Genomic DNA, 72,089 nt, shown 5'->3' on the forward strand with positions numbered 1-72,089 from the left:
CAAGTTAGTAGTTGGGCTGAAAGCTTTAAGACAGTGCTCTTCTTGCAGAAGGCTGGGTGAGTCGGGTGTGGCAGATCCTGTCTTCTCACGGGTGCCAGCGGATATTTGAACGTGAAGCAAATCAATAGTCAATCCCAGATGCTCTTGGGAGCCTGTCCAGATACCAGGCCACCAGAACAATTGTAGCCTCAACATACAGGTGACAGTTTCTAGGGGCAGTCACTTTATATAAGAAACTAGGGCTGTCTATGACACTTCTAGATGAAAACCCATTCAGATTAAGTATCTTTTGGTTTTGTGATGGTTGGATTTACACCCCCAAATGCCGTGGCTGTGAAATCATTTGCATCCCACAAGCATCCCATTCCATCTGCAGCAATTGTTGGAAGATGAACTGATGCTTATTTTCTATATGATGGCAGCAATCACGAACATTCTGCCCCTTCCCCATTCTTTCTCTGTAACCTTCAGCCTCTCACTGCCTTTATACATCATTATGAACTTCTGTGACACAGGGCATACCTTATTTCATTTATTAGTCTAAACAATAAAACAAAATATGTGTTGCCAAATTTTGAAACAAGAGTCATATCTTGAATCAAATATTTGCATCTCCTTTGACTACCGACCTACCTAGGCTCTCACTTTCCATCTTTCTCTTCAGAAGTAAACACAGTTTAGTCACCTGCTGCATACTCTCCCAGATCATATTCCATTTACATTCTCTGCAAATGTGTTGAAATGCTATGGTTTGTTCTTGTTTTATATGAAGGGAATTATATTAAAGGTTTGTACACTTCCATTGATTTTTGCATTTCTATTGAACCCAAGGAGTAGGAAAGTTGCTGGGGTCGAACACACAGAGATGCAGTATTAAGTGTAATGTCAATGAGTGTAAGCGTCGTGTGATTGCAGCATTGTTTAACATCTCCCTGCTGAGAGCTAGTCAAGTGTTGTCCAGATTTTTATCATACTTAATGGTGCTAAATTAATAATTTTGCATATGTATTGTGTGCATAAGTTCAACTATTTCTTAGGATAGATTCTAACTGATAATTTTTTTTAACAGAATGGTACAGAGGCCAACCTCTCTCAAAGAGTCTATAATAGTGTTCTCCCATAATTTCTACTGTCTTTGGGTTGTGTTAATTTTAAAATCTGCAAATGGCAATTCAACAATCTTTTCACACCACAGCGTATCTTCATTTAAGGTGAAGTATGAAGATAGAGTCACCCAGAACGAAGTGCCTCTCTGGCAGTGGAACCCAAAACACATGGCATCAGCGTCGGGACCAGGCAGTGGCACATGACAGGTTGAAGCTGAAGAATGGTGTGCCTATTATACAGTAGTGAAGCATCTGGTCATACTGTTCCCCTAGTAACCTGGAGAGCAGATGATGTAGCAAGTGAACCGATGACTTTAGACAATGATAATGAGAAGCAGGTGCTAATAGCAAATCTTAGTTGTTACTGGCTATGTCCAGGCACCAGAATAAAGAAGTAAACCATAAAAGAGGTGCCAGCTTGCAGGAGGGAAAGGAATAGGAGTCTCAGAATTATAGGAGTATAAATTGAGAGGTACATCTGGTGCCCACCGCTAATCTTTTGAATAATAAAAGCCTAATTAGGATTAAGCGCTTTTCAGTAGCGGTGAGCATTCTTAGCACCCTTCCATGTGCTGTTGGAAAGACTCAACCTCATTCAGGCAGCACTGCTGTAAGAATGTTAAAACCACCAGACAAAATTTGATTGATGGATATTCAACAAAATAGATGACCTATACTCTGAAAAATCTCAAAATCTTTGAAGACAAGATTAAAGAAATATGACAATTAAATGCAGCCTGTGATCCTGGGTTAGAATAATAAACAATACTGTTGGAATAATTGAACAAATATGAATATGAATTATATAGTACATGAGACTATTATAGCTATATTAAATTGTCTAAACTGTATTGCTATGGCATGGTTATAAAAAGTGCCTTCATTCCATATGTAATGCCTAAGATTTAATATCACTGTAACTTACTTTTGAGTGGTTTAGCAATAATATCCACATGTTTGGATAGATGTGTTTGAAGCATCTCTCTCTCTCTCTCTCTCTCTCTCTCTCTCTCTCTCTCCCTCCCTCTCTCTCTATCTAGAGAGAGAGATAGATGCAGATAGATAGATGGATAGATATGATAGATAGAGAGATAGAGAGATTTCTCTCTAGAGAGATACAGAGAAAGAGAGAATATTAATGTGGTAAAATATAAGAAATCAGTAAGAAGCAGAACAATGCAGAAGACACAACATATATAATGTTGTCTTTTGCTGTGGGAGCTCCTTCTGCTCCTTCAACCAATAGCCTTTAAGATACAGACACCATTTAAGGGTTGATTATTACTCACATAGGATTGGGGTTTGGGGTGGAAATTATATAGGCCTAGAGATCTCAAAAAAAGGGAAGATTAAATGGAATAATAGGTAATTTAGTGTGAACTTATCACACTAATAATAGTAATAATAGTGAATAATAGAGTGAATACTTGTAAGCTATTTATTATTTATGGACAATTTACACTGGTATAGTTTCTTGTATATTGATACAAGTTCAAATTATATTTGTTATTTCTGTTTACAATATTTGTACACCTATATAAAATTATTTTGTCATATTGTATGCATGCATGTTTCTACCTTTGTTTAAGATATTTTGTATATTGATACAATTTTAGAATATATTTATCATATTGCATTATATATTTTTACCTCTGATCAAGATACTTATATATTATTTACATTTTGAGGTCATTGTCCTTCTTTATTGCACAGTTGTTTAAAGATTGTTCTGATATGAAGTTTTAATCTTTAAGTTATATAGGTATTAAGTACTATAGGTCAATAGTCAGTCATGTTTGTTATACTTTTAGTCAGACTAATTAGGTTCTTTAGATACATAGAGATTGTATTCCGCATAGATAGGTAACCTTCAACCACTTCAAAGATCTGTATAACATGGCATTTTAAACAACTTAGAATTCTGTTGACGTGAGACACAATTGCTCCTGGCAGCACCAATCTATTCCTGAGAGAATGTTGAGCACCAAAGACACTCCACTTGGAGTTTGTCTTCTTCTTGGCACAACTGGCCTTTGTGAAAGAAACTTCCCATGCCTCAACCATTAACAAAGTGAATAATGTCCAGACTGGACAAGCAGGATACAGGAAAAAAAACTGTCAAATCTTGTCAAGACAGGGTAAGACGGTTTTGGAAAATTTTCTGCCTCTGGAAATGATCTGTCCATTACTATAGGACTTAGCTAAAGTTAATTGTTTCAACATTGCAAATGAGTCTTTGGGTGATTGTTCAGGCAGCCACTTGTCTCTGTCTTCTACTGTACATTTTGGAAGCTGTTCGATTGCACTTTCTGCCTACTCAAGTAATATTATCTCCCTTCTCAGGCCTTTGATGGGTTGAAGATTAGATAGTCATAGTTACCATCCTCTTATGATCTAGCCAAGCCATTTCCAATACAAGACTTAGACTACTTAGGATAGAATATTTATTAAAACATTTAGCATACATTCCTTGCTTAATATTGTTTATGCTGGTTGTAATTCTAATCTTATACTTAATATTTGTTCCAAGTGTATATAGTTTTGTATTGGGTTTGGAACTCTCTTATTTAAACAAAAGGGGAGGTGCTGAGGGAGCTCCTTCTGCTCCTTCAGCCAATAGCCTTTAATATACCCTCCACTTGAGCATGGTCTCTTATACTATAAATGCAGCTATAAAGCATGTACTTGCTCTCTTGCTTCTGGCTCTTGCTTCTGCTGCTAGACTCTGTTCCTGTTCCCCATTTGTACATATTATCTAGAATAGTGATCTGTAAGTATCCCCTAAATAAATAAGCCTTTATTATTCATAACTCTAAACTAGTGTGGGATTATTTTGTGACTTCCATCATCAGTCTCTATTCAGTTTTTTTTTAAGAGGAAGGGCTCAAAGTTAGACTTAGGAATAAAGTCATGATATTTTACACCTGATAATTTCTGAGGAGTGGATGGAGGGAAAGGAGAGCAGAAGGAGGGGAGGGAGGAGGAACTGTGGTTGGTATGCAAAATGAAAAAAACTTTTAGGCCGGGCAGTGGTGGCACATGCCTTTAATCCCAGCACTTGGGAGGCAGAGGCAGGCGGATCTCTGTAAGTTCGAGACCAGCCTGGTCTACAAGAGCTAGTTCCAGGACAGGCTCCAAAACCACAGAGAAACTCTGTCTCAAAAAACCAAAAAAAAAAAAAAAAAAGAAAGAAAGAAAGAAAGAAAAGAAAAGAAAAAAGAAAAAACTTTTAAATAAAACTAAATAATAAAAATCTATGAATAAGGAAATACCTGGTGAATAAGCCTGGTTGAGCATAAGGACTTAGGGAGATGAGGCTATTGATATGGTTCTTCCACAGAAGGCCATTGGGCTGCAGATACTCATGCCTCAGAAATAACTTGGGACATTGCTCTTTGCACATGGAGCCAACAAAGAAGCAGATGGGTAAGAGCCTAAGATTTCCGAGTGACATAGTCCCTGAACCATTACTCTTAACTAAAAGATTCTTACTGAGCAAAACTGAGTTAACTCTTCACGCACAGTCCATGAACAGGAAACAGGCTTGTGAAGGATGATTGGCTCCCAAGGGGGTCACATTATTTTTTGCTTGGTTGTCTTGTTGTTTGGTTTTCTTTGTTTGTTTGTTGTTCATTTGTTTGTTTGTTTTGGCAGAATCTCTCTATTCTAGTACAGGCTGTAATACAACTATGACAATCTTCTTTCCTTGGCCTCCCATGTCCTAAGATGATGAACACAAGTCATGATGCCTATGCAGGGACTTAGTCTTTATTAAAATGTTTTCAAAGGAGGTATAAATAAAAAAAAAAGAAGGTGGAGAAGGATTATGGGACAACAAGGACCTCCCAGAAGACAGAGCAGAGACTTTGGGTTCATGGATTATAACCAAAGAAGATATATACTCCAACTCCAGAGAAAGGATTTCTTCAGCTATCTGTACAAGGCTTTCAGGTTTACTGTGGAAGGTGAGCTGTTATGAGTCAGTCTCTTAGATTGTAGATAACCACAGTGTGATTTGATTACACAGAGCTCTTGATGCCTAGGAACCGTGAGGGAGAAAAGAAAATACAGCAATAGATTCTGAGTTTTGAGGGCCATGCAGTTGCTGTGTGAGGAAGATGAAGTGGGTCCCCTGTGAGTAAGACAGGGTAGGGCAGTAAGTCAGAATTGCTTTGGGAATGTCTGCAAAGCCTCTCTGTGGGGAGGCTGGACATCACTGAACTTCTTCTGGCAAGTGAAATGTGGGCACAGGCAGTATGTGCTGCTTTTCAATGGAATCTTTGTCCCCCCCTTCACCCACATTAGCAAACATTGCCTCTTCTGTGGTAATAGTGGACGTGAGAGAGTTCTCTCACCATGGAATCATAACAGATCTGCAATGTGAGAAATAAGTAGGCAGCAGAGTTTCAGACAAGGTTTCGAGGTCATGTAGCATCACCCAATGACTTAGGACCATACTCAAGGAAGGGTAATGAAGAATTGTTGTCAAATTAGAAATCCTACATTGAGATGAATTTTAGACTTCATTAATTATTCATAGTATAGTTGTAAGGATGACTTATAAAATAGAAGCAAAATAAATAAAATCTATCTCATTTATGTTGAGAAAATGGAATCAGAAAATAAATGTTCACTTAAAAATAAAAGCAAAGAGGGGGAAGAATCATAAAATATCATAAAATAAAGGATGGAAAACAGCAAAATAAAGGAAACAGTAAATATATCAACATAGAATAGTAATGATGAATATAAATGGACTAAACTCATTTAAAAGGTGAAGATGGAGTGGAATAAATATAATAAAATGTGGCTATTTAATGTTTGCGAACAGTATACCCCAAAGAGAAAGATGTGAGCAATGTGGAAATAAAAGGATAATAATAAAGCAAAAGAGAGCAGAGATAACTGCACAGACATGCCAACATTAATCAGACAACAGAGATTTTACACAAAGATTCCCTACCCAGTGATAAATATTTAAACCCGCACGAAGATTGTTCTTAATCTGTGTGTACACGTAGCATAGCCTCAGAAATGGCGAGCAAAGGCCCACAAAGCTAGGAGATTATGGTAAAGTCTCCATCATAATGGGATTGAAACGCTAGTAAGAAACCGATAGAACTGTGGAAAATTTGAGGACATGGAAGAAACAAAAATTTATTTTGTTAGTCAGTGAGAACCTATATAAAAGCAGATCACAAGTGGTACTGCAAGGGATGTTTGACAAAACGCACACACCTGTTGCTGTCCACAGCCTGCCCAACCCTCACCCAAATAATCAGTGCATTTTAGAAGCCAGAGCAGATAAAGGAACAAATCTTCACGATATCTGTAAAACTTAAAATATCCCTCTTAAACCGGGCGGTGGTGGCGCACGCCTTTAATCCCAGCAGAGGCAGGCGGATCTCTGGGAGTTCGAGGCCAGCCTGGTCTACAAGAGCTAGTTCCGGGACAGGCACCAAAGCTACAGAGAAACCCTGTCTCAAAAAAACAAAAAAACAAAAACAAAAATATCCCTCCTAAGTACTATTTGGGTTAAAGCAGAGATGTATGGAAAGGAGAAAATTACCAGAACCGAATGCTAACTTGAGAAGAAGCTATGTCTCAAGAGAAGGAGGCACCTCAGCCTGAGCCCCTGAGCCCTCTCTCCAGCATGAGAGACTGGAATGTTCGGCCCTCAATAGGAAGTATGTCTCACATCCCTGCCCCCCAGAATCAAGGATCTTCCCAGGAGATGGCAAAGAGTGCAAGATCCAGAGATGGTGGGTAACTTCAAGCCAAAGGGGTTTTCTGCACACCAGAAGGCAGCTCGCACAAGGCCTGTGCAGGCTCGAGCAAGAGGAAACCCCAGCATGGAGTATGGCAAGGTGAGCCTGAAAGCCCTCCCCCAGCTGGGAGCTGTTGGCATTGAATAGCTGCTAATGAGAGCCAGTTTTCCTTCATGATGAAATCCCTAGTGGGTGGTGGACCACACTACAGAGCAGTTGGGAGAAGTTGGGGGAGGGGATAAATGTGATCAAAATACATCTCAAGGAATAAGCAAAAGTATCACTAAAATAGCTAAAAATGTGCATGGCAACCATAAGGAGTAGCACCTGCACTTTGAGGCAAGCATATAAACCAAAATACTCTTTAACAAGAAGAAAGGATGAAAATGAAGGAACCATAAAGGCAAAATGGTTGGGTAAATAGGATGTAAGTTAAACTAAATAAAAATCACCATCAAAGCGGAAAGTAGATTATTTAGAAATTTTAAGAATTTGATAGAAGCCTGGGGATAACACACAAGAACACAGAGGGCCTAAATATGGAATGTATGCCAATAAATCGAAACCTAAATTATATATACAAATTCCAAAAGATTAATTTACCAAAAAAAATGAAAAGCAAGAAGTAACTGAAAGGCTGCTATTACCCCCTTGCATCACAGACATGAAGTGGACAGTTAGCTCAGTACAAAGAGAATGTCCATCTAAGATGATTTTAAATGAGCCTCAACTTTGTAAGGATAGATCATCCCAAGCTTATACAAATTATTCTAGAAGGTCGATGAGGAAAAAGTCGTCCTGGTTTGCTCTATGCAGTCAGCGTAACTTTGAGCCTAAACTCAGGCCTAAAGTCCCAGCACTCTAAAAGCTGGGGTCAGGGAGTACAGTGAGTTCAAGCCCAGCCTGTCTCAAAACAACAATAAAACACCTAACTAGTATATAACCAGCAAGGTGAGGTTATTGCAGTAAGTTACGTGGTTTCATGTTGGTAAATCTTTACGTACAAATGCAGCCTGAGTAGCACAATTGGAAGGCTGCCAGTGTTGTCCTGCCCAGGAAGTCCTGAGCTTCAGCAATAACCTACAATGCTCTCAAAGGCACCAGAGGGAGATGGATGGCAAGGGACAAATGGGAGGACATGTGACACCTTGTAACCTGATCATTAGTCTACCTAACACAGGTTCCAAAGTGGGACAACAGCCTGCAGCAAGGGATGCCCAGCATCCCAGGAAGGCTTGTTAGCAAAAGCCCAAGGAGATCTTTATCACATCTCCTATCTTAAACACAGTGTGAGAGAGAAAGATCTAAAAAGCAACTGCCAAACCCCTGGCCCAGTGGCTAGAAGCCAGTGACACAGAGAAGAGGAGAGAATATTCTTTTACAGAAAAAAAAAAAGAACAATAAAGCAATAAAAAGATGTCTTTCAGAAGCACACTGAAGTGGTGGGGGTGGGGGTGGGTTGGGACATGATATCCATCTTTACAGATTTGCCAGGTGGGTAGGAGTGAGACTGAGTAAGGACCTAACACAAAAGCTTGGGATATTGATACAACTGAGGAAGAGGTAGCAGGTGTGCAAGGGTCATCTTACTGTGCACAGGAACATGGAGTGTGCCATGATCACATGTAAAACAGTTACAAACTAGGATACATTATACAAGGAAAAACGTGATCACCTCATCAAAAGCCAGAAATCATACTGAGGAGTCTGCTTCTAAGAATTATAGCCATCGTCAGCTTACTGCTCTGGACCGTTGGGAGTAGAGAGTTTCTGTAAAACAAAAGGTAAAACTACATCCAAGTATTATATTTAATGTAAAATGTTGGTGTGCTTGTCTAACATGAACAATAAAAAATAAATTTAAAGTTAAAGAAAGAATTCTGAAACTCCCCACTTTATAGAAAGCATCACTAAACACTTTTACATGTTTATAGAGAGGCATATAATATGTAGAATTAAATAAAAACCCAGGATAGCCATAGTAATCCTGTACAATAAAAGAATTGCCAGAGGTATCACCATCCCTGAATTCAAGATATACAGTAATAAAAACAAGATTTTATTGACATAAAAACAGACACATTGATCAATGGAATTGAATTAAAGACACAGACATAAATCCATGCACCTACAAACATGATTTTTGACAAAGAAGCCACAACTATATAATGGAGAAAAGAAAGCATCTTTAACAAATGGTGCTGGCATAACTGGATGTTGGCAAGTAGAAGAATGCAAATAGATCCATATCTACCATCCTGCACAAAACTCAAGTCCAAGTGGATCAAAGACCTCAACATAAACCCAGTTACACCGAAGCTGATAGAAAAGAAAGGGGAATAGCCTTGAATACATGGGCACAAGAGATAACTTTCTTAAGAGAATACCAGTAGCACAGACAGTAAGATCAGCAATTAAAAATAAGACCTCATGAAACTGAACATTTCTGTAAAACAAAAGACACTGTCAATAGGACAAAATGGCAGCTTACAGAATGGGGAAAGATCTTCAATCCCACATCTGACAGAGGACTGATCTCTAAAATATATGAAAAACCTCAAGAAACTGGACATCAAAAAAAGCCCCAAATAATTCAATTTAAAAAAATGGGGTACTGACCAAAGCAGAGAACTTTCAACAGAAGAATCTCAAATGGCAGAGAAACACTTACAGAAATGTTCATCATCCCTAGCCATCAGGGAAATGCAAATCAAAACTACTCTGAAATATTCCACGTTACAACTGTTAGTATCGCTAAGATAAAAAACACAAATGACAGTTTATGCTGGAGAGGATGTGGAGCAAAGGGAACACTCCTCCATTGATGGTCAGAGTGCAAACTTGTAGAGTCATTTTGGAAATCAATATGGTGGTTTCTCAGAAACTTGGGATCTATCTGCTTTAAGACCCCGCAATACCACTCTTGGACATATACCAAAGAATGCTCAGTCATACCACAAGGACACTTGCTCATCTATGATCACAGCAGTTTTATTTGTAATAGCCATAACCTAGAAAAACTTAGATGCCCATCAAGCAAAGAATGGATCAATAAAATGTGCTACATTTACACAATGGAATATTACTCAGCTGCTAAAAACAATGGCAACCAGGAAATCTGAAGGCAGATGGATGGAACTGGAAAAATCACCCTGAATGAGGTAACCAGGAGCTTGAAAGACAAACAGTATGTACACACTCATAAGTGGATATTAACTGTAAAGGATAACTATGCTATACATAACAATCCACAAAGCCAAGAGACAAGGAGAGCCCAAGAGGGGACGCATGGATCTTCCTGAGAAGGAGAAACAGAGATCTCCTGGTTAGACTGGGGGAGCAGGTAAGCATGGGAACTTGAGGGATTGTGCGGAGAGAAATGATTGGAAATGGGGCTTTACAGAATTGGGTGGAAGCCCGATGCAAGGGAAACTTCCAGGAGTCTACAAGGGTGGTCCCTGCTAACACTCCTGGCAGCTGTAGATACGTAGTCTGAACAAGCTATGATGGCGATCAGATTGGTGATCTGGTTGTCATCAGAGAGCCTTCACCCAGCCTCTGATGGAGGAAGATTCAGAGACCCATGGTCAAACATTGGGCTGAGCTCAGTGTATTTTACTGAGGAGAGGGAGGAGGGATTGTAGGAGCCATGGGGGTCAGGGACATCAGAGAAAAGCCCCCAGAAGTGGCTAGCTTAGCATCTGGAAATTCACAGAGTCTGAACTAACAACAGGGAGCCTGCATGGGCCCAACCTAGGCCCTCTGCATATATGTGACAGTTGTGTAGCTTGGTCTATTGGTGGGGCTCCTGACAATGGGAGCAAGGCTGTTCCTAGCGCTTTGGCTGGCTCTTGGGAGCCCATTCCTCATGCTAGATTGCCCTGCCAAGCCTGAATACAGGGGAGGTTCTTAGTTCTTAGTCTTAAGGCAGCTCGATAGGCCATGCTTTGCTGATGTCCATGGGAGGTCTGCCTCTTTCTGAGTGAATACTGAGAGGGGGTGAATGAGGGATGGCAGAGGGGAGGTGGGGGAGGCTGCAGGCAGAATGCAAAATTAATTAAAAATACGTAGATACATTTTCATTGTCTTTGACTGTAGAGACCCATATCTTAGCTCCAAAGACTCACAGGGAGGAAAATGACACACATGATAATTACATCCATGATCAGAGACACTCATATACTTATATTTTAGAGGCAAAGATCCTATTCATTTACAGCTACAGTTACCTAATTCTGCCCTAGATACAAAGCCACATTTTCAAATTTCCAAGTAAGATGTTAAAATAAGTGCATAATCCATAGAAGATTCCTGTCATAAAACTCTGCATAGTGTCATGTATGTAGACATAATGCCAAATGCATGTGGAAACTCCATTGACATCATTTTACACTGTAGTGTCACACAGATATGTTCATGTCATCATGAAGGAGCAGAAGCTAGCACTTTATATGCTACCATATGTGATGGGTAATTATGTAAGTTGTGGATGTTAACTGATATGCATACTCTTATCAATATAGTATATATTTATATACAGTTTGTTATAATTACCAACATAGCAATGCTCTTGCAACACTAAACAGAAACTCATGCACTTATGGTGTACTATGCTGAGATGAGTTTCTCATTTGTGTTCTAAAAATCCAGAGCCATCTATATAACGTGGTGTAGATATACAAATCCTTACATAATGTGGTGCAGACTCAGACAGGACAGCTTTTGAATTATTCTCTCTCTATATAGTCATTGACATATTCACATACTCTTAACACAATGCAACCAACTTTGCATAATTTATTTTGCAACTATGCCATTTGTAGATATATTTAGATGATCCACCAAAAGGTTATGAGACAGACAGATAGATAGATAGATTACAGAGATAGATAGATGATAGATAGATAGTAGATAGATAGATAGATAGATAGACTGACAGACAGATGGAAGTTAGATAAATAGATAACAAAGATAGATGACAGAGGTAGATAGGAGATAGATAGTAGATATAGAAGATAGATAGATAGATAGATAGATAGATAGATAGATAGATAGATAGATAGGTAACAAATGTATTAACTATTTTTCTGCTGCTATAATAAAACACCATGCCCAAAGCAATTTATGAAGGAGTTTTTTGTGCTTATGGTTACAGAGTCATATGAGTGCACCAAGCTGGGCAAAACTTGGTGGCAGAGGCGGGAAGCGGAGAGTTTACATCTAATCTGCAAGTACAAAACAGAGGAACTGGGTGTAGGGTGAGGTTATAGAACCCCGAGTCTGCCTGAGGAGATGTGCTTCCCCCCAGCAAGGCTTGCACCTCCTCAACTTTCCCAGAAACACCTCAACAGGGAACCATACCTGTTCAAATGCCTGAGCCTGAAGATGGAAATTAGAAAATAATCCCACACTAGCTCTGAAGTGTATATGATAAAGGTTATTTATTTAGGGGTAGACTCACAGATCACAGTCCTCTGCACGAACAGGGAACAGAAAGAGAATTGACAAGCCAGGAGAGAGCATACAAGTGTGCCTTATGTTGTCATTTATAGTATAAGAGGCCACACCCAAGTGGGCTGGCATCTTAAAGGCTACTGGCTAAAGGAATTCGGATGGCATAAGCCCACAGGGACTTTTCTTAATCAAACAACCACAAGGGATATTTTGCTGTATATTCTTACATGAATAGATTTGTTTATTCAACCTTATCTACTACATATTATATATATATATATATATGCAAACTGCCAGTGAAATACTGTGCTGTCTAGCTTTATGTCAATTGGAAACAAGCTGAAGTAATTTTGGAAGAGGAAACCTCAGCTGCGAAAATCCCCTCACTAGATTGGCTGTGGGAAAGCCTGTGGTGCATTTTCTTGATTGGCAACTGATGGGAGAGGGCCAAGCTCACGCTAGGCAGTGCCACTCCTGGTCTGGTGGTCCTGGGAGCAGCACCTATCCATGGCCTATGCATCAGCTCCAGCCTCCAGGTTCCTGTCCCTTACTTCCTTCTGTGATAGATTGTTATGTGGAATTGGAAGTGAAATAAATCCTTTCCTCTCCAAATTGGTTTTGGTCATTGTGCTTTTGTTTCAGCATCAGAAAAGGCAAGTATATAAAGGTACATCTTACATAACTGTGTGATGTAAAGCACAGATACACTGATAGTCTTATGTACAAAATTCATCTAGCAAAATTTCCTCAATTATAATTTTAGAAATGGAATCCGAACCCCAATTAGGTACAGATCTTAATAATCCTACACAGTCACAAAAAATGTATGCTAAACAGATTAAAATTTTATATATGGTGCAGAAAAAAGAGATCATAATCCAGATTTGGATCCAGGTTTATAAATTTAATTCTGTCAAAATCCAAGCTTAACCTTCAACAGACACAAATCTTTACCTCCGCGGCCTACTATATCCATACAGACAACTGTGGCCAGCTCTTCTCCTTGCCATCTCTAGCCCCCCTCTAGCTCCATCTCTTTGTGACCATTCATAAAAGATAATCACATCAGATATCTAATCATTTGTGTTATTCTAATACACCAATACCTTCTTATTCCAAACACAGATACACAAATATCTAGTTGTCTGTGCTGTGTTTATAAGCATAGATTTATATCTAATAAATACACACATGTCCTTAATCATACAAACACTTAATTGCATGCTTCTTAGAGTCAGGATACAAACACCAATATAGATATCTAGTACCGTGCAGATTTAATAACTGTAACTATATTTCACTCTCATAATTGCTCAGTTTTATTCACAAATACAGTTTCATACATAAGCATAATTTTGTTCACACAGATAAACATAAAGATTTATCATGTAGAGAGAGGGATTTTTTTCTTACAATAATTAAAAGATTATATATGACTTCTCCATTCTTTTCGTGTATAAAATTACCTTGGAGATGTCTTTTCAAACCAACTGGAATTATCTAATCCAGTCTCTGGGTGGGCAGTACATGTCTTCCTCATTTTCATGACTATTAACAGTGTAACCATGAGTCTCCCCATGTGTCGAGTTCCATACTGTGGCTTTTGTTTCTAGAGAACATTTTCCCAGGAGTGAGTTTGGGGGTCAGAAGTCATTTATTATTTTAGCACATGTTGTCATATGGCTTTCCAAAAATAACAGAGTTTACCTTAGCATCGGAAATGAATCCCTTCACCTCAGGCTTCTGCAGCACCAGTTACAGAGCTTTCTCATTCATTTTTATTTAATTCTCAGTATGTAGCACATGATAACTATCATCATCATTACCATCATCACCATCATCAACATCATCATCATCAACATCATCATCACCATCATCACCATCACCATCACCACCACCATCATCATCACCATTGGTACCAGGGACTGAATGCACAGTGTGTATTAAGCACACGTTCTATGAGTGAGCTGTGCTCCTAGCCCTATTTTATGATTCAACTTTAATTTCTCTGATTATTACTGACTTAAACTATTTTTCTTGAACCATCTGGAATAGTTGCGTCATAAATTGGCAATGTTTATCCCTTGCCTCATTTTTTTCTATATAGTGACTTTTATGTTTCTCATGTTCCCTAGTTAAAATTATATCAGTATTAACAGTATTAAAAATTAACTTTTAAAGCATTAGTATAGCAAAGGAAACTATTAGCAGTGTGAAGGATCGGCCTACAAGATAAAAAGAAAAGGTTTTAGCAGCTGTACATCAAAAAGGGCATTTATATCAAAGATATATAAAGAGCTACAAAAATTAAACACCAAAACAACCAAACGAACAAAGGATCCAATCAATAAAAGGCCACCAAATTGGATAGATTATTTTCAAAAGAAGAAACAGAAACTCCTGAGACAGTGCGCAACATCTTTAGCCATCAGGGGAATGCAACAACACCGTTCTAAGATTCTGTCTCACTCAGGCAGAATGACCATCATCGAGAAAGCAGATGGTGTGTTGTTTGGAGGAAACGATCTTAAGGGGGGGAGGGAGTGATATAATGCATGTGACAGGGAGCAGAAGAGAGCGAAGACTGTTGTGTATGTTCGTGTGTATGGTGGGGGAGATCAGGGATGAAGACACGGGAATATAGACAAAGTATAATGCACTGTGTATACGAAAACAGGCAACAAAACCCATTACTTGGAGGCTAACTTAAAGCAAAACAAAAAGGATAACTTTATCACTTCTTTTTCATTTTTAATTCTGTCTCTTATTTCAGTTTGTTGGCTACAAGATTTTATAATGTTAGAAATCAATGGTGACTAAGTGGCCCTGCCTTAATTTTTTCCAGTACAAGCCGTTGAACCCATAACTTCACACCTCCTAGACAAGTACTCTAATACTGAGCTATAGCCTAAGTTTTTTAATATTCTGACACAGGGTCTCCCTAATACGTTTGGGTGGCCTTGGGCTTAAGGATCTGCTGCTTCAATCTTGCAATATCTCAGGAACAACTTTTTAAAAGGCAAGCCTTATGAGGAAATGCTTTGAAAAAAAAATTGTGTCATGAAATTAGAAGGCAAGGTGTCAGAGCAGAGCTGCGTGCAAGGTAGAGAATGGTGACACCAGAGACGTGGCTGCAAAGGGTTTGGAGCAGTATGAGATCGCAGCTGCAGGGGCCAAAGAACCTGTGGTTTTGGAATAGGCCTGGCCTTAGGACTGTGGGCCAGCCCACAACATGGAACCACCTCTGCTGCAGCCTGCACTGCACCCTGCTGGGAGAAGGAGAGCACCAACCAAGGCACGGCCCATAGGCTGCAAGCACAAGGGCCATACCTGGTGAGTCTCTGGCAGCCAGCACTGAGGGCAGGGGTGTGTGTGGTAGTGGCCTGGAACTCTTGGGGGTTCTGGCACCAGTGGCCCTGCTCAGCCAAAAGATCACCCTGACTCTGAGACAGGATGACTGAGACAGAGAACGATTCATTTTCTGGATTGGGCCTCCTTGAAAGACCCCTACTTTCTTTGCCACCAGAAATTGTTCATATTCTGTTCTCTCTCTCTCTCTCTCTCTCTCTCTCTCTCTCTCTCTCTCTCTCACACACACACACACACACACACACAAACACATCTCTCATCTCTGTGTGTGTGTGTGTGGTATTAGTGAGTTTATGCCGGTACACATTCCCAAGTGCACACAAAGAAGCTGGAAGAGAACATTGGATGCTCTGCTCTATCACGTATCACGCTCTTCTTCTCTTGATCCAGGCTCTTTCTTGCACCCAGCAAGTCCCTGCCATCTTCCTGTCTCCACACAAACTCAGATCCTCAAGTTTACACACTAAACACCCTTACCTGGGGGATATCTCCTCAGCCCCTGTTCCTTAACTCTAAAGTTACTTTTTAAATAATTTATGAAACATTTGATGTTGGCTTTAGGTAGAATCACCACTTTAAAAATAGTTTCCTACTATGGCTATTCAACTGGAAATTTTATTGTTGGAAGTTAGGTAGATGGTTCGGTGAACAAAAATGCTTGCTGCACAAGCCTGGTAAGCCTATTTCAGATCCCCAGAGTCCATGTTAAAGCCAGGTGTTGTAGCATAAGACATTGCAATATCAGCATACCTTTAGGAAAAGATGGGAGACAGAGAGAGGAATCTCCAGAAGTTTGAGGGCCAGCTGGCTTACACACTGGCAAGGAGACCCTATCTCTAACATGCAGAAAGCTAAGATTGGGCAACCCATGTCCTCTGGCTTCCACGGATGTACCATGTAAACTCTTCCATCCCATCCCACCCCACACACATGAGCAAGTGTTTGTACTCACCTAACTCACACCTACATTACATAGCTGTTTCTTCCAGCCTACAACCTTCCACGTTGGAGGGAAGCTGGTTATGACTGAGGATGTTTTCTACAGGGGAGCTTATTAGATTCAGGAAACAAAAACTCAAAAGCTGTAGGAAGTCCCTGAAACTGAGCAGACACAATAGGTCTTTCCCTCCGTAGTGTAAGTAAACAGTCGGGACTGCTAAGAGATCCTCTTCCATCAGTCCAACTGTCCAGAAGAAGCAGAGACAAGTGAAAATGCCTGAAAGGGCTCAGAGCAACCAAGCTACCCAGAAAGACCACTCTGCAGACTGATAAACTGTCTGCAGATTGTTCGCTCAAAAATAGCAGTGTGACCGATATCCTTACCCCAGCATGAGTGACGGCTCATTAAAGCTGGGGTGTGATTTCAGTAACCCAGTTGTTTTTGAGTGTTTCTGCTCCTGTAAGTAACTTCTCATCCATCACACTCCTGTAAGTAAAACCCAATACACTCAAAGTTTTGCCAAGTTGGACTTTGGTGATTCCTGTACATTTGTCTGTCATTGATTTTCTATCTTGAGGTGAACAGGTGACTTTTCATGTCTCCACAGGAATAGTGTCACACTAGAGTACACACACACACACATACTTAGTGGGGAGATGAAGGAATCTACTGGATTCTGTCCCGTATCTTATCTTCCTGGAGTCTAATGTTTTGTCACGAGGCTCGTTTTATCACAGCTGGTAAGAGTTATACAGATGTATTTCCTGTTGCTGAGTCACCCTCACAGCCTACACCAAGCCTTGCATTATCACGTCGTGTTGTCCTTTTGATAAACTACAAAACTCGATATGAAAACGCTTCATTTGAACTTACGCAGCTGCAGCCAGTGGTAAGCACGGTCGAAAGTTCACTCTCTTTCATGCCCTAGGCTTCACAGTCCTCACTTTGAACTCAAAGAAGCTGGGCTTGTTTAAATCAAAGACTTGAGAGTTGCTCCATATGAGTTTGTAGCCTTCTTAGCTGAGAGTCAATGGTCAGCATTGTAGGAAGCCATAAATAGATTCAAATGCTTGGGCCACACTCTCTGTCCCCTTAGCTGGACCTATGAGGGGTACAAATAGTGGTACAGGCAGCTCCAATCTGCCATCAAGACCAGAAGGGCTGGGTTGTAGTGTGATTTGTTCAAGTTAGTGTAAGGCAAGGGGTTTATACCTAAAACTGTGTGCCCTTCTGCAAGTGCTTAACTGCTTGTTGATCTCTAACATGACGTCAGTCTCACACGTCTCTCAGAAACAAATTGTGTTGATGTTTCTTCTACATTTTAAACTTATTATTAAGCCAAGTAAAGAGCTCTCTTAACTCCTGCTCCTGGGTTCTGATAATTTTTCAAGTTTTCTTCAGTTGTGACAAAATATAAACCTTTTAAACTATGTTTAGATGTACCGTTACATATGTGTGCCTTGTTATGTAATTACCTTTATCCATCTTGAAAACAGAAACCCATTTAATAAGCAATTTATTCCTTCCTCCTACAGCTTTTGCCAACCCTCAGTCTATTGCCTGGTTCTATGAAGCAGACAGCTCTAGGAGCTGCGGATAAATGGAGTCACCCGGCAGTGGCTTTTTGTGTCTGGCTTACTTCACTCAGCACACGGTCCTCAAGGATCACCCGTGCTTTAGCCTATGTCAGCAATCGCTTTTAAAGTTGAGTACTATTCCATCTGAGTATTTGTCTTTCAGCAGTCATCTGTCAGTCAGCATTTGGGCTGCTTCTGCATTGGGGGCACTGTAAATAAAGCTATGGAAATTCACCCCTTCTTCCACCCTTTAAAATTCTTCTTCTTGATGTTTTATATTTTTCTGTCTTTCTCCCTTGATCCTTGTTTTAGAATTCTACCTTAAAAGAATTAGATTTTTTCTTTACTAAGTCCACTTTTAGCTTTCTTTTTACTTGCCTAGCTCTCCATAATTGCATCTATTAAAATTCTAGTTTTTCATCACACATCTTTTTAGTTTAATGCAGAGTTCTAAAAGGATTGTGTTCCCATAGAGAACACCTACGGCCCAGACCCTACCCTTCACAGGATGAAGATGGTTCCGGGTCATACTTTTCCTTTTAATTATTCTTGGACTCAAGTTCTCTAAGTTTGTTCTCACGAAGTGTCTTGAGTAGTGCCAGCCAGTGAACACATTTGCACTCACATTTCTTGGGCAGAATTAGAGTGGACTCACAAACGCACAGTTCTGCCTTGTGACGGGCTGTACTAGCGACTTGCTGAAGAGGATTCCGCTCACAGTCTACAAATGCTCCGAAGCTGGGAAATGGAAAGATGATCGATGGTTGTTTCTGTTTTATCACGCGGTTCTTTGCATTCAAAACAGTTCTGGCTTTAGGCACTTACCTGCTGTGAGATTGAATCATTTACCTGCCTCGGGAGAGTGTTATGAATAGCAAGTTTATAAATTGTGCCTCTGATCATTATTTCATAGTCTCATTTTCAGGATTTTGTTGAATTTGCCTTAAACACCATCTTACTTAACTCGGATCCCAAGCTCTGTTTTTGTTTGTATTTATCCTGGGGTCTCTTCTGCCATTATTTTGATTTCATCTTTTCTTCATCATTTTGTATTAAATGTGTTTCTCCAAAATAGTATATAGGAGCATTCCTAAAATTACAACCAATGTTTACTTTTAATGAAGGAATTCCATTGTTTATATTTAGTGCAAACTCCAAGCCATAAGTTTAATTCCTTCCATCTTTTTGCTTGCTGCTCACCAAACATCAATGCATTCTATTTTCCCCTTTTGCTTAGTCTGTGCATAGGTTTAATCAAACACTTGATTTCATTCTTCACGGCTTTTATACACAGTATATTTTCCATCGCACCACTAACGAGCACCACCACCACACCTCCTGCTTCCCTGATCATATGCAGATCTTTGAGAGCGCCTGGGCTTCTCTCAGCCTAGACATGCTTCCCTCAAGAACTCAGGAGCCGGGTGTTCAATGGTCTCCAAATGTCCACCGGAGACAGTGGCTCTCAAGCTGGCTGTCTCTTGTCAATAGTGATTAAAGGCATGGTACCCACAGGACTAAGCAAAGAGACAGCAGGCTTCATTGAGGAAAATAAAAAAAGTGAGAAAACCTCCCAAGGGTGGGAGGAACAAGAGGTGGGTTATGGACAGTTCCATCGTAGGGGCTTTCTACTGAACTTATTATAGAAACTGGACAGAGACCAAGATCATTCTGTTTAGATGGTTCAGTTCTCCAGGCATAGCAAGGGTTGAGTCAATGAAGAAGCAAACATGTGTCTGGCATGTCCTTCTGACCCAACCAGGAAAAAAAAACACAAGTGTTTATGTTCTGTTCGTCTGATTCAGGGTGGGGTCACACGTTGATGGCCCGTTTTTCATCTTTGACTTCTGTTTGTTTGCTGTTGACTTAGCTGGTCTTCAGGCTGCTGGCCACGGATGGCTCTGGTAGTTGCTGACCTTGCCAGTGCTGCTGGTCTCTGAACTTGGTTGGTGTCTTGTTGGTTGTTAATTAAACTATGTTGTCTTTGTTCTTGTGTTTACGTGGCCAGCTTGATTGCATTCTTAACATGGTCCTCTTCATATATATATGAGAGAGAGAGAGAGAGAGAGAGAGAGAGAGAGAGAGAGAGAGAGAGAGAGATGACTCCTGCCTAGTCATAAAAAGTGAAATCTTCAAAAATAATGGCACTGTGCTCATGGGTAGCAGACAAAATGGTATTCATATACTGTTAGAAGTTTGGTGCTTATTGAACATCTATGATGTACCAGAGGCTACTGGGATTCTGCAGAAACATCAGTATGCAAGGACATTAAATACCCGGAATGGAATCCTTGTAATGTTTAATGAATAGATTTAACAATGAATTAACTTACTTAAGATGGATAACAGGTAGCATATGAAACGCTGTTCCAAGCATCATCTTTAGACCTTTGTATCTGTTGACTGAAATCCTGTCAAAGCAGTTCTTGAGGTGGGGTCTGCTCTTCAGATAACCGAGCAGCAAACAAGTATGTGCTCTCCGAGCTCACGCCCACATAATGTGCGGAATGGGATCGTGTTCAAGGACATTAGCTCCGACCCATCATCCGGCATCATTATTCACTCAGAGTGCCTGGATGAAGCTGCCAGAAAAGTCTGGGAAAATGCAAGGAAAAAGTCTGCAGCTTGGAGTCTGGGCTACAATCAGGGAGAGGTGGGGACCAGCTGCAGAGGCTGAAGGAGAAACCTGGAAAGGGGAAAAAACTTCGAAGATTAGTAAATGAGATAGCAGAGAAGTTAGTGTTTCAGGAACCTTGAAGGAAAGTCATACGGACACACACACACGTCCCAGTGACTTAATAACACCAACTAACTTCAAATACGCAAAATTCGGTGTGACGCTTTAACACTAGGGAATCTAACTTTAAAGAATAAAGATGATTGCATACCTGGGAGCACAAAGGACACTTAAGTGCTGTGTGAAAATAGTGCTTTCAAATACTTGGGATATGTTTGGAAACACAAGTTAAATGGAACTAATGCCCAGGAGTAGACAGTCATGACCAGTCCAGGCAGAAGTGGAGAAGTTAGATTCAAAGAGCTATGAGAGCAACTTGTTCTAGAAAGTTCCTGAAGAATCTACTCAGTTTATTTTCATAGCAGAATTTTAGCAGATCTTCAAGGGAAAGAAACTGGCAGAACAGGGAGAAGTGTAAAGAAAATCCAGGTTCATTACAAGGCATCTGTATAAACATATAGCAAAAAAGAAGGGGATACGAGAGGGAATTAAAGAACAAAAAAATCCTAATTATAGCTCACTTTTCAAAGTAAACACAAATGTAACAAATTAAACATTATTTAGTGTTTACCTCAGTCAAGTATCAGAGTAAATACTACTTAGCCGCCAAGTTTGATTTATCTCAGGACAGCCAAGGAATTTCAAGAGTGGAAAACATACATAAGGCATTTATGATATGAAGAGATTAAAGGAGAGGAGAAATCATACCCAGAAGGAAAATATTTGAGCATGATTGTAAAAGCAAAAGGACTATAAGAAAACAAAAAGAGGAAAAGGCAGTGACTGAACAAGCAATATTTAATTTCTAAGTCACTGGACTGCCACATAATGAAGTCTTAGCTGAGCTTGGCATAGTTGAGTCTCTCAGAATCCTCAAGGAATCAGGGCATGGCTCCCCCCTCCCCCACCAGCACAGGCTATCTGTGTTCACTGACCTCTGGGTCACAGAACTTCCTTGCAGAATGTGCCAGGTGCTCTAGTTCCTCCTGCAGCCTCCTTGTAAAGCCCAAGGCCCCTGCCAGAGAGTTCTGTCTCATGAGCTAGAATTTCAGCACAAGCCCACTCACAGACAGAATGTTGCTCGTGGGAATGCGATCACAGTTATTCACTGAGAGGAAGCAGGGAAAGGCCTGATCTACCCTGAGAAAAAGCAGAGCTTCAGAAGTAGAAAGAGTCTGAGCTAGAGAACCAGCTATCTATGCGAATGCTCTTTCTGGGGATCTTGAAATAAACGGTGCATTTAAAACATCATCTAGATGGCTCAGTAGGTAAAGGCTTTGGCCATCAAGCCCCATGACCAGAGTTTGCTCCGTGGGCCCACAAGGTAGAGGGGAAAATCCTATCTCCCTTGGGTTACCCTCTAACCTCGACACATGCAAGCTATGACATGCGCACATCCCTTTCCAAGCAGTAAAGAAATTACCTAAGTGTCGTAAATACAATAAGACCTCCGTAAAGGGTGGAAAATACATGCCGTCTCTCTTCAAGTTAGAAATGATAAAGAGTATCAACAGGGCTGGTCTTCAATGCTACTCCTTGTCGCTCAGTCGCTTTGGGGTGTGGGGGGCACTCTGGACACTAGATTGCACACAGGACAAACAGTCAAATGCAGCTCTCCAGCTCTGCTCGCACAGAAGACAACATCAGGTGAGAACAAAATAGCTGCGTACTTCGCGAGTTGGTATCAATACCAAGGAAAATCCGGGGCTCTGGGCAGGAGCTTTGTTCAAATGGGGGAAACTAGAAAATCCTGGAGAAATACTGAAGTGGAGCCCCAAGAATCAAGAGGAAGAACCGGAAGGTCCAAGCAGAGGCTGTTTCTGGTAGAGAGACACAAACAAGGGAAAACTCAAAGGCAGGAGACTCTCGTTATAATTAGAGCGTGGGAAGCCAAACTGGCAGACCCAGAAAGGTGCCGGCCTAAGCCGCTCACGTGCCGGGGAGTCATTCGGATCCTACCGGTATCAGACAAGCTTCAAGCAACCAGGTCAAAAGTGATGTCACACAACCTGATTCAGGAGACCCCTTCTATTCGGCTGAATCCTCCAAGCGGACGTGAGGACGCCAGTGTAGGCGCAGGCGCAAGTCACAAAGGAGAGCAAGATCGGGGTCCCTGAACAGACCGCAAAGGTGAGAGAGATCACCGTCCCTCAGAGGACAGGATTCTGTTTGTTCCCAGATCCATGCACGGAAGCCCTAACTCTTCCTGTCCCAAAATGCGAAGTTTAATAAACACTTCTTTACAAAAGTGATCAAATTGAAACGACATTCAAAGGGCGTGACAAGGTCAATGAGACAGTGCCCTTGGAGCTGCAGCCCCAGCCTGTGAGTGGTGACCCCATTGAGGGTTGAATGTCCCTTTCACAGAAGTCTCTAAGACCATCGGTAAACAATATGTACACTATGATTCATAACTAACAAAATTACAGTTATGAAGTAGCAACAAAAATAATTTTATGGTTGGGAGTCACCAACATGAGGAACTGTATTGCAGGGTCACAGCGTTAGGAAGGTTGAGAGCACTACCTTATATGAAGAAGAGTCTGTGCCTTGTGCACACACGGTGAGAAGAGATGAGGAGCTGGGCACAGACAGTGATGGGAAGAGGCCTGGAGCAAGCCTTGCCCTGCCCCTACCCATCCCCAAACAGACCAGCCACTGACTGCCAGAACTGGAAAGCTGTAACTTCCTGGGGTTTGGACTTGGTTGATTTGGAATAGTTTGTTTTTCAAGATATCATCATTTTGTAGCACGGGTTAGTCTGGAGGTTACTTTGTAGTCAAGATGGCCTTTACTCGCAGCAATCCTCCTGCCTCAGTTTTCCAAGTGTTTGGCTTACAAGTATGTACCACTCTGCCTGGCTTGATGTTTGGAGATTTTGTTTGGATTTTTTGTTTGTTTGTTTAATTGTTTGAAGCCACCACGTCTATGTTGCCTTGTTATGAGAGTTCTAGGAATCCAAAAAAGGTAGCCAAATTGAGAAGGGGCAATAGGATTATTCATTCAACAGCCAAATTCATAAAGCTTTCAATAGACTCACAGATGCGATATGGGTTACCAGCACAATAATCCGGAGAAACAAGAGCTGCAAATGTCAGAGAGAAAGAGAGAAACTGTGCTTACAAAGACACAGTTATTACCCTAGATTATACAGGAGATCAATGAGGCCAGTCACTGCAAGTCCTGGTGTTTGGACTTTCTTTAGCTACTTCAGTAATATTTTCTCTTTGCAATTAGTGGTCCAGCAACATATAAGAGCTGTCTTAAAAGACCCAAGCAGTAAGAATCCCACTTGCTTCTGAAGGTTTCAAAATGCAAATGAATGGACAAGATGGCCCAGGAGTACACAGCCTACAACCTAGTCTGATGACCCAAGTTCAGTCTACAGGACCTGTAAGATAGAAGGAGAGAGTGGACACCTGCAATCTTCACACACACACACACACACACACAGCATCAGTGTTCACCCACACCTACACTCAGGCACACTAGATACATAAATACATGCATACATACACACAAACATAAAATATTTTAAGATGTATACAGAGGAGATGCTAGAAATAACAAGAAGGCAGAAGGAAGAGGAGGAAGAAGAAGACTCTGTAACAAGAGAACAACCCAAAAATACAAAGAACGCATTGATAGATGACCCACTCCCTCTTGGAGGTACTCAGGGCTTGAAGAGGAAGAGGCTGCCTTTGAGAAAGAAATCTGAGATGCCCTCTGAGGTCCTGTTGGACCTTCTTCTTCCGTGGTTCAAAACAATGCATGTGTTTGTTATTGTAACTTGATAGCTCATTTGATGCTGGTGGTGTGTGTGTGTGTGTGTGTGTGTGTGTGTGTGTGTGTGTGTGTGTGTGTGTGTGTGTTTGAAACGTTGATACAGAAAACCTTGTCCTAGGCTATCAGCCCCATGTCAGTGAAGACGGCATGAAGGCAGCTTATGGAAGATACTCTTGATCCAAATGTCTAAATACAGCTTCATGCTACAGTCATTGCTTATTTTTGGGTTTGAGCCAAGTCCACTATCATCTCCCCTCACTCTGTGGTGGCCACTAGAGAAGCCTCACATGCCTGGAATCCTTATTAACATTGATCCAACGTTCAGTTTCTTTCCAGAAACGTCTTGCACATATGTTTCCATTTTCTATTTCGACTCAAATTATTCTATGGCTGTTTTGTTCCCAGGTCGCAGGGCAGAACAAAGGAGTTCCAGAGATCATGGGAAACTGCTCTACACCTAGCCTTCTTCAGAGATTCAGTCTGGGCTGTGGTTCATGAGCTAGTCAACATGTATAAAGCCTTCCAGACCTGTCTTGCAATATTTCTTGCCAGGAAATTGCTTGATCACTGGATACCTTATGTTTGTGATTTGCAAGAATAAGCCTTCTTTGAGTGAGGGGTTTGTGTGTGTGTGTGTGTGTGTGTGTGTGTGTAAGGTTTTCAGTTGGTTTTCTTTTTAGTTTCATGATAATTATAAGGCATTCTTAACATTCCTCCCAAACTTGCAAATTTAAAATAAATAAATAAATAAATAAATTTCTGACTTTCTCTTCAAACCCATGGAAAAGAAAGCTTGCAGCCTCCTGCACAGCGTACAACTCTATTTTGCAGCTACATTTTGCAAGAACCCTGAGATTCGCGGGCCAAGAAAGGCTCAGGAGCTGCTCTTCAGTGCTCTGACACCTGGTGCCCTGCAAAGTCACCCAAGTGCCAACGTGCAAATGCCCAGTTCAGATCACGCCAGACAGGCAGCCCTTGGAAGGGGAAACAGATTTCAGTGACCATATGTGTGATTAGTATTCACTCCCAAGATGAGTGAGGAAAGAGCCATGTTGGCCTGTCTGCTTCCCCATGCACTGAACCTGGGTAGGCTGAGCACACTGAACCCACACACAGATGCTTGTCCACCTGCCCCAGAATCCAGTCCAAAACAACCCATGGAAGAGAGGCACTAATAGAAAACCCAGGGCCAGGACCACAAGGTAAACATGGTGTGATCCAAGCCTGTGTGCCTCATAGGGTGATTAAGGCCACTCACTCCCTCACTGGCCCTCCCAGCTCAGCTCTTGGCTCTTATCTAAGTATTCGGTCTCTCAAGTCTGGCATCCCTCTTCCTGTGCTACAAAAACTGCACGCTGTCTTTGTCTCCTAGTTTGTCTGTCAAGGCAGGAGCCAGATGGAGGGGTTGCACTGGTCTCATAACAGGTGTTCTTAATAACAGTGTAACCAATGAACCAGATTCAGAGTCACCATTACTGAGCCCCGCCAAGTCCAGCTGAAATCAGGTCTTCGCTCCTTTGCACTCTGTCCAATCTCAGGGACTTAAAGATGATTAATGAAGCCTGGAGTTTCAGTGTGTCTACCTGGGAGGCAGAGGCAAGAGGACTGCTATGAGCTGGAGGCCAGAGTTAACGAAGTTATAGGGTCTGGGGTATGGAATGAGTCGCTGTCTCGGACAAACAGGTCAAAGAATGACGCACTGTATTTCCTCACAAGCTTACCACACTCCCAGGTTGTCTCAGGTCTCTATCAGCTCCTTCATGTAGGCAAGCATCTGGGTCCATTTCAGCTACTTCTCAAAGTGGTCACTCAAAAACTGCCCTCCCCAACAGGTACAACTGTGCCTTCAAATGTGTGATGGCCACATTTAACTGCCAAGTTGACACACTCTAAAGCCATTTGGAAAGAGAGTCTTGGTGAAGGATTATTTTGATGTGTTTGCCTGTGAGCTTGTCTGGGGGCTTATCCTGACTGTGCTACTTGAGGTAGGTGGTGTTGGTAGATGCTGTTCATTCATTCCCAGCCACTCAGACTCGAAATAACTACACAGAAGCTATATTATTTGTAATACATGTAATATTTTGGCCAATAGCTTAAGTGTTTTCTAGCTATCTCTTGTATTTTAAATTAACCCATTTCTATTAATCTGTGCATTGCCATATGGCTTTGGCTTACCAGGAAGGTTCCAGTGTGTTTGTCTCCTGTGGCGGCTACTGTCTCTCTCTCTCTCTTTCTCTCTCTCTGTCTCTGTCTCTCTCTCTCTCCATATATACATATGTATGCACACACACACACACACACACACACACACACTCACACACGTATATATAGCCTGGCTATATTCTGTTAAACCACTGGCCAAAGGCAGCTTCGTTATTAACCAATGGCAATAAAACATATTCACAGCCTACATCACCTCCCACATCAAGGTGGTGTCCTTCCCTGGGTAGTGGATTCTCAGCTGTGTAGCAGTGGAGAAAGCAGCTGGGTACAAACATGCATTCATGGATCCCTTCATGAAGAATGCAAACATTCTTTCTCTACTCCATGACTGGGGCAGCTGCTTCAAGTTCCTGCAACCTTGACTTCCCCCCAATGAGGGACGATAACTCACAGCTGTAAACCAAAATACACTCATTTTCTCCTAAGTTGTTTTGTCAGGGTGTGATAGCACAGGAACAAGAACTGAAATGAGGACAACACAGAAATCTTTAAAGCTTAGACTCTAGGATTGGAAGGAAACGATCGCTCAATAGAGCCAGAAAAATTCCCAACTTCCCTAGCATCACTTTTAATGCTATGGGCAGAAATGTTTCCAGATCAACCGGATCTATTTATTGCCCACCAGCTAGTCTGACCTAACCATTCTTTGGTTCATTCAGTCAGTCTACAAACCATGACTGAGCCCACACTACCTGCCTAGCACCGTCCTAAGAAATGGAGAAGGCACGATGGGAAGAAGGCAGAGGCTCTCCAGGGAAGCACACCGTCTGGCTTCTGCGAAGCTCTGTAGATATGCACATTCCTGCAGAGGACAGCCCAGGGGGTGTTTCCTGAAGGCTGTCTATGGTGGCCTATTGAAAAGAAGGCTACGCCATGACATACACCTTAAGTCTACACGTTAATCAGGCCGAGCCACTCCTCTAATGGCACCAGGTGGCAAGCTGCCTCAGTCTGTTCTCTGTTGCTATAATTGAAGAGTACAGAATAGGTAGTTTATAATGAAGTGATATTCATCTGAGTCATGGTTCTGGAGGCTGGAAGCCATGGAGCATGGTGCCAGCACCTGCCTGGCATTCAGTGAGAGCTTTGCTCTGTGTTCTCGCGTGATATGGGGGAGGGGCACTGGATACCCAACATTGTGATCTGATGATGTCGCACGGAGGGCCTCCTTCATAGCCCTCCACAGAGGAGGTGCCCTGGGCCATGGGTTGAGCTTACCTGGAAGGGATTGGCTAAATGTGGCTGTTTATCTAACAGAGCCAATGACTATATCACAAAGGCCTGCCCCTCATGGCCTCAACTAATCCACAAAAGCCCCACCACCAAATATTATTGAGATATGAATTTGAGGACTTTTCCACCCCACAATTTTTTCTGGAACATGTTCAAATCAGAGTCTACCTCCGTAATGGTAGCTGAAGATGGCTCCGCCTGCTGATTGCATCTCAACCCTGGTATCAAAGAAAACTAAGGAATGAAGAACAATGCCCACAAAGTAACATGATTCTTTGAAAATATAAATAAAATATTGACACTCTATAGTATGCTTATGAAGTTGAAAGAGATTTCTGTTAAAAAGACCAAAACCTAAACAACAAGCTGGTTCAGCCAGGAAGTCATTTGTCATTTGCCTGGAAAACCTTGCATCTTGTGTTTGATTTCCAGAGCCCATGTAAAAGTGAAAAGAGAGAACCCGCTCTATAGAGCTGTCCCCTGACTACCACTCAGAGATTGGCATGCGCATGCTCACACCCTTCAGATGCAAACAGCACTAACGAATTATTTTATTTGTTTAAAACCAGACCACCACTCCTTTAGAATTTTATTTGGAAAACACGATTATGGTAAATAGAGATCAATGGCTTTCCAAGGCTTTTATCTGACTTAAAATTTCTTTCAGATTATACTTACAATAGCTTTCATTTCCCTTCCCTCCCTCCAGACTGTCCCATAGACCTTTCTTTACTCTGTTTCAAGTTTGTGGTCTTTTTAAAATTAATTGCTATTGTGCGCAAGTATGTATGTACATATATGTTCTTAAACACAGCCTGCTTGGTCTGTGTAATGTTACTTCTATGTATGTTTTCAGGGCTGACCATTTGGCATTGGAGAACCAATTGCAGTGCTCTCCCCTGGGGAAGACTATTCCTCCCATTCTCAGAATTCCTTAGTTGGCTGTAGCTTCTTTTGTGTATGATTGAGACCTCCTGGGCTTTTTCCCATTTACTTTGGCACACCTTCTGGGGTTTTTCTTGTTCAGCTCATGTTTAGGTAATCATGTTAGTGAGACTTTATGGGTGTAGCTTCTGGCATTGTTAGAGGATACAATCTCACAGCATCTCCCTGAACCTTTGACTTCTTCCTCAATATTCCCTGGGCCTTAGGCATGGGAGTAGTTTGTCGATGTACCCCCCTGGGATGGGGCTCCACAACTCTGCATTTTGATTGGCTTGTGTTTTTCTGTAGTGGTCTCCATTTGTCGCAAAAGTGAAATATTTTAGATGAGGAGCAAAGGCTACATTTTATGCGGGTGTGAGGACAAATATTTAGGTTGTTAAGGATTATGCTGGTTCAGTAAAGTCGTGGCTGCAGGCTCCTCTTGGGGAGGAGACTTTCAGGCCAATCCCAGCTCTGGGACATCTGGGACCTCTATGTGAGGTGCATGGTGTCTTCTGCAATAGGGACTGACCTTCCTCCTCTGTGGGGCAACCAAGGACAAATGCCATGGCCTGTATGTTTTGGGAGTCTTTTGTACAACCCCTCAAAAGAGGGATTCTCATGTCTGGTACTGGGGGTTTCGTTAGGCGGTCTTCAGCTCTTGAAGGGGGCATTGCCATCCCAGAAAAGAAAAGTTCATTAAAATTATATATGTATATATATATATATATATATATATATTCACTGAGTTACATGTTTTATAGGCTCTTTTAGGTAAATAGCTAATAGTTTGATTCCTTATGTGTTTTCAGGTATCTATGCTGTTATTTTACCCTCCCTGCTCCCGCACCTTCTTCTGTATTTACCTACACCCTACTCCCTAAGGAACTGTATTCATGCCACAGTCTCCCTTGGAGGTGTGGGTTCAAATCTCACCCTTGACAAATTATTATTTTCAAAAGACAAAATTGCTGTGACTCCTCCATCCAGTGAAATGAACTATTACCTCATTCTGATGGGCTGTACTTGACTAGTTCTGTCTGGGCTCAGAAAAATCTTGTTGGGAGTGGGATACCCACGGACTCTGTCTTCACACCCTCTTCCCTCTCCTTGTCCCTCTCCCTCTCCACCCTGTCCTTATTCCTTTAATGCAGGAATTGGCAAAGGGTGGCCCTGGCTCGCTGCCTGGGTTTGTGCAGTCGATGGGCTAAGAATAGGTTTTACATTTCTAAATAGTTGAGGGGGGAAAAAAGGTTTATTTTGTGACATATGAAGATTATGTGACATTTAAATCTGTTCTCTAAATACAGTTTTATTAGAACCCAGCCCTGCCAAGGCCTGTAGCTGTTTTTGCTCTACAATGATGAGGCCAAATTGTTGTGATGGGGACTTTATGACCCTCAATGCAGAAACATGTGATAGTCAGCTCCTCACAGAAAAAGCTGATGCCTCCAGGTTTAAGCCCGTGTTTGTTTTCTTGTTCTGAGTTGCACATGCTGGCTCTGTTCCCAAGCCCCAGGTCTGTTTCACTTATCTGGCCACAGAGTGACTTCATTTTCCCCTTTTGCAGTCCCCCTGAGCAGTGAACTTGCAACCTGATCCCCTCTGCGCCATGGGCTGAGCAGCCCAGTAGTCCTTCCCGCCACCCGTGGGCTCTTCTGGTCCTGACGATGTTCAGTCATTGCATCTCTGATACCACCCTTCTCTCATCCTCCAGAATCCTCACCCACACGGAGACGCGTGTGTCTTTCCTTGAACAATGTGACTAGTTTACTTCCTCGATCTCCTCCACCTGAGACGCTTGACTTCTGGCAAAAATGCCGTGAGTCTCGGACTGTTTCATGTCATTTAACTGAATGCCACACACTGGGTAATTCATAAAGAGTAAAGATTTATCTGGCTCCCAGCTCTGAAGGCTTGAAAGTTGAAGGTCCGCCTAGTAAAAGACTCCCTTGCTGATGGAGGATTCTGCACAGCCTCGCCATTGCTTATGACGTGAGAAGTTGAGGCTGGATGTGCTAGCTCGGGGTCTCCTCCTCTTCTTGGAAACCGCAATCTTCACTGTTGGGGCTCCACTTAACCTCAATCCCAGAAGGCCCCACCTCCACCACAGCCATTCCCACACCCTTACTACCTCACCGTTGGAACTGAATTTCATCTTGAGCTTTGGTGAGGACATGCATACCATAGCAGGCTCCAACATTGTTTTCCTTCTCTAAATATTTTAACACAATGAATCAAAACAAAAATGGTTTTAGTTGGTGCAGTTGTTTTTTTTTTTTCCTATGATAAAGTATTTGGAGACTTTTGTCAAAGTAGGTCTATTAAAGCCACATGGTTTAAACACACCCGTGACTAATGCTGTCAACATTTCTCCTGCTCTTCAGATTTGTTTCTGGTAAACAATTTTTAATTCTCCATGGAAATGGAGGAGCAGAGGGGTGCAGAGGACTATGAATCAGGGCTATTTACTAATAATGCTTCCTGTGAATCCTCACCCAAACCTTGTGCTCCACAGGGCCCCTGATTTGGTCAGTTCTGGTTTCTCCTAGTCTCTGTATGCACAGTCCCATGAGAAACTAATGTAGAAGGAAGGAGGAGAGACCCCATATCCTCTAGGGAACGACTGAGTTTGCAATACTTGAGGGAGTCGGGTTGGAGGGGGTGCATTGTGTGCTTAGGCAGGTCTGCTGAACCGCAAGGCTTTCTGTTCCTTCTGCAAGTAGATATGATAAACCTTCACAAAGTCACAAATGTTAATTACCCTGATTACACAATGTATAAATGCATCAAATTATCACATTTTGCCTCATAAATATGTACAATTATTGTGTCAAGTTCTTTTAATCCAATGAAGAAATCATTTAAGAAGCAAGGAACAAATTAGCCTGCACGGAGAGGAATGTGAACAGAAATATGGCTTTAAATTTCACACACACACACGCACACACACATACATTATCCAAATTATCAGCATCACTTGGGTTATTAATTCTAGTCTCAGTCACACTAGTAAGTAAGAGAATGTGGAACTCTCGCATGAGGAGTGATGGGGCGGTGTGCTTGCCCTCACCAGAAAACAAGCAGAAATGAAAACTTCAGCAATGTCCAGGTTCAGTGCTGAGAGCAGAGGACACTGGTCTCCTTTTCATCTGCACAGCATTGGTGTCCCATTCTATGGGTTTGCTGCCCTGAAAATCGTAAGGGGACTCCTGTGGTTTGAAGGGAAGGTGCCCCCCATAGGCTCACGTGTTGGGACACTTGGTCCCCAGCAGATGACACTGTTTGGAACTTAAGAGTTTGTAAAGCTTAGAAGAGACTGGAACTGGCTGATCAGAGAGTGGTCAGGAGCTGGCCTTTGGAGGTCTTCTTTCTACTGTGTGGATGTCACCAGTACCCTCACTCTCTAACACCATAACTTCCCTGAAGCCATAGACTGAAATCCCCTTAAACTGCGAGCCGGTGGAAAGGAAAACCCTTTTCCCTAAGTTGCTTCTGTCAGGTGTTTTGACCACAAGAAAATAAACACACTCATCATTCCCACTCACATGTGACAGTCTTGACCTGGTGTGGGCTCCCTAGTCTGGGAGAGAAAACAGCTGAATCATGAGGTGATGCTCTGATGTCTCCGACATCCCCCCAGCCTTCATCTGCCAGGCTGGACCCCAGCACTCCCCTAAGTATGAACTTCACTGTGCTCCTTTTCTCAATGGCTCTGCATGTACAGAAAACAGCTTTCAGTTCTGAAAGAACCTAATTTGTCCCCAAAATGGAGAAATAGGAAGAACGAGAAGATACTCTTGAAAAATTAATAAAGAAACAAAACTGTTTATATAATGTCAGCATGGGTTCTGTAATCAATTAAGCTGGCCTAACTAGTCCTACATAAGCAATCAGAACCTCGGTTCTGTAATCAATTAAGCTGGCCTAACTAGACCTGCATATGCACTTGGTGCCCCAGGCATCATCACTTCTTCACAACCCACCAACTTCAACATGCGACTTTAAATTTTTCTGCTGTTGCTTCATGGTACAAAGGGAAATGCTTCAACTCCAGTCTCAAGAGCTGTGTTCCAAACAGGAAAATAAAATAAAATAGAATGAAAGATGCAAAGCTGAAATAAAATAAAAGGGAAGGACAAAAGTTAAAATCGGTCTCAGAAATCTTTATATGTCATCGAAAGGATCCTGTCGCCATCCTTGGCTTCCATGTCTGTTCCCTATGCGATCGTAGATATTAGTCCTGTGATTTCCTGTGGAAGTCCACAGGCTACATGCTTGTCTATATTTTTAATGTATGGATTCCAATCACAGGCCCTCTGTTTCCACAAGATATCAAACACCTAACTATGAAATCCATCTGAAACACACACTCAGCAGATGTTTGGCATCACGGAAGCCTAATCTGCTTGCGCTGATTTTAATCCAACCGTCTTCAAAGCAAGGTCTCTCCAAGTTATTGGATTAAAGTAAAATATAAGGTTTACTGTGCACTATACCCGGTGATTTATGCCCAACCGTGAAAAAATGTGTGGAATGATCTGTGAAAGTAAATCAGAGTAGTTCGCATTTTATGTCTGACGTGATGGGAACTGCTCTGAACCTGGCGTGGCCGTGGCTTCCTTCCTGCATTGTTTCTGAAGCTCCTGAGCTAGCTAGACACGCTTACCCACCTCTCCACATGGTGGCTCTGGGTTGCCAAATGTGGAAAACAAAAAGAGTTCCAGATCCATATGGAAGCTGACAGAAAACCTTCTCAAAGGATGAGGTTTGGCAAACTGACTTTGCTAGGCCTTTACAATGTTATTCCATTTTATTTTACATCCAGCCTTGCTTGAGACCATGGAATTCTGATTGCAGTTGAAGTTCCCGCAGCTGGCACTCATTTCCAGCCACTAAGTTAAATACAGGCACTATCCACTCGCTCTCCTTCTACCAAGAAGTAAATACATTTAGATGAAATGGGAAAAAAACATGTGATCAGTCTGGGAAAAGAAACTCGACTTTTATTGAACCAGATCTCTTTTTAAACCCTCTGCATATTTGCAAAGTAAACTGATACCTCAGCTTGCTAATCCCCTGGAAAGATGGCTTGTGGATGACAAGGGCGGGCGGCTGGGCCTTAAAACCCTACATCAAGGTAAGCTGTCCGATGCCGTTGAACAGAACTTCCTTGACGTCTTTGCAACTGTAAAAAGCTAATATTAGCAGACTCTGGGCTGAGCCCAGTTCCGATGCTTCCCTCTGAGTCCTCAAACTCTCATCCACAGGACGGGTTTTAGGAAATGTCGTCTCCAGTTCCCCATTTGACTTAAACCAGAAGGATAGTCTATGTCGCTTATTGACGGACTATTGTCTCATGAGCGGAGGGTGTGTGAAGATACCTGGAGACATCAATGTGTCGATTTGATTGGGTAGTTCTTGCTACCTTTATCCATGGTGAGTGGATAAAGACTCTGTCCTATTTTAGATGCTCAGCCCTAAAGGCATGTAGGTCAGAAAATTTCATCAGGAAGTTCTACAAAGTTGTCTGAAGAACAGAAATTTTTCATGTTGTACAATGTTTCAGAGAATAGAAATGGAAAAGAAAGCTCTGCCTTACGGCCCTCACAAAACCCTTATAACAAAGCCGAAGAAAGCAGGTTTGAGAGGTTAGCATTTCTTATTTTTATACACTCTAAATAAAAGACTGTTTGATACAGCTCATCAGCAAATAAAAAGACAATGGCAACCCAGCGTCATCTTTTAGGATTTAAGAATGACTCAGAATAAGGAAATCTGGTGAAATCATTTGAATGTAAATTTATACATGAGAACGACACACATGCCGCTTTTCAGTTGGAACAGAAGAAAGGAGGAGCAGAGAGCTCGTTACCAGGCTGAAAAGTTTGAGAAAGAAAGGGAGGCTGGAGATGAAGAAGCCAGCGTACCAATTTCATCTCTCACTCACGCTGACATAAAGGACAATGACCGAGGAAGTCCAGTACAGCCAAGCATATGGGGAAATGGGCTTTCAGATGGTCAAGGCACAAATGTATATAGATGGCATCTTTATCAAGGAAGAGTTGGCAGTGATGTGGCAACATGTGAAATGTGTGTGCCCTGTTGGCGATGCAGGAGCCCTGTCCTAAAGGAATACTTGAATATGTGCATTGAGGCTGGAGAGATGGCTCAGTGGTTAAGAGCATTGTCTGCTCTTCCAAAGGTCCTGAGTTCAATTCTCAGCAACCACATGGTGGCTCACAATCATCTGTAATGAGATCTGGTGCCCTCTTCTGGCCTGCAGACATACACACAGACAGAATATTGTATAAATAAATAAATGAATGAATAAACAAACAAACAAATAAATAAATAAATATTTTAAAAAAGATTCTCTATTACCGTATTAAGGAAAATTTGAAATAAAGAATTGTGTGCCTAATTAAAAAAGGGGGGTCTGAGTAAATATTGATATTTTCTTAGGGTGTATGTATGAGTTAATTTTCCAGTTGCTGTGAAAAAAACGCCTGGCAAATGCAGCTGAAGAAAGGTTTATCCTTGCCACAAATTTAAGGAGATGCAGTCCTTCGCGGTGGGGAAACCATGGGGACAGGAGGTTAGGAGGCCACTGGTCACTTAGTCAGCATAGATAATCAGAGAGCAGAGCGACAGGAGCAGTGATGGCCAGCTGGATTTTTCTCCTCTTTTCATTCAGTTTGGGACCCAGTCTATAGCATAGTGTCACCCCCTTCAGGATAGGTCTCCCTCCTGCGCTGAACCCAGTCACACATTAGCAGACTCTTCAGAGTTCCATCTCTTTGTCATCCCAGATCCAGACAAGTTGACGCTGGAAATTAATACTCCCAGTCAACTGTTTTGCAGCTATTCACTAGATAGAGAAGTGGATTTATATGAATTGGCGATAGTAACAAGACACTTTGTTTAGTAGTTAAGAAGTTAGGGAACTGTTAAAGTCTAAGTCTAGAAGAAAAATGTCTCCGTGAATGCATGCTAAGTTAAACAGTCTATGTATGTGTGTATGCCGCCCCAAGCTGGACTCAGACCTGGGATGCCTCTGGATATGGTAGTGGAGATTCTGGTGAGTTCATGCTTCTGCAAACAACAACTTTCATTTCTTGCATTGCAATAAGAGTCTCAGAATCTGTGTGCCTGAAAGGGTCCGTTGATCTGCTTCGCCCTCAGCCGTGCTGTCAATCAGCCCCCGAGTACTGCAGTGGAACACCTGAAAATAATGGCATATCATTTTTGTGATTATGAATGGACTAGATGTTTGCATGCATTCTGTTGCTATGATAAGATACTGACCACAAACAACTTGGGGGAGGAAAGAGTTTGTCTAGAGCAATGGTTCTCAACCTTCCTAATGCTGAGACCCTTTAATACCGTTCCTCATGTTGTGCTGATCCCCAACCGTAAAAGAACTTCATTCATAACTATAATTTTGCTACTGTTAAGAATGATAATATACATATCTGTTATGCAGGATATCTGATGTGCAACCCCTGTGAAAGGGTCATTTGACCATCAAAGGTGTTGCAACCCACAGGTTACAAGCTTACAAGTTACAGTGCAATATCAAAAAAGCCAGGGCAGGAGGTCAAGGTAGAAACCACATAGGAATATAGGAACCCTATCTCCTGGCTTGATTCTAGGCTCACGTTCAGCTACTTACTTTTGTTAAACAGCCCAGGCCCACCAGCCTAGGGATAGGACTGCCCACAGTGGACTGGTTCCTTCTACATCAATTAAAAAAAAAAAAAAGGATCCACAACATGGCCATAGGCCAATCTGAAGAATCTGAAGGAGTCAATTTCTCACTTGAGGTTCCCTCTTCCCAGGTGCATCCACTTGGCCTTGGTTAATCTTGGCAAAGATTAGCTAGCACACTAGAGATCTTCCTTTGGAGGTCCTGGCTGCCTCAACCCACCTGTGAGTGGAATCCCATCTTGAGATTCTGAGTTCCCCCTGGTTAACTTCAGGGATCCTTGAATGTATGTTATGGCTTCAGTGGTAGATAGAGAACCAGACCAATACATGGAGAGATGCTCTAGGGACACCAATAATCTGCCATCCTCCAGAAATAATTTTATAATAGTCTTGATGAACTACCTTGGCCTGAATCCGAGGTCAGCACGAAGAAGGCGGAGGAGTCTGGAAATAGCTGGCACCACGCTAGCCTCTCTACTGTTCTGAGTAGTTCAGCAATGACTTCAAAATTATCCACATCACTCAGCAAAACCGAAGTCCTCTAGTCACCGAGGCCGCTCTCCAGCCAGACCATAAATGAACTTGCTTCTGAAGGGTCAGCCCCCAAATCTAAGTAACTCATGACACTGTTTATTCCAACCACACTTGTGACTCTCCTGGAATGAACTCTAGCAAGCATAATTCTCTCTGTCTGTCACATATACCACAGTTGCATTCATTTCCCATTGCACCATAACCACAGGCTCAGAAGCTGGAAGTCAGGGTGTAGTTATTGTCTCTGAGTTGGAGACTCAGACACAGCTTGCTTGGAGTCTGTATTTCAGGATGTCTTCAGGTGGCAAACCAGAGATCGTCAGCCTTGGTTGGCATCTGAGAAGAGGCTCAACTGGAAAGGCAGGAAGTCAGCTGAGCGCTAGTATTCCTTCTCGACTCTCTGGTTGGTGCCACAGACCAAGCCGCTCCCAACACCATGTCTTCTCCACCATGACAGACTGTATTCCCTCAACTGTGAGCAAAACTCACCCCCCCCCCGAGTTTGCCGTATCTCAAATGAGATTTAGTTGCTGTAGCAACAAAAATAAGTAATACAGATTTCATCTTTTTCTATTCCTGTTTTTATTGTTTCATTATTTCTGAGTTTTTTTCACATTCTTCCAGAAAGTCCTCACTACATCTTGAAGTGTTTTTCTTCTAGAAGTTTCCAATATTAAACTAAATTCTTTGATTCATTTTGAGCTTAGTTTTGTACTAAATAAGGAACTTAGAGCTAGTTTTAGCATCAAAGAAGTTGGTTATTTTTTAAAACAAATCTTTTGATCACCTTTGTTTAGAAATAAAATGGCTGAGTTGGATGGATTAACTTCCAGGTCCTCTATTCTACGCATGGGAGTCCAAAGGTGGTTTTGTTACTATGGCCCTGAAGCCTATTTTGAAATCAGATATTGCGACACTTCTGGACGCTTTCTGTTTGTTTGGTATTGCTTTGGTTATTCGAGGTCTTTTGTGTTTTTCTCTGTATTTCAGAGGTTTTTGGGGGATGTTGTTTTGTTTTTCTAATTTTTCTACTTCTCGGAAGAATGTCTTTGGAATTCTGAATGGGGATTACTTTGTCTGTAGAGAGTTGCTGTGTGACTTTCCTGGGGAGGCATGATCAAATTCCAGTCACCCTCAGCAGGACACCAATGACAGACCAAAAAAAAATTTATTCCACCCAAACCTAGTTTAATGAACCAATAAGTCTATTAGAGATATTTGCAGGAGTTTGGGTGATAACTTGAGAAAGTTGCATGCCTACAGATCACTTCCCAACTTGAAGGCAGATCAACCCTTGGGGGGGTCTTCTCTCTGCAGAAATCGATGTTGTTTTCACATCCTTATGGGAAGGACTTATGAAACTTGCAAGTTTTAGGAGCTTCCTGACGCTTGCAGGTGTCATTTACTTTCTGAGCTTTTCAGGTTTTACTTATTTTCCAAGACCTAAAAGCTTCCCTGCCCCCTTCAGGAGGGATTGGTTCAATTCAGACAAAATAGCTACAGAACAATAGCTTTTGGTAAAATAGCCATTTTCAAAACAGGAATTCTTTCAATCTGTGAACAAAAGGAGGTCTTTTCATTGTCTACTGTCTTCAGTTTCTCTCTTTGATACCAAATAGTTTTTGTCGTAGGAACCTTTTGCTCTTCAGACTGGGTTATTTCTGAATCTTTTAGGTTACTATGATTTAGGCTACTTTTCTGATTTCTTTCCCAGGGAGCTCATTATTGATGAAAACTAGTGATTTCTGTGCACCCATGATTATATCCTACTACTTTGCTGAAGATATTTATCAGATCTAGAATTTTTTAAAATTTTAGACATTAGAATTTTCTACATATGAAGTCATATCCTATGCAGATGGATAAAATGGTTTTCCTCTTTCCTACTTGTATCCCTTTCTTTCTTCCTCTTCTGTTCTGGCTAGAATCTCAAGTACTATATTTAACAAAATGGCAATGAAATACAATAATGAAAGGCTTGGGAGAACACTCACCCTTCTTGTTCCTAACTTTAGAGGACTGTAGGGAAGCAGTAGCATGAAATTTTATTGTTGAGATTTTACAAGGTACTCTTTCTTTGACAATAGGTAGAATACTTTAAGAGGAAGCTGTACAACAGTATTTTCTTCTTATAATTATGATCAGGCTGAAAACATTCTGACAAGAACCACTGCAGACAAAAATCAATACAGTAATCAACAAACAGTAAAAATTGCTTTGGAAACATGGCAGAAATTCTTGAAAAGCAACCACCCAAGATTCAAAGGTGTAGTGGAGTATGTTCAGCATGGCTTGTGCATGGCCTATATCAGCAATGCAGCAAGAGGAAGTGCATGAGGTCACTCTGCACGGCCGCACAGCCCAGGTTTGTGGGCACGTAGGACTCAGGGAATTCCTTGGAGAAGAGCCTTGGTGACTGGAGATCTCCTGTCAGCTTACTAAGGCTTAAAACAAATCTTTCAACTTTCTCTAGATTTCTAGATATTTGATGCATTTAGAAAGCAGAGAAGGAGAAATTTTTCCTCACATGCATGAAAGCAATTGACCATCTCACTGAGAGGACCTGCACATCTGCCCCTGTTGCCCTGAAGTTTGAAGTCATTTAAAAAACTGAAGTATGGGTACCACGAGACTTCTTGTCATTTTTATTAACTATTTATTTTTGTTCATTTGTTAAAACTCTTTATGCTCTAGAACATGTATAGCTTTGGTGATTTTTGTTTTTATTTAGATTTTTCCATGAAATATGTTTTGATCATATTTTTTCTCTTTTCCAGGCTCCTCAGAAAATTCTCAATTTTTGACTTTATCACCATATTTGCTCTGAGTCAACCTAGAACAAGCTTTGTTACATTCTTCTCTATCTCATTTATTATGGGTTTTTAAGCATGAAGGAATTATTGATTTTTGTCAAAGGATTATGTGTGTTTTATCCTTGATTGATTTTATATTATATTGCACTGATCAGTTTGTCTGTGTCCAGCTCTCTCTGCATCCCAAGAATGACACCAGCTAGCTCACACTGCATTGCTGAGTCGTGTTTGCAAGCATTATATTGAAGATTTTGAATCTCTGCTCCTCAAAGACACTGGCACGCAGTTGTTTGGCTTCCTTGTCCTTTTTCTATGTCATCGTCAGGTTTGGGTGTCACGGTAACAGAATCGGTTTGGTGGCAGAATACTTCTTCAAAGACAGCAATGGAGAAAGTGTTAGGCAGTCCTTCCGCAGTGTCTGTAAGGGATGAGTTCCAAGCCATCCCAAAGGAAGCAGAGTCTGAATGTCAAGTCCCTTATGTAAAGCGATATATTATTTGTTTATAATCTATGCACAGCTTCCTGTCTGCTCTTTTTAAAATCCCTTCATTTCTTCCAATAACTAATACAATGCTAGAGTCATATAGGTAGCTGCCATGATGTACCACACAGGGAATGACAAATAAAATATCTGAGATTTTCAAGTGTGTTTCCCCCAATGTTTCCCTGGCTGTGGATGCATGGTTATAGAGGGAGCTGACTATGTATGCATCCCCACAAGTAGGGTAACGACAAGAATAACCTCTCACTGTTTTCGCTAGGTTCACCCCCCCCCCCCCCACACACACACATTACAGGAAGAAGTTTGTCCATCTGCCACCGTGGCGATGCCTTTGCATCTCTTACAGAGCAGTGCCTGGGGAACCTATCGACTGGTCTCCTTAATCTAGCTCTTGAGAGTCTCAGAAATCAGGACTAAATAATTCTCTCCTCCTAAAGTCCTGACAGCTTCTCTTTTCACTCTGGGGAGATTAATGTGTTTACTTACCAATGAGGATGGGTTTTCCACTTGAACCTAAGTTAAGTGTGTTAGTTAAAACAGTGTCTGGGTATTCTTCCTTGACCTTTGCTTCTGAACAACTATGGCTAGTATTTATCTAAACGCCAGCTTGGGTCTGTTTTGCCCACAGTGTTCGCTGAAGGATGAAACTCATTCATCTCGGTGCATTCGAAACTATTGTGAGGGAAAGAGCTGGGAGTACAGCCCGACGTGCTGAGCCGTCCATTAGACCTGCATTGCACTCACAATCACAGACAGCCGAGTATCATGCTTCAACTTAAAGAGATGGCAACGGCAAACACAATCCCGACCGTGGTCTCTGGAGGCATGAGTGAGTGTGCACCCTTGATGTTGGCTCCTGCTCAAGAGAAGAAAGTTTTTAAATGAGGAGACAGGATGACTAATGTTTCCATGGGTAAAGTGATCACTTATTTCCATAGAAATAAAAAGCCACTTGGCTCGCAACAAAGATCAGGAGATTGAAACTGAAGAAAACAAAATGAATAAACATGGAAAAGGGTATCTGGGGTCAAAAGAGAATAAACCTATTCCCCAAATTGCAAGGACAAATGCTCTCGAAAGTGAGCACGAAACCTGAAGCTGCATGTCTTATATATCTAAAGCAGGCAGGGATCAGGAGAGGAGTAAACTGGGGACCCACTAGCATAGCAAAGAGAGACTTCATGGCTTGACCAGTTTTTATTTTTGGAGAAAAAGCCTTAAACAAGTGGTGGCATTATCCCCTTCCCTCATGGTGCCATTGCTTTATTTTATATACTAAAATATAACCTACCTTGGAGCCCATGAATATGTCATAGTCAGTATCTGCATTTGCCCAGCTCATTCCATCCCCAAGGCCTGTTACACCATTGACTTTACCTTAATTGATATCCATGGCTATCACAGGAAACCTTTGCCTCTTCAAGTTCCAAAGGGATGAGTGAGTGTGCATGTGTGCGTATGTGTGTGCATGCTTGTATGTGCACGAGCACTCAGGTGCTTATGCATGCATGCATGTGTGTGTGTATGTGGGGGTGGAGGTGTTGGTTCTGACGGACGTGTTTTCTACTTCACATGGCTAACATAGATCATAAAAAAAAATGGGTTAATCAAGATGTGAGGGTTAGCCAGTGAAAGGCTAGAGCTAATGGGCGAATCAGCTTATAATTTATGGAGACCTATGTGTGATTTTTCTCTGGGGCTAAACAGCTGGGGGTACCAGGCAAAACAAAAACTCAAATAAGGAGCCTGGCCCCCTTCATATAACACATCCCCATCCCAGGTAGGTGGCCTAGTCTTACTGACTCTGCATCGGTTGCCAGGTAGTGGAGAGGGCACCAAGGGGTCCCACCTAGGGCAGAGATCTTGTTCAGGAACGTGAATGCAGGATGCAGTCAGTCAGGAGAAAGAAACATACAAGGTAATTAATTAGAAAGAATTACTTAAGCTTGCCACTTTCTGTTTCTTGGAACAAGCAGGCCAAGGAGACAAAGGAAATAGGAAGAGTTTGAGCTATAATCATTAGAGTAGAATTCATTTAGTAAATGAAAATGTACACTGTAAAAACCAGGCAATGCATAATACATTTTTGGACTTAGTTTTGGTTTCCATATTTTGAATTAGAAATACAGAGAGAAAGCAAAAATAATAGATTCTGATTTTTTGATGAAAATAATACACAGATGTGATTAGTTAAAAAAAAAAAAAAGCTTCAGATGAAAATATTCAACCATGGTTTGAAATCGACCCTGAAACGGAAAAGGCAACACTGCGATTTCGTTTATGTTGTTGTCTGTTTTGCTCAGTTTTCTGGAAAAACCACTCAGCGTAAGTCAAGCCCCTAGTGTAATAACAGATTGGTTAACAAACACTAATTAGTTGCTTACTCTTACACTGCATGTAAATTTTGGTCAGAAACTGGTGTCAAATACATATTTTCGGTTTGCATAAAAATGATATTCTGATTTACTCTGTTTTTGATTATACAACCCACATTCAAAACTTTCCCTCTACAATACTGAAGCTCTGTAGCCATGGCTTCCTTTTGGCCAGCTCTGGGCAACCATTGCTCAGTTTTTTGCCTTTATGACCCGGTCAAGGCTAAGTACCTGTGTGAGTGGAATCATAACACTGCCCTTTGGGTGTGGCTTTTCGTATCCAGTGTATTATACTGTGTGCTTGCTTCACCCATAATGACCCAATGTGAGAGTCTCACAATGGTAGTTCCCCCCCTAGTTTCATTTAATGTTAATTAATATATTTCTTAATCATCAAATTTTTATTTATAGATTAATCTCTGCTTGATAACAATGCTTTCATAGGGTGCTTTCAAATCAAAGAAAGCTCTTTTGGGGTACATATTAGTCTCATGAATTTGCTTAGCATAATTTTCCGTGGGCTGACCACTGTCCTAGGAATTGATGCTCAGAGCAGGTTTGCTCCACCACTGGGCAGATGTCCATATTCGTGAATACTCTTGAGGAACTAATCCCATTTAGTAGAGTCTCTTTCAAGGACGTGTGTTGGCCTTTTCCTGATTGACTTAATTCTAGTTTTTTGTTTCCCCAAATTACTTTATCATTTTCCCTTAGGCTGCTTGAGGTTTTGCTGTTGCAGGGTTTATTTTCTTGATCTACAGTTGAAAGCATTCGGGGTTGTTTTCCTTTATTGTAGAATGAGTATGCTCCCTGCATGCAATGCTCGCATTTTCATAATTGCTCATTAATGTATATTTTATTTCCTCCTTATGTATCATAGCTCTTTGATTTTAAGAGGCCCATTTTCTCATATTTTAACATTTCAAATTTGTTTTATGAATTAAATATATAAGGCTCTGAGAAAACATGAACAAATGCATGAACATTTGTTAAAACTAGCCAGTGGGTGTATGGGATCTGTTTGGTGAATCTTTGATAGGAATCTATTTTGAGCACACCTTATAATTAAAGTGACTTTAACACGTGCTTTAAGAGTATACTGGGGAAGGAAGACAAGCAAGGAGCAATGTGTCCAATGACTTCTTTTCACTCATAAAGAGACCGGTGTCATTGGAGAGGATGTGGGGGGGCAAGCTTGGTAAATGTGAAAATGAATGGCTTCCCTAAGATAAAGGACGGACAGAAACTGGGACTCACATGAGCTTAGTACAAAAACATAGAAATAGCCCCTTCATAGTATTCCTGGGTGTCTGGAATGCCCACAGTTCACCTCTTTGGACTAAGACTAGAGACAGCTGCTAGGAAAGCTAACACATTAACTAACCCTGCTTCAATCGCCTCCCTGACTCCCTCACCTCCAGATTTTCACTAGCTTTGATTGTCATATATCAGGGCACAAGGGGTTTGCACTTTTGGAGGACTGTGACGGAGAAAGATCCTCTGCGTCTCACTATGTCATGCATTGGACTGGGGCACTGTCTGTGGGAGAGGGATTGAAAGATGAGCAAGGTTATAAAACCAGGCCTTAGCAGGTGCTGAGGATTGAGGACCCACATTATGAAAGAACACACGCGTCCGTACACACACACACACACACACACACATACACACACACACACACACACCACCTTGAGGGTCAGGTGTCACATCAGTAAACACCAGCTTCTCCTTAGATTTCTTCAGAAGAAAAGAGTTTGTGGCCAATGCTCAAGTGTGCATGGGCCAGCCTTCAGATATCCAAACCCTTGTAGCCATAGAAGGACTCACGCTTGAGCAAATACCAGCTTATTGACCTTTAAATACCAGAGCTGGAAGAAGTAGTTGGAGAGCAATCCATTACCAGGGTGGTGGCATAGTCTATGAACCTAGCACTTGGGAGATGGATAGAGGCAGATCAGGTGTTCAAGTCCAGACTGGACTACACGAGGCTCTGACTCAAACAACAACTAAAGTAATCCATCATAGAGTGTGTAGCCACAGATATCTTAGTGGCTCTGCCAACTCACTTTCCAAAGATTAGTAGCCAAGTAACAATATAAGAGGAACAGCTGTTTTTAATTTGAAATCATAATCGTTTTTATTTGCTTAAGTCTTGGTTACATTTTATTGCTTAGTTTCAGCAGGAGAAACGAAAAAAAATAACCTAATCAGACAAGTATGTGTTGAAAATAACAAATTATTGTGTGTTTAGATACACAATGGAGTTGTATTCATTCACAAAGGAGAATGAAATTATGCCATTTACAAGTAATTGGGGGGAGCTGAAGAGAACCAGTATGTGTAGTAAATCAAGCCAGACCCTTCGGAAAGGCAGATCGCACATGTTGTCTCCCTTGTGTGCAATTTAGATTTGTGTGATAGGACTTGGGGGTAATGACATGAACTATGAAGGGAGGAAGTATAAGTAGGGAGGGACCATGTGGGAGGAAGTGAAGATGCATGCGTGCATTGTTAGGGATCTAATGAGGGGAATGTAAGCAAAGTACATAAGACACATATGCGAAAATGTCATAATTAAACCCGTCGCTTTACACAATGACTATATACATATAAAAATTATAAAAATAGATGGAAAGTTAAAAAAGGAAGAGGGTCACAAACATTTTAAATCATAAGTTGATGAAAACCTTAAATAAAACAGCAACATAACCCAGGGTGTTTGGTTTGAGCCCTTGTTCACACCTCCCTTTGCTCAGATGAAATCTAAGGAAGTAGTTGGTTTCTAAAATGATTGCATAGAGCGAAACTGGCTGGAGGTAGACTCGAGGGCAAAGAGGGAGTCCTTCTGATGAGGAGGATTAGATGAACGGAATCTCCCCACTGCCCTCATAGCTATGAGTGATTTATGCTGTGTTTCACTTCTGCAATCCTTCTTCCATTCTCCTTCAGCTAACTCCCACCTCCTTTCCCTTGAGAAACAGTTTGTAATAATCTTCTTAATCCTGTCCCTTCTTCTTCTTCTTGTAAACCTGCTGCTACAATCAACATAACCAACCTACAAGAGGAAGGCTCTTCTTTAGTTCAGGGCTTCAGATGTCTCCCCCCAGGGTTGTTGACTTCGCTGATTCAGAACATTACGATGCTGGGAGCTATTTAATCGCAGAAGGATGGAGGAAGGGACCCAAGACCAAAAAGCACAATGAAAACATGCTGCCCGAGATGTACCACATTCAGCAGGGCAGGGCCCCCTCAAGTTTCTGCCTCCTCCCCACTCAACACCTTCAGAAGACAACCAGGAGTCTCCAGGACCCCATTTATGCTCACCTGGTAACAATCTGTTAATTTTAAAGAGGTGAGTGGTTTCATTTTTGCTTTCATTGATCACCATGGAAGACTAATCCTTTAAAAACAAGTTGTGATAGCCCTTTTATATTTCCAAAGCCTCTCGAAACAGTGTTTTCCTTATGCGAAGTTAAGAAGCATTTCTCAAAGACTTCCCAACTCTTCTTTCTTTCCTCCTACGATGAAAAGTCTTTGTGTAAGACTGGGGATCTTAGAGCAAAGAGCTTCCTAAATCCTTAGTGCTTCATTTTAGAAACAAGAGTAGCAAAAGACAGTGGTCTTTACGAATTGCTGAAAGACTTAAGCACAGTTACTGCCTCCTCTGCCATTATACAGAGAGAGCAGAGAGAGCTGCAGTTTTCTTCACTGCTTCTTAAGAAATGCACTTGTAAGTCTTAGTCAGTGTTTTATTGCTGTGAAGAGATACCACAGCAACCATGGTAACTCTAATAAAAGAAAGCAATCAATTGGGGCTTGCTTGAAGTTTCAGAGGTTTAGTCCATTATTGTCATGGAGAGAAGCTTGGCAGCTTCCAGGCAGACATGGTGCTGCAGAGGTAGTTGAGAGTTCTACATCTGGATTCACAGGCAGCAGGAAGAGAGTAAGAGCCACTGGGCCTGGCTTGGGGTTTTGCAAACCTCAAAACCTACCTCCAGTGATGCATTTCCTCCATCAAGGCCACACCTACCCCAACAAAACTGTATCTGCTAATCCTTTCAAACAGTGCCACTCCCTGAGCATTCAAGTGTATGAGCCTCTGGGGGCCATTCTTATTCAAATCACTGCAGCCTATTTGGTCCTTTTAAGACGAGGTTTGTTGGCCTAGGGTGGTACCCAACTGTAACAACAACCCTTGCACTCAGGAGAGGGAGGGAGGAGAACCCGAAATCAAAGGCTGCCTATCCAGTTTGAGGTCAGCTTGGGCTACATAAGACTCAGCCTCAAAAGAAAAAGAAAAAAAATAAAATAAAAATTTTGCAAGATGTGAACATTTGAATTTTTTTTCATACTGAAATTAACTCTTTGGCTGTATTTGAAGATTTCAGATATGACATCATCAGTCCTCTAGAACAGGGTAGTCACCCTTTCAAAACAGGTTAGCCACCATAGTCCCCATGATGCATGTCTCACACCTGGCCTCTTTCGCTGTTTGTTTTTAAATTGCAGATGCTATGAGGAGATTGTTAGGTTGGCATACAGGTGGCTTCTGTGTCCCCTGCAGGGAACCAGCTGCCTGCTCAACACCCAGAATAAAACAGAGGGTCCAGAACACAGGACTGGATTGGCAGCCTTGCTTGAAGGAAGGAAGCAGAGAATGGGGCTCTGGCTGTTTGCCAGACAGCTTCTCAAGGCAGGTAAGAAGCCACAGAAAGATGCTCCGCCCTGCAGACAAGCTGCATCGCTGAACAAAGGAGCAGCTTGATGCCTGAGTCCTGCCTGTGGTTCTCAGCATGCCAGCCTCAGTCCAAGAGCCAGCTGTGCCCCCTACACTTGCTGGCTTCTCCTTTCCAAACCAGAGGCCTCTTAGCAACAGCCTTGACTCCCTGCATTGGCTAAAAGCCTTAGAGGTACAAAGGATCCTCGGAGGCAGGCAGAATGCAGGGGCAGAGCAGAGGGAATCCTGCAGTTGCTGGCTGTGCAGCAGGCAGGGACAGTGGTGTACACAGCAGCACAGCCCTAGCAGCTACGGTTTTCTCTTGCTGTCTTTACTGGGTCAAGGAGGGGAGGCTCCTTGGCATTCAGGCTGCATCAATAAGGCCGCGAGCCTCGTTCTTGGCTTCCTGATGCGTACAGGTTCCAAATGGCCTTGGTCTCCAGCATCACAGACTGCAGACAGAGGTGGGCGTCCCACCAGCTGTGGACCCACGAGCTGAAGTCTCTGGTTGGTGGGGGCAGCAGAAACCACAATACTCAGCGCCCCTGGAGGGAAAGGTAAGAAGGAGACAGGTCTGGATGCAGAGTGTACCTCCCCTCACCCCACCTCCCCGCCCCAGTGAAACCCTTCCCCAGCGTTCACACTGGCTGGAGAAGACATAGTTAACCTTGGTCCAGTTCCTAGGCCAGTTTGCATTTCCTCAGTCCACCAGCAGCAATTATGTCCTCTTATTTGGGTGCTAGACCAGGATGAAGACCAACTTAAAAAAAAAAAAAAGAAAAAAAAGAACAGGGAGGTCACTGGCTTGCCTATCAAAGCAGCCCAGTCATTCTCTTTGGAAACAGCCCTCAGGGGGACAGGTGCAGGTGCATTTGTTAATCATGTGTTTCTGTTCATTTCCTGTGGTCTCACTCTCTGGCATCCCAGGCGCCTCAGGTTGGGCTTACAGACAGGGTTTCCCTGTCGTGTGCTCTTTCGTCCCAGAGCCCAGGATCTCGTTTATCAAATAAAGGAGCGTACCACTTGCCATCTTGTGGGTCATCTTGTACTCCAGTAACTTCTCCTTAGCACCCCAGAGCAGCAACACCGATCACACCTTTCAGTCCTCCGACACCGCTTCATTTCCGCGCGCTTCTAGCCTGCTCTGAGATGTTCTTAGCCTGAACGGGCAAAGAACCCAGCCACCGACCTAGTAGAAAGTGCCAGCACGGAGTGCCTAACCTAGACACCAGCCAGGTGGAAAGATGTCCACTGGGCAAGAAAATGAGGGTAACGGAAATGTTGAAACGGCTCAGCCGTAAGGCACAATGCATGCGCTAGAAGTCATGTTTCCAGGGGCTATGGCTTTAGCGCTGCAAATAGAAACGTAAATTCTACACTCTGCAGTCAGTTGGAGCTTACGACCACGTACACTTTGCATTCATTTGCAGGGGGCCTTTATGGTCTCTTTTCTATTCGGTGCCATCTCTTTGGGAGCCTAAAGATGTGTCTCAGCATGGCACAGAGGTATCACAGGGAAGAGCAGCTTGCCGGATTTTTACTTGCCCCAGTGTGATTCAGGATCCCTAACTGGAGGCTTCTGATGCTTTTTTTGGGGGGGGGGAGTTCCATGCCCATGGCAACAAGCAATAAGCAGAGAAACGTGGAGCATCTTCCTCTCAGCTGAGGGACCACGGATGCCCACATGAAGGTTCTCTGGTCCTCCCCGTGTCTCCTGAGCTCAGTAGTTTCCTTTCTACCCTATTTTTCTCTCCTGGTGGAAGGCACTCTGTAACTAGACAAGCACAGAGCTCTGGAGAACCAGTGGCTATGGGTCTAATACCTGAGAGAATCCTTGGATAAAACAACTTCTGCAAAGCTCTCCAAGACGGACCAACTTAGAATGGCTTGTGTGAACATACGTGCAAAACCAGGAGAGAGGCTTCAACTCACTTTTTAAAGGGTTGTCCCTCCTTTCCCGGTTCACCTTTATAAAATAAAGAGCCAGCCAGACTTCCTTTGTCAGGAGTGGGGATGCATTGTCTGTGCACAGAAACACGCCTCTGTCTTTAATCACTCAGTAAACAGCCTGACTGACTCCCGGGGATCTGGGATAAGAACTCAGTATGAGCGTGGTATTGCCCATTGAAAGAAGTAACACTCCCCAGTCATTCGCTTTTGTGTGACAGTCCAATTAAAAGGCACCCTCCAAGGCCATGCAGATTCTAATGAGCGGATGCAAGTGTTCAAATCCGCATAACCTATGGAACTTGGGAACTGGCTCCTTAAATAGCCCTGTGGTTTGGGATGGTTTTGTTTTTACAGTGTTGAACAATAAGACGATTCAATTCAAAATTTTCAAAGTCAGTTTTAAGTCCTATTTTCCCCCCTTTTTTAACATCTATAGAAAACCTGGAGGGGAACACAAATTCCTTCCTGGAAACACATCTCCCTTCCTGCCCTCCCCGCAGCCTCTGATAAATACCACGAGCACGCAGCGTTTTGCCAGCCACAGCTCTAGGCACCACATCTGTTAGCGAGCGAGACGCTAGAGAGACAGGGGAAGGCATGCTGGCTGCCTGCCCACCTCCAGACTCCAGATTTTTGCTGACAAGGCTGTCAATAAATGGGCAGATGGCATGGGCTCTGCTGGCAGAAGAGGTCCGTTAACCCGACTCCAGACATTATCTCCAGTTCACAGTGTACCGGGCTGAGCCCTTCGCTGAACCGTTAAAGCTGTTCCTTGATGAAGCATGGAGAACAACACCGGGAAGGAGGACGCGGTCGCCTCCTTTACTTACATTAACTGAATCTCTCCCGCAGTTGGTAGGTGGAGTGAGCGGGATTAGCCCTGGCGACCGCGGAAGTGGGGGGAGCATCCACACACTGCATTTCAAGCTGTCTAAACCTGGGCATCCGATCCTCGGGGGCTGTGTACCTCCCCGAGGACAGTGTTTGTCATGAAAGAAGCACTCACGAAAATGGAAGATGGATCTAGGTGCCCCTGCAAGCGTTCGCGCTCCTGCATTGTCTTACAGGAACTGTACGGAAACCTGCCAGATGCAGCTCTGCTAACTCACACAGATGTCCTCTGGCGGTGACTTGGGGAAAACACCCTCTGCCATCTGAGGACCGTTGGAACTCGTGGTGGCTGCAGTTTAATCTCAGGCTAAGGCAGAGGAAGTGGCCGTTTTACCACCTATATAGAGATCAGCTGTTGGAAGTACCCCATGCGGTGCTACACGTTCGCACTGCGTCGTCGCAGACCTACGAAGTGCTTTCGCATACCTTAGGAGGGTGGTTTTAACTCAGGGTGACGTTGCTCCCCAACACGTGACACAATGCCTGGAAACGCACTGATGCCTCTGGGGCAAAAGGCAGAGAGGCTGCCGAGTGTCTCCACTGCACAGGGTTCAGCCACAACAAAGAACTATTCCGCCCAGAGTGTTGGCAGTGCCAGGGTTGAGAAGCCTGCATAAGGACAAAGGGAATGAAGGTTTTACGTGCCCCTTAAAAAGGGGAGCAAAGACAGAGCAGCTGGTGGGCATGCAAAGAGGAAGCTAGGGGTTTGCTCTTGCTGTCTCAGGTAGACTCACTGCAGGGTCATTATCCTGAATGCTATTCAGTACTCGCTAACCGCGCAGTTCTCCCAAGTCCTTACAGCTGTCCTACCCATCAAACCTGAACAATAAAACAGCACAGCCATGAAAGCCATTTGAGTCTAGTTCATGTTTGTCAAATGAGACTCTCCACCTGCCACCAGACTGGGACTACAGAGTCTTGAATGGAAGCCAGCTTTAAAACCTGTAGCTGGGTAACTGGGCTCATGTCTGTGATCCCAGCACTCAGGAGGCTGAGGAAAGAGAACTCCGTGAGTTCCAGGCCAGCCTGAAGTGCAGAATGATACTCTGTCTCACAAGAAATGCGTGCACGCGTGTGCATGCGCGCACACACACACAAACGTGAGTTAAGTTAAACGAATAAATAAATAAATCTAGCAGAGTCTGAGATGGAAGTCAGATTGGAAGGTTAAAATGGAACTAAGATGAGCACAGAATTTGTGAGGTTAGAGGTTTAGGACTTAACAGATATGGTCATATTTTTATTTATTGTCTGTGGCTTGAGTAGCTTTAAACAGACAGGCTAGTCTGAAAAGTACAGCACCCCTTTAGAGCTATTAGTCAGGGTGGCACTGATCTATTTCTGGTTGGTTTTGCAAAATGAACTGGGCACTCCTACCCTCCCCCCACCCCACCCCCGAAAATCACATTTTCAAGTGTGAGCCTTTCCTTTATCTTGCCATTATTGTCACAGAGATGCCCTTAGTTCACATACTGAAATTGGTAGAGTGCCTCTAACCCCATAGGGCCATGTATGGCCTTTATCAAGAGGAAGGAGAAACTTAGACCTAGATTTCCAATGGGACAGACTCGGGCCAGATATGAAGACAATGGTCAGGGTGTGAGCCCACACAAGCAGGAACACCAAAGCCTGCCAACAAGTCCTTGAAGCCAGGAGACACACACAGAGCAGATTTCTTGCAGCCCCCTGAAGACGCCCGCCTCCAGAACCCAGAGCCTAAATTTTGCCATGGAAGCCGCATTCGGTTTTGGCTGTGGTGATAACTCTGGTTTACCAGTAAAGATCAGGTGAACACTAAAGCCCAGGCAAAGGTAGGCGGAGCATCCTAACTAGAGCGATTTTCCTCCGACTGATGCTTCTGCAAAGCAGGCAACACAACAAATCAACCTAGGGGACAGAGGCCAGCATCCCCCATCTAAGCAGGGCAGCTGGGCAGCACACCAAGGGCTCTCTTTTCCTTATGCCTTGGGGTAAGCCTTCCAGAAATCTCTGAAGCACAGCTAGAGGATGCGTCCCTTCCTAAACCAGTAGGAGGGAAATGAGGGTGGTACTTACTTTGGTCCCTTCTACTATTTTGGAAATCTGATGTTTCTAAGACCCTCACAAGAATGGTCTGATCGACAGTTGTGTTCACACCTGTATGCAGAGGAGCAATATCTTTTTTTCTTCTTCTTGGATTTTGGTTTTATGAGACAGGGTTTCACTGTATAGCTCTTGCGGCCTCAAACGCACGGAGATCCTCCTCCTGCCTCTGCCTCCCCAGTGCTGGGATTCAAGGTGTGCGTCACCACCACCTGACTTAAAGTAGAAGTATCTTGAACATTTAAAAACAAATCAACTAAATAATGTACAGGGGTCCATTCCAGAACATAATCTGAGAGGGTTCAATCACTCTGCAGCCCAGTCTTGGCCTTTGGACCAGGTGATAGGCCATATGACTGAGACATGGGAGTGTGTATGGCTTCCTGGTTATCACCCCTGGCACTTCTTGGGTTTGTTTTGAGAGTCTCCCTATGTGGCTCAGAGTGGCCTCGAACTCACTATGTAGCCCAGAATACCTTCTGCCTCTGCCTCTCGAGAGCTCTCTGCGTGCATGAGACACAATGCAGCTTCCAGTATTTTGTTCTTCTTCACAAGCTACTGGGAAAAGAAGCACGATAATTAGCATCTCACGTCAACTTGACACACCTGGCAAGAGGGGCCCTGGACTGGAGTTACTGCCTCTCTCCATCCCTGGGCATGTCTGAGGGGCATTTTCTTAGTTACTAGTTGATGCCGGAGAGCTCAGCCCACTGTGGACATGGATCCTTGAGCAGATGGTCCCTGGTAAAGAAGGTAGCTGAGCAGGTCAGAGGGAGCAAGCTTGTAGAAAGCGTTCCTCCATGGTGCCTGCCTCTTCTTCTGCTTGAGTTCCTGCCCTGCCTTCCCTCTGTGAAGGGTTGTGACCCCGAAGTGTGAGTCAAAAAACACCATCCCCCATTTTTAATTAAGTCTTAGAGATTATATTACGTGCTTTGGTCAAAATCACTGCTCACTTCTGCCCCAACTTCTCCAGGGCCACCTCCACTTTCCCATCCTACCCCACAATTTCATAGCCTCTTTTTTTTATTATTCTTAAATAACCCACTGACTCCTATTTAGCTGCCCTTCTACTCCTATGAGTGGGGCCATCCACTGAAGCATGGCCAACCTACCAGGGGCCACACCCTTAAAAGCAACTGACTCTCCTTCCTCCAGAAGCCCTCTGCTATAGCCATAGCTCCTTGGGTAGGGACGGGGTCTGAAAGGACCCTTTCCCCATCCATGTCAGAATGTTAACTGGCTTGAGCCTACGCGAGCCTTCCGTAGGCAACCACAGCTGCTAGGAGTTTGTGGGCACAGTGTTCTTGTTCAGAAGATGCTCCTATCTTCTGTCCTCCCAACCTCTGCTCTTAAAATCTTCTGTCTCCTCTTCCTTGGGGATTTCTGAGCCTTGGAGGGAGAATGTGGTATAGATGCCCCCATTTCTGTCGGAGCGCTCCGCTGACCTTTACTCTCTGCCCTTCAGCTGGTCGTGAATTTCTGGGTAAGCTGGCATCCAAAGTACCTAGTTGTTAAGGTTCTGACACCCCCTGTGCATTTCCTCCAGCAGTCAGGGTTCCCGGAGTCTGATCTGCTGCTGCCCGGGCTCAGAAGTGTAAACATTCTGAAGCCCTCCTAACTCAGCATCCAGACTGGCTCTGGGAGTCTTGTTTTCTGCCTCATTGCTCTGGGCTAATCTCTATGCTAATACCTTGACTATTTTTTTAAAAAATTCACAACTGATTATTGTGTACTTTAAGCATTTATCTGAAAAAAATCCTTTCATGCCTCTCTCTCTCTATTCTAACAAAATAAATCCTAATCTCCTGACAAGACCTGCAAGAATCATTCCTATCTCCCATTTTTATATTCCAAACTCATCAGCTTTTCCTCTTTGCTTAGCACACACCCTTTCCTCTCAGTCACAGAAGGCCCTCTCTGTCTCTCACTGTCTTACTTTGGACTTTCTGTAGCCCCTGAGTTTCCCCTGCCCACAAAGAAGAAACTTAGACCGTCTACTGACCCTTCAAAACGCAGCTTCTCTGATCTTAAGACCAAACCCACCCTGCCCTGGAACTTCCCACCCAAGTGACCCAGCACCCAGAACACTGCTTGGCTAGATTTGGGGCCTGTGAATTCCTGGAGGGCCAGGATTGAACCCAATTCATCTCCCCTTTCCTGTACCTCCCACAGCTCCTGGCACAGGGAAGCTACTTAATCAGTGTTTACCGGCAGGTAGGATTAAATAGATAAGAGCTTAGATTGGATCAAAGGCCCCTTCCTGGTGGGAAGAGTTGCTATTACCTACGGGGCTGGTGCTGGAAGCCAGTGGGCTTAAGCTAATGAAAGGTGGGTGGCCTCCCTAAAGGTGAGGAAGGATTAGCTGATCTTCTCCTCCTCAAGTCCCTACAGCAGTGACCCTGAGCCAACTACCGGCTTCTTGGCACTCGTGAATGGTGGAAGCAGAGCTCTGCAAATCACTCTGAGTGACACACGCAGATTTCAAAGTGTCAATTTCCCTAACGTTTCTTTAATTCCTACCTAAAGGAGCCCGAGGAAATGGAAATCAGGAAAGGAGTCTTCTCGTATTAGTGTGTGTGTGTGTGTGTGTGTGTGTGTCCAAAACAGGTGAATGTCAGAGGAGGGAAACCCCTGCAGAGCTGTTTGATCTGTGGAAAGGAAATATAAACAGGGAGAAGTTCTGTTCACATCACATCAAAGTGAATCTGGGTTCCTGTTTTACAATAGCATTAGCACGTCTATTTCATGATTTATTGTTTAGGTGGAACGGATCCAACTTTCTATTTTAAAAAATAGCAGAAATTTAATCTTTCAGAAAATTCTGGCAGTAGGAATACTGAATTCTTCACCCTCTTCTTTTCCCCACGTAGAAGCATTACCCGCTATATCGTCTATGGCTGCTCCGTGGGATGCAGGCAGCGCAGAAACCAAGAGTCTGCTGGGACAAGGAGGAGCCTGCGTGTTCGAGGAGTTGTAGGTCCCTAATGCAGCCTTGCTTGGGGTTATCATTCAGAGCTGCGTTACATTAGTTCAAGATGTTCCTTTTCTCATTACAGATGGACAGATGACGAAAGGCTCAGAGACCACACAGTCGGAGCCAACATACGGGTCAGAAAGGGACCAACCGGAAAGTAGGAAACAAAGACTCAGTGCCCACATCCTGCATGTCCATCTCTGTCTCCAACCACATGCCCTCCTGCAAGAGCAAACTGGGAAAACAGAAGGCCTGTTCTGGTTCGCCTCAAACACCTCTGAGCCTAGGAAAGCCACAGGAAGTGCCTTCAAAATGCCATTCGTGTTGGCTCCAGCTTGTATGGAGTCCCCTCTGCCTCAAGCTGGGGCAGCTGAGGCCCAGGTATCCATTTTTTTTCACTTTCATAAAAGTTCATTTCCATCCATTTATTGAATGTGCTGTGCTTGGTACTGGGTGGGTACTCAGTCAGTGTCAAACTGCAGAGCTGTGACACCCTTGCCACCTTCCGAGGGTCCCAGGTTTCCTCTATAAAACAGAAGTTGGAGCCCTTGTAGGAGAGGTTTTATACAAGATCCCTGGCTCAACCTCAGGCCTAGGTGCTCTTCCTGTGTCTCATCACCCCTTGAGGGCCTTTGCTTCCCCATTCTTGCTGCTATTTCAGATGAGTCTCAGGGACAGAGCTTCCCATGCTAGCCCCAGCCCCAGCCCCCTCTCTTGTTGCCCTCTGAGAAGATGATGAAGAAGCCTGGCCTCCTTGGCTTGCCGTATCCAGATACATGGCTCCTCTACGCTTCTTCATTTCTCCTGCTCTGCGACATTTTGCATGGCGTTGCCACCATAAACTACTTGACAGATGACAAGAGATGAGAGCCACACACAACTATTATTCTGCCTGCCTACCACCCCTCCTTTCTGTGGAAGGCTGTGTTGTCCTTCTTGGATACCTCTTAGGCTGAGCTAAGTGACCCTGGATAATAAAAGGCTGAGGAATTTGAGGTCCTGTCACCATAGGGAGATACCAGCAAGTTGGTGTCACATAGAAAGTGAGGGCAGAGAGAAAGAGAAACACAGAACAACTCCACGGAGCACAGATTCCTGAACTTTATTCTGCATCCACTCTGGCCCGGGGTGCAGATGCTAGAAGCGGTTCATCAGACTCAGGAATGGTTTCCCAGTCTTTCTCCTAGCCCCGCCCATCTCCTTGCTAAGGATGGGGATAAAACATCACAAGAATACCCAGAACTAGTAGTACCAAAGTACCTACCCCATTCCTCAACACATTGATAACTTCATTGTTTTGTTTCTGTGTCTACAGTTCTATCTAACTCTGTTTATGTTCAAAAGAGCTTGCTTAATAAGTGTTAAGGTATAAATATAATTGTGTGCCCTCTTTCTCACTCAATATCATATCTTAGGTACTTTCAATTTTGCTTTAAAAGTTATGCTTCTATTAAAGTGATTGTAAAGTTTTACTGAACTAATTTTATAAATTTTTGTTCTCCAGCTAGAGAAATAGCTCAGTGGTTAGAAGCATGGGCTGCTCTTACAGAGACCCTGAGTTTGGTTTCCTGCACCCGCACCCAGTGGCTTACGACTGATTCTAACTGCAGCCACTGGCCCTCTGACACCTCCCTCCAGCACCCACTGGCACCTGCATGCCTTTGTACATACGCAGACACTGGCTGACAGAGATATGCATAATTTAAAATAAAACTTCTTTAAAAATAATATTTGGTCTTATTTCTTCTTAAAGTTTATTCTTCCATGCACATTCAATGTCTTACAGAATTTCATACTTTTATCTCCATAATTATTTCCTTGAATTAGATTTCAAAAAGTATGTTTAGAGTTCAAGGGTATTTGCCATTTGCAAGTTTAACATAGACAGACAGGCTATCCCAGATGACCCAAATTTCAACGATGTTGCTGTAATCCTTTGGTCATAGCCACGTTGTTTATTTTACTTTTTAAATACAACATTCTTAAGCATTAGCTTCATTTTTATATTTTTAATCACTACTAAAGACAAATATGTTTCACTCTGTGTTTGTGGAGGGGACACAGGAAGGCGTTTACATGCCCAAGTTCTCCTAGATGCCACTTAGAATCCCACATCAAGTCAGCATGTTCAGACCTCACTGGCCTGAAGTCGTCTGTGTTCTGGGGAGTTGCCCTGCTTTACTCTCTGACCTCACCTTCTGTGTGAGATCATCAACTTGCTGGCGTCTCCCTGTGTGGATAGGACTCAGACTCCTCAGCCTTTTATTACCCAGGATCACTTATCTTAGCCTAAGAGGCCGCCACCAAATCCATGAAGGCTGAAGGGACCAAAGCGTCGAATTAAGAGACACAGCAGAAACAGAAGGCAGTTGGAAACACTGTTTCATGACAGTTACAGCTGTCACAAACAAAAGTCACCAATAGCACGTCACAGACAGAAGCTGTTTAGAGAGTGAATTCTGAGGAAAATGTATCTCTCTATGTTATTATAAAGTTCTATTACTGAAAAGAGCCTGTGTAAATCTCACTGTCGTCGTCATGAAGAACTATATAGCCCAAATCAATAGCTGAGATCTGAGAGTTCTGATGACGTCAGTGCAGGGCAAGGGCAGCAATACTAAAGGCGTATGCTCCTGCAGTTCCTGCTGCCTGCCAGGTCTCCATTCAGGTATTTAATCTAGCCCCATTTTGCAGCTGAAGAAATCAACTCACAGGAGAATCTGGAGCTGGGTTCGCTCACAGAATTCTGTACTGTGTGAGCCACTGCCGATTCTGAGGCTGGTCCAGCACTAAGCCCTAGGGGTAGGAGAAAGGAACATGGGGCGGGACAGAAAATGCCTCAGATTCTGTGTTCGGTCTATGCAGTCTGGCTATATGGCTGACTTTCCATGCCAGGCCACTCAGGAAGGCACCATGCACATCATTCAGTCGGGAATAGGCTTTCTTCCATTCTAAGGGAAAAGATTGAACCAACACACTCATCTCCGACTTTTCTTTGTTGGCTAATATTAAGGTCAGAACCAATGTGGCAAGACAATGGGTCTCAGTCAATACTGCACACAGAATCACATTGGCTGCGTCTAATGCTTCCTTAAAAATCAATCCCATTGGCATTAATAGAATGTTCTCATTCAAAATACATGAGACATGCTGAGAGGCATAGAAACAGAAGATAAACGTTGAGAAATGAGGTCTGTAGCAGCTGCGAGTCTACTCATCAACAGCCTCTGCTCTTCTCTCAACTATTGGCGACACTCTGAGTATTGCTAACTCATGACTGTTGACTAACCAGTAGAAATAACAGCTCTGTGATGTGAGTGGCAGCCACACAGTCAAGAAGGGACACTGGCCTTGGAAGAGTCTCAGCGTTGTCAGCCAGGGTAGGTCCTTTAGCTTCTCTCAGTTTCCTGCCCCCTCTATGTGGCATAAGTAAGGGGCTGAAGAGATGGCTGGGTAATGAAGAACACTTGCTGCTTGTTCCAGTTGGCTTTCTGGTGCCATGATAAACACCTGACCCAAAGCAACCTAAAAGGAAAAACAGCCACTTCAGCTTACGCTTCCAGGTCACAGTTTATCACTGAAGCAATCAGAGCAGGAACTCAAGCAGAAACTGAATCAGAAACCATGAAGGAATGCAGCTTAAAGACTTGCTCTCTGACTTGCTTAAATAGCTTTTGTATATAATCCAGACCCATCTAAGTAGGGATTAGGGATGGTGCTACCCACAGTGGACTGGGTTTCCCTACATAAATCATCAGTCAAGATAGTTTCTCACAGGCATGGCTGCAGGCTGATCTTACTTGAGCCATTCCTCAAAATATGTTCCCTCTTTCTGAGTGACACTAGGTTCTGTCAGGTTGATAACAAAATTCAACCAGCACAGTGATCTTGCAGAGGACCTGATTTGATTCCAAGCACTTATGTTGGGAAGTTCACAACCACCGGTGACTCAAACTTCAGGGTTTCTAACGCCCTCTTGTGGTCTGCATGGGCACCCAAATAAATGTGTGCATAGAGACATATGCAGACACACATATACACAAATTAAAAAATTTCAAACTTTAAGAAGAAATATAACTAACTAAAACCCTTCTAATTAGGAGACTTGGGTGCATAAAAACTTTTATTTATTTATTTATTTTTTTTGGTTTTTCAAGACAGGGTTTCTCTGTAGCTTTGTGCATAGAAACTTTGAATGCAGAAATCTGTATCAAATTGACTCATAACTACTAAAACATAGAAACACCTGAAATGTCCTTCAGTGGGGTGAAAGATGGAGAATGACCTAGCCAAACAGTGGAATATTTTCAGCACTAAAACAGAAATGAACTCTCAAGCCATGAAAAGTCATGGAGGATGCTCAAATGCACATTACCAAATAAATATGTCAATCTAACAGGGTTAAACACGACATGATGCCAATCCTCTGGCCTTCCGGAAGAGGCAGAGCTATTCAGACAATAAAATGATCCCTAGGGTTGTGTTAGAGGAAAGATAAAAAACAAAGTACAAGGGAATTGAAGGGGAAGTGAAACTATTTCACTAGTATTTCAATGGGCAGTGCCTGTCAATATACATGCGTCCAAACCCATTGGCTGTACGGAGCCAGGAGTAAACCCTAATGTCAACTGTGGGTCTGTGTGGTTGAAATGTCTCCATGCAAGCCCATCAGCCATAATCCATAATAGATGGGCCACTCAATGTAATTTTAAGTTTTTTCTTCAGATTTAATTTGAGGTTAGGGGACAGTTCCATCAATAAAGCGCTTGCTATACAAGCCACTTTTCTTTGTTTTGTGTGCTGATAATGCTCTTCTCTCACTCTTCCCCTTGGGAAGCATTTTTCTGAAACTCACTTAATTTTGGTCTGAAAATAAAACTTCTTTCTTGGCTGTCTGTACAACCATTGTCCTGGAATTTCTTTTCTATGGATTTTGTGGTTAGTTTATGATGTTATTTCTTATAGCTCATTATAGTCTTTTCTTTATTTTTGCTTTGTGTGGGTGTGTGCATTTTCTGGAGTTTTGTTTTTGCTAAGCTGCACTTTGTTGCAATCAGAGCCCTCGCCAACTCAAGAGGAAGGATCCATGTCAAAGAAAATAGATAAAACTATAAAGAGGAAAATACGACATTATTGTTCCTTCGGCTTTATAACTGTTAATAGTTTCCCTTTATGTGTCTTTTGCAACAAAACACTTAAAAATAGCGTTATGGGTCCTTGTTAAGTTTCTGCATCATTTTGAGTGTAATCGGTTAATGGTTAGGGGAGAAAAGGAATTGACTGTTGGAGCAGAAAAGGAGGAGCTCTCTGAGAGCTAGAAGCTGTGTTTCCGAGGTAAGAATGAGGAAGGCACCAAAGCGTGTCGCGCGGTGACTTGTCACAGCACACCAGGTGGAGATGTGCACCAGAGCCATCGAAAGAGTCATCAGCTTTCAAGTCAGCCCTGCTGGGTGCCACCCACAGCCTTTATGAAAACTTGGTGAAAATTACTGTGGCTTCACCATACTCTAAGGAGATACACGATGACGTAATTAAAGGGACTTTTTAAATCCGGTCTAACATGTCGCCGTGGGAAGAAGTAAATGACAAGAGGAGCCAACATTGTTTTAAAGTACCAGCACGCAACACTCCAAAGCTGTGGGTGAAAGATTCATTCATAGGGTAGGATAGATAAATGGATTTTACCGCTCAAAGTTTTCATTGCACAGAGGGTTATTTATTGATAAGATTTCAGATGCTACATGTGGACGGCACTGAAGATGCCACCATTATGAGCTTTTGGTTCTACTAGAATGTCTGCAGTATCCAGAAAAGTCTAGAAAAAGACTTCCCTTTTCTAACAGTTTACACCAATGTGTCGGATCTTCTCAGCTGCTTTGATCAACAGACATCAGAAACCCTGTCCAAGCAAGTGAATCAGACGTTAAAGAGATCTACAAAAGAATGCCTTGTTCCTTACCAATACTTGAGGACATTTAGATTTAAAAAACAGAACAAAACAAAAATTTAGCTGGGCACTGGTGGCACACACCTTTAATCCTAGCACTCGGGAGGCAGAAGCAGGCAGATCTCTGTGAGTTCGAGGCCAGCCAGGTCTACAAGAGCTAGTTCCAGGACAGGCTTTGAAGCTATACAGGAACCCTGTCTCAAAAAAACCAAACCAAAACAAAACAAAACAAAAACTTACTGCTTATATTAGCACCTAATGGTTCTACTACATTTGAAAAAATGACTTAATAAATACTTTAAAACATTAGGGTCCAAGAATCCGGGAATACTTCAAGCAAACAGAAAATTTATTCAAAAAGGCAGTCGCCAGTGTTGGAGTACAAACTGCATCCCATAGGCAGGGGAAGACTAAACAATTTAAAGGAGAAAACTTCAAAGGGGTAACATGACAACTTCACCCAATCATAACATGACATTGGGAGACATGGTTAGGGACTTTCCAGGGAAGCAGACCACCAGCCTATCAGGGACCCTTTGAGGTTTATGGTTCTGCCCTAGCTTAGTGCCAATCAATCTGGGTAGGGTGGAATTTTTGCATTTTGGCCATTTCCTAGACATCTGGGGTGAAATAATTGTTAGGGGGTAGTCATCTTCCTCTACTGAACTGGTGGCCCAGAGGGAAATGGATCCCTATTGGCAAGTTGGATTCAATAAAATATCTCTTAAGTTTTGTTCCCAGTTGGTAAATATCAAAGGCATGACACAGAAACAAAAATTCCTCGAAGACTGGAGAAATGGCTTAGTAATTAAGAACATTTATGACTCTTTCAGAGGCTCGAAAGGTACCTCAGATCCAATCCCTCTCCTGGTCCTGGCGGGCACTTCACAAACATGGAGAACAGACATACATGCAAGAAATACACCCACACACAAAATAAATAAGTAAATAAAACTTTAAAACAAAACCTCCTTGAGGTCCTCATTGGGAAAATAATAATCTGAAAGAACAAATGCATGGTAGTCCAAAAATAATTGGAGAAGGAGGAATAAGAAGGAGGAATTTCCCCTTCTTGATTTTAAGTACCTTGTTAATATATTGCAACTCTGTAAGGTGGCCAAAGAAAAAGAAACCAGATATCACCCTTTAGAGTATAGAGATATGTCTGGTGACTGACCAAATGATCTCAAAATAGAAGCATTCTAGAAATACAAGACAAAAGGTTGTATTTCTAGTTTATTTCATTTCAAAAAATACTTTTTTCTGCTTGCTCTTAAATAAATTTATATTAATTTGTAGATGCCCTAAATATTTGAGTGTTTTAAAAATTAAAACAATGGCCAGGCAGTTAATCCCAGCACTTGGGAGGCAGAGGCAGGCGGATCTCTGTGAGTTCGAGACCAGCCTGGTCTACAAGAGCTAGTTCCAGGACAGGCTCCAAAACCACAGAGAAACCCTGTCTCGAAAAAAAAAAATTAAAACAATGAAGGATTCCTCAAGTATTTTTTTTATAAACTTGTGATAATCAGTACAAGAAGACACATACAAGAAGAAATAAAAAATAAAATGATTTGAAAATGAACTTGTCTTTTACCACTAAAAAATCCCTAAAATCTTATAGAACAAATACAATCTTGGAAAAAGTCCTGTAATCTACTTTATGAAGTGCTAGCTTACAGAAGCCCTAAGGACTTTCTCTTACTAATTAGGAAGAGATAATCGTCCCACTGGGATAAAGTGGTAGTATAATCGTTCACAAAGTATGACATTCAGAGATCTAATAAACACATTACATTTCTTTTCACTGTGATTAAAGACAACAGAGAAATTAAAACAAGCACCATTTTGCTTTCATTTTATTAGCCGGGATGCTTACTATTCAGTCCTGAGAAGAGCATGGAAAAATGAGTGTGTTCACCACTGTCCTCACAATCTCTTGGGTCCAGCTAGGGATGGGATTTTCACAGCAGTGATTAGAAACATTTCAGATGGGCCTTTGTTTCTCCAGAAACTTCTACTTTGGAATAAAAAGATAACAATAACTCAGAAAAAAGTACAAAGCTTCTGCTTAAGAGTTTGTCATAAAATCAAATTGACCTAAAAATAAGACATTAATTGATAACGAATTATTCCAGTCCAAATGATTTGATTTTACAATGGTATTCTATATAGCGACTAAGAGTCATATAAGGGTACCCATGACAAATGCTAGCTGCGAAGAGCAGACTGTAAGTTCATACAGACATACAAGCCAAGCTTGGGTGGCATTCCTGGTATTGGAAAATGAATGCTTTTTCTTTCCCTTCTAGACGTGCAGAAGGCAGTCTTTTCTATTTCCTTGGAATTGGGTGAGGTTTGGATCACACAGTTAGTTTTAGCCAGTGAAGTGTGTACAGAAGTGACCTGTATTGTGTCTGACTGGAGACATACAAAGCTGAGACCTAATTCTCTAATCTTTTCCTCCTCTTCTGCAGTAATTGTGAAGACCATGTGAGCCAGAGGATATGGTCATGGGACAGTGAGGTGTCTGGTAGCCTGATGGATGAATAGCTGTACAGAGCAGAATCTCTGCCAACCTGTGCTGGAAAAAAAAGTATTATGAACTAGGAATAAATCTTTTTTATTAAGCCACCGAGAAGCCAGAGTTAATTTACTGCTATAGTAAAACTTAGCCAGTGTGAGTAACACACTATTTTAAAACATAAGACCACAACAAATGGGGTGTGTGAGTATGTACAAGCATGCAAATGTATGTGTTTGCTTAGCAAAATATCGGGAAAATGATATTTTGAAATGCAAACTGTGACTTTCTCTGCCTGATGGATATTCATAATTATAATTTTCATTCTCGACTCTTTCTCCTGAACTTTATTCAATAAACATGCATTGCTCTCACACACACAAACACTGAATCTATTTTCATCTTGGAAAACAAAAAGCACATTGATGCTATCTCAGGGGACTGATCTTGGTTGTGGGAGGGCTCGTGTTTACACTGTTTTAGCTGTGACTTGGTGAGGAGAATCATTCTTTGAGTATGCTCTTCTCAGTAAACAAGCATATCGTGTTTGGGTAGGAATGTGGTCCCTCTGGACTAGTACTGAGAGGGCTAAATTGAAATGGAATATGAGATTGCCAAAGTGGATAGATGTCAAATTAGGCAGGCCTTGAATGTCAGACCACAAAAAGAGAGACCTGGACTTGGAGAAAGGAGATTGAATGAAACCCTGAGGTCATCTGGCCCACAATATTCTGCCTGTATTTCATCATGTCTGCTGGATCAATGACCAGGGCTGGGAAGGCAACAGAGTGGTCAAAATCTGTGAAGCCAGCCTCAGAACTTTGGGTGATATTTGAGTTTGTCCGTAGAGTATGAATCATTCTATGATGGAGTTTAAAACCAAGAAAGGATGGGGACTACCTTTCCAAACAGGAAATGAGAGCAGAGACTTGGATGCTCTCATAGAGGGGACTAGCACTTCTTGTCCCAAGCCTGTGCTGTGGCCATTCCTGATGTGGGATGCCCCTCAGGATGCTGTGAATATGTTTTATTACCATCAGTTAATAAAGAAGCTGAGTTGACCAATAGCCAGGCAGAATATAGCTAGGTGGGAAATCCAAGCAGAGATTCAGAAAAAAGAAGGTGGAGTCTAGGAGAGCTCAGTAGCCTCCATGGAAACAAGATGTAAGGTAACAACCCACAAGCCTCATGGTAAATATAGAATAATAAAAATGGATTAATTTAAGTTATAAGAGCTAGTTAATAGTAAGCCTGAGCTAATAGGCCAAACAGTTTGTAATTCATATTAATTAAGCCTCAGAGTGGTTATTCACTGGTGGGCGGGAGTGAAACCTCCGATTACACATCCCTTCCCCACCATGGCTATAATTGCTTTGCTTAGAGCTTCTCTACATAGACCAGGACTGGGCTGTTTGGAAGCTCTGAACAAAATCTAAGTTTGGAAGAGAGCTCAAAGAAAAGGTCATGTGCAGAGTTCAGTGGATTCTTCCAAACCACCTGGAAATTTCTAGAGACCTCTAGAATTTGGAGTTTCCCATCATGCCCCCACTAACATCTCTTTCCTAGGAGTAGAGTAACCAAGCAAATAATGATCAATAGGGCCTGGAAAGATAACTCCGTAGTTAGGAGCATGTACTGTTCTTCTAGGGGACCCAAGTTCATTTTCCAGCACCCATGTCAGGTGGCTCGCAAATGTCTGCAACTCCAGCTCCAGGGCCTCTGACTTCCTCTTCTGGCCTCTGTGGGTACTTCCCAAAACAGACAAACATGCATATACATAGTTGAAAATAAAACAAATCTTTGAAAATGTCTCCTAATAAAAGACACTGGAGGAAACTGGGGTCGAGGCAACAAAACTCTTCATTAGGATGTTTCCCAGCTCCACGCTCAATGTGCCTGGTGCCCAGGGTGATGGGCAGACTCTGAAAGCCACATTTCTCCTCTGAAAACTGCCACCTTGTAGTTCTAGTCAGAAGGGAATTGAGAGGAGAGCTGCCAGTTAAAATACAGGATGTCCAAGCCACTGTAATCTTTTAGATCAGTAGCAAATACAAGTTTTCGTCTCTATAGAACTCAAACACTGCATGGGGTAGATTTATACAAAAAAAAAAAAGAAAGAAAAGAAAACCCTTTATCTATAAGCAAGCTAAAGTTATAATTTAACAGAGCATCCTGTGTTTTTATTTCTGATTCCTGCAACCATAGAGAAGTTCTGACAGTGACTGCCAGATCCCTTCTGCTTCAGTTCCAACAGGCGGTTGCAGTAGACGCTACTGTACTTGGAATACCAGCTCCACTCCTACCCATTCCTACCCTATTCCTGTCCCTACACAGAGGATGTTCTGACAGGTCCCAGCTCAGCAGAAGTCTGAGATTTAACTCAGGGATGATCCCAGCTTTTTCCTATTCCCCTACCATTAGTGATGGTAGCTGCTTCCCGAATCCGTTGCTTCTGGATACACTGAAAAGCACGAGTAATTTCTTACACCTTTTGGTTCCTTAACAACTAACGAGCAATTACCCGCATTAAATTTTCTCTGCTAAAATTACTGGTGGGGTTTTTACGTTTGGATTGGGCTTGCCTAATGAGGGCATCGATAGCTGATTCTGGAAGCAGGCAAGGGAGGGAAAGTCAACAGACTGGTAATGTAAGGGATGGCAGAACAAGGCTGAGGGGGAGAAGCTGTGGAAGAAGCGAGTTCCAGAGCTTTCTCTGCATATCTTCCGGGCATCCTGACATGAGACTGGGAATGAATAAGCTCCAGGGACTGGTGCCCAGGTAAGGAAGCTGCGATGTTAGAATATGACAGAGGTTCAAGCAAAAAACTGACCTATGTCCAGAGGTAGAAAGATGAGAAAAGTGTCAAAGCTGCATTGGAGAGTATGAAGGCTAAACTCATCCACTTTTCTGCCAAACCCAGGGCAGCTTGCTGGGGAAGATCATCACCTGAATTCCCTAGAGGGGCCTGAACCTCAGTGGCCCAGATAAAGAAAGCCTTCAGTGTGAATCGAAGGCTCCCCTGTAATGGGCTAGGGCCTAGGAAGAGGACAAGGTATATGAGGGCTATTCTTAGTTGTCAACTTGACTATAACTTGCATCCACTAAAACCCATAAATGGCTGGGCACACCTGTGAGGGATCTTCTTCTTAAATCATTTGAAGTGGTAAGAGTCTTCCTAATCAGGATCTTTGAGGTGGGGAGCCAGATTTGTTTTTTAAGGTGGGAAGGCCCACCTTTAATCTGGGACACACCTTCAGATGACAGCCTATAGAAAAGGCAAGGCAGAGGATGCTTGCACACTCGGCCTGCTTGCTCTCACTCTCCCTGGAGAGGTCATTCCTTCGCTGGCATCAGAACCCACTTCTCTTGTCTTCCAGTGTGTCACAGTTAGGGTTGTTATTGCTGTGGAGAGACACCATGACCACGGCAACCCTTATAAAGGAAAACATTTAATTGGGGATGGCTTACAGTTCAGAGGTTTAGTCAATTATTGCCATGGCAGGTGGTATGCAGGCAGACATGGGGCTGGAGAAAAAGCTGAGAGCTCTACAGCTTAATCCACAGGCAGCGGGAGTGAATCGCTGCACTGGTCCTAGCTTAACCATAGGAGACCTCAAAGCTTACTGTCATGGTGACACACTTCCTCCAACAAGACCATACCTACTCCAACAAAGCCACACCTCCTAACAGTGCCACTCTTTACGGGGGCCATTTTCTTTCGAACCCCACTGCACAGTTTATACCGAAGACCAGCTGAGTCATCCAACCTCCTGAATTGAACAGCTCTTGGATTTTTGGATCTTCTGCTGGTAGACAGTCATTGTTAGACTTAGGTAGACCACAGCCTGTAAGCCATTCTAATAAATCCCCTTTGTGTGTGTATATATTTGTGTGTGTGTTCATGTGTGTGTGAATTATATAAAATTGTGAATTATATATATAAATTTGTACATTCTGTTCCTCTAGAGAACCCTGACTAACACAGAAAGGTGTTAGAGAGTAGTCACATATGCAGACCAGAATGGAAGAGGATCACATGGGGTGGAGCCAACATGCCTGAAAGAGAAGGAGGCCATCAGAAGGCACAGAATAAAAACGAGGGCGGAAGAGCAGCAGCTCTTGGCGTTGAACATCAGTGGAGAGTCAGGCCATGTGTCGATACAGACCCTCTCCAGTGTCCTGGGGTTTTGAAAGACTCATGGCCCTTCCCCCAGTACTGGAGAGGGTAACGAGAGAGTCCCGTATGCTACCTACTGCTCCCAACCTCCTATGAGTCAAATTAAATGCCTCCAGCCTTGACCAAGTGTGTGAGCTCTCCTGTGGGCAGAGAGCAGCGACTTTGTCTTTGTCTTGTCTTGTCTGCACAGCTGTAGCAAAGTCCTTGGTGGCTTTGAGACAACACTGGTTTATCATTGTGTGTCTAGAGGTCAAAGGTCAGTGCGGGTCTCCCTGGGTTAAAACCAAGGTGCCAACAATGCTGCTTTCCTAGAGGATCTGGAAAGATCTTTCGGTTTCTCAAGCGTCTGGTGGCCGCCCGGATTCCAGGCGGCAGCTCTGTGTGTTCTAACCTTCTTAGCGCAGACTCTCCTCTCAGGAAGACTTGATTCATCTCAGATGCACCTGGTTCCCCACTGTGCTTGTGCGGACTTTTACAATCTGATCACGCCCAACAATCGTCCCTTTAGCGCAGACTCTGTGACCAAGGCTTCCACATCACCAGCGTACCTTCACTAGCTTCTGGCAACACCCGGGGATTAGGAACTCTGTATTTTTAGGGAGGCACTATGTACTACACTGTCGTAGGGACTACTCCAGAGTGCCGTGGGTATGAGTCCCTTTGACTGTGAGTTGTGAAGAGAAATGTCCCTAAGGTGACTGCAGTTGTCACCCGTGGGTTACCTTGAGCAAGCGTGACAATGGGTGTGGAGAAGCCAGTCTCTTCCCTTCATACTAAAGGTGAGTCACGTGAACAGAAGGGACAAGGGGACACTGAACCCAAAGCAACAAGAATCCATTATCCACAGTGCTGGGAAACTAGCCATTATCCCTGGGACTCAGGTAAATGGTAAATGACAAGCAGGAAACACTTAGGGGGTGCTGCTTAAAGAAACCAACCACCCTGACCCTCCTGCGCAGTGCTGGGGTGCTGACGATGCCAGCACCTTCTCCAGATCTCTTGACTAAGGACAGACACCCCTTGTAGAGAACCAGCCAGAACACAGGTCAAGAGCAAGATGGTACCTCAGATGTTCGACTATTTGTAACTTGGCAGACAGGAGTTTTGCTCTAGAACATTTGCCAAGTTGGCTAGCAGGAGAGGCTTATGGAATATGCCAAGCCAGGAAAAGCCACGTCTACTTGCCCACAGACCCACTGTCTAACGGACTGCGAAGCCACAAAAGTCAATTGTCTGAGTCCTAAATTCCCCACCCGAGGAATTGAGACAAACAGAACAGGTCATAGCTCCTGAGAAATATCTAGAAGGGACGGCTGGTGGACGAGCTGCACCCCAGACATGTGTGACTAAGCCACTGTTCCCATCTTCATAGATTAGGCTCATTTCACTCATGGTGAGCCGTCCAAACCCCCTCTACCCCCCGCCAATGGCCACATGCGCGTGGCAAACTTATCCTCTATCCTAACCCATCACACTTCCCAGTGCTTACTTAGCGTTTCCGTGCATAGCAACCTCTCCAGATGTTTCTGTTCTTGTCTATTTTCACACCACACCCTTATTTTTCAAATGAAGACGCGATCTCAAGAGATTCCGTGACCTAACAACAGTAATGACTGAACTCTATGAGCTGTCCGCTGTGTTGTCTCTGAGGCAGCGCTGAAGACGGATAGCCTCCGTCCTCATAGGACGTGAAGTCAGTAAGAGGTCTGGCTACGACGTGAGCAGTTAGAACATGAGAATGAAAGCATGATGTGCAACGGACAGAAAAGAAATAACATTCCGAGGGGCTGGAGGGAATAAAGTTCTTGGTCAAGAGCAGCATCAACAGTGCTGAACTCAGGAGGAAGCCGAAGAGGAAGGGAAGCAGAGGAATCGATATAGGTGGGGAGGAGCAGATGAGGAGGGGAGGGGCAGATGAAGAGGGGAGGAGCAGATGAAGAGGGGAGGAGCAGATGAGGGAGGGGAGGAGCAGATGAGAGAGGGGAGGAGCAGATGAGGGAGGGGAGGAGCAGATGAGGAGGGGAGGAGCAGATGAGGGAAGGGAGGGGCAGATGAGGAGGGGAGGAGCAGATGAGGGTGGGAGGAGCAGATGAGAGAGGGGAGGAACAGAAGTGGGGGAGGAGCAGAAGTGAGGGGAGGAGGAGAAGTGGGGGGGAGGAACAGATGAGGGAGGGGAGTGACTCCCTGGACTCTCCAAGCCTTCAGTAGGGGTCTGTCTCCTAAGGCATCTAGCTTTCCTTCTTACTGTGTCAAAGTACCCAACACGAGCAACTTAAGGTCAGAGTTAGTTTTGCCTCCCCGTTTCAGAGGGAACAGTCCATCGTGGCAGAGAAGGCACAGGGGCTAGAGTGGGCGAGTCTGTGGCCACAACAGCATGGATCAGCAGCTTCTCAAAGGGCACTAGCCCCAAGGCAGAGCGTTTGGGCTGGAACCAGAAGTGAGCACACCTTTTGGACGGTCCAGCAACAGATACCCACTTCAGCTGGCTGGACCACTCATCTCAGAGGTTCTCCAGCTTCCCCAGACAATGCCCCCAGCTGGTGGCTAAGAGGTCAGACATATCAGCCTGGAGGGGACTAAGCGACAAGAGGCAGCTGCCTGGGTTCTCTGCTTCTCTGCCACATATGTAGCTACTGTTAGATTATCTAGCCTCTACCATGTAATCTGAGCCAACAATCCCTTTGTATTATACATATTATATAGGTTTTGTTCCTCAAACTGTGGCATGTGACCCTGTATGGGCTCACATAACTGCATGTAAGGGCCGTCATATAAAACCTGGCAACAACAAAAGGTTTCGAGGAGCACATCCACCAAGACTTAATTCAAAAGCTAATGAGCTATGAGTCTGCAGTCTCTCTGGCTGTGTGTATCTCTGTTGCATTGCTCAGCTTGGCGATGGTGTGGGTTCTGCACACACAACATGTACACATTGCTCTGTGCACACCAGCATGCCACACAACACCAGCAAATGCCATCCCAAACACCTCAGATCAGACTCAAAACCGTTATACGGCCGGGCGATGGTGGCGCACGCCTTTAATCCCAGCACTCGGGAGGCAGAGGCAGGTGGATCTCTGTGAGTTCGAGACCAGCCTGGTCTACAGAGCTAGTTCCAGGACAGGCTCCAAAGCCACAGAGAAACCTGTCTCGAAAAACCAAAAAAAAAAAAAAAAAAACCGTTATACGTTATGAATTACACTGTTTTGACTACACACAGGAGCTTGTCTGCTTTTATAGAAACAATGGTTTAATTACAGCCACATTGGGTTAATCATGTCCTTGAGTCAAGAGGCTAAGGATCAGTAACAATGTTACTAGAGTGACTGATCTAAACTACCAAGGGAAAACTGGGATGGAACTCTACTGTGGAGGTAAGGAAAAGTGTGTCTAGAGTGTGAGAAATCCCTCACAGCCTCTCCTAGCATCGCCTATGGTTACTGTCCATGGGAAATGACAGTACAATTGAGACAGAGTGCGAAATGGCTCAGATACTTCAGGAATGACGACATCCTTCACCTTTCCATGTAAAGAACAAGACCTGCTCAAGGAAGAGGGAATATAGAATGGATAGAAGCCAGCAGCAGCAACAGAAACAAACCGAGAACAGAAATCCTCTCCTTCAGTGTGAGAAGCACCTTCCAACAGGTAGCAGGCAGCTCAGACAAGAAGTCTCAGGAAAAGCAACCTGCCTCTAAGTGGGCACATCTACCACAGTGGTCACCATCCAGGGGCGTCGTGCTCCAGCTCTGGGACCTTTCAATTGGAATGCTTACCA

Source organism: Chionomys nivalis, chromosome 23 (assembly GCF_950005125.1).
Source record: "Chionomys nivalis chromosome 23, mChiNiv1.1, whole genome shotgun sequence".
NCBI classification, from domain to species: domain Eukaryota; kingdom Metazoa; phylum Chordata; class Mammalia; order Rodentia; family Cricetidae; genus Chionomys; species Chionomys nivalis.